This window comes from Triticum urartu, chromosome 2A (genome assembly GCF_056163025.1).
Source record: "Triticum urartu cultivar PI428250 chromosome 2A, HENAU_Tu73, whole genome shotgun sequence".
Lineage (NCBI taxonomy): Eukaryota > Viridiplantae > Streptophyta > Magnoliopsida > Poales > Poaceae > Triticum > Triticum urartu.
The window spans coordinates 725,663,924-725,736,012 of record NC_141874.1 but is presented as its reverse complement, the minus strand read 5'-3'; the positions used below and the strand labels follow the sequence as shown (position 1 = coordinate 725,736,012).

Here is a 72,089-nt window from a genome sequence, read left to right as displayed (position 1 = left end):
TGAAATAGGCAAAAAAACAGCAATTCTAGGTTGGGCCTCCGGTCAATAGGTTAGTCCCAAAAATAATATTAAAGTGGAAAATAAAGCCCAATATAGTCCAAAACAGTAGATAATATAGCATGGAGCAATCAAAAATTATAGATACGTTGGAGACGTATCAGGCATCCCCAAGCTTAATTCCTGCTCGTCCTCGAGTAGGTAAATGATAAAAAGAGAATTTTTGATGCGGAGTGCTACTTGGCATAATTTCAATGCAAATCTTCTTAATTGTGGTATGAATATTCAGATTCGAAAGATTCAAGACAAAAGTTCATATTGACATAAAAAATAATAATACTTCAAGCATACTAACAAAGCAATTATGTCTTCTCAAAATAACATGGCCAAAGAAAGTTATCCCTACAAAATCATATAGTCTGGCTATGCTCTATCTTCACCACACAAAGTATTTAAATCATGCATAACCCCGATGACAAGCCAAGCAATTGTTTCATACTCTAACTTTTTCAAAACTTTTTCAATCTTCACGCAATACATGAGCATGAGCCATGGAGATAGCACTATGTGTTGAATAGAATGGTGGCTGTGGACAAGACAAAAAGAGGGGAAGATAGTCTCACATCAACTAGGCGTATCAACGGGCTATGGATATGCCCATCAATAGATATCAATGTGAGTGAGTAGGGATTGCCATGCAACGGATGCACTAGAGCTATAAGTATATGAAAGCTCAACAAAATAAACTAAGTGGGTGTGCATCCAACTCGCTTGCTCACGAAGATCTAGGGCAATTTTTAGGAAGCCCATCATTGGAATATACAAGCCAAGTTATATAATGAAAAATTCCCACTAGTATATGAAAGTGACAAAACGAGAGACTCTCTATCATGAAGATCATGGTGCTACTTTGAAGCACAAGTGTGGTAAAAGGATAGTAATATTGTCCCTTCTCTCTTTTTCTCTCATTTTTTATTTGGGCCTTTTCTTTTTTTTATGGCCTCTTTTTTCTTTTTTTTCTTTTTCGTCCGGAGTCTCATCCTGACTTATGGGGGAATCATAGTCTCCATCATTCTTTCCTCACTTGGGACAATGCTCTAACAATGATGATCATCACACTTTTATTTTTCTTACAACTCAACAATTACAACTCGATACTTAGAACAAAATATGACTCTATATGAATGCCTTCGGCGGTGTACTGGGATATGCAATGAATCAAGAGTGACATGTATGAAAGAATTATGAACGGTGGCTTTGCCACAAATACAATGTCAACTACATGATCATGCTAGCAATATGACAATGATGGAGCGTGTCATAATAAACGGAACAATGGAAAATTGCATGGCAATATATCTTGGAATGGCTATGGAAATGCCATGATAGGTAGGTATGTTCGCTATTTTGAGGAAGCTATATGGTGGGTGTATGATATCGGCAAAAGGTGCATGGTATTAGAGAGGCTAGCAATGGTGGAAGGATGGGAAAAAGTGCATATAATCCATGGACTCAACATTAGTCATAAAGAACTCATATACTTATTGCAAAAATCTAGAAGTTATCAAAGCAAAGTATTACGCGCATGCTCCTAGGGGGATAGATTGGTAGGAAAATACCATCGCTCGTCCCCGACCGCCACTCATAAGGAAGACAATCAATAAATAAATTATGCTCCGACTTCATCACATAACGGTTCACCATACGTGCATGCTACGGGAATCACAAACTTTAACACAAGAATTTCTCAAATTCACAACTACTAAACTAGCATGACTCTAATATTATCACCTCCATATCGCAAAACAATTATCATGCTTCAATATTTTCTTAGTATTCAACACACTCAAAAGAAAGTTTCACAAATCTTGAATACCAAGCATATTATTTTTAAGCAATTTACCATGCTTTTAAGACTCTCAAAATAATTTAAGTGAAGCACGAGAGATCAATAGTTTCTTTAAAACAAATCCACCACCGTTCTCTAAAAGATCTAAGTGAAGCACATAGAGCAAAATTATAACGCTCAGAGGATATAAGTGAAGCACATAGAGCAAAACTACATAGCTCAAAAGATATAAGTGAAGCACATAGAGTATTCTATCAAATTTTAATTCATAATTGGCTCTCTCAAAAGGTGTGTACAGCAAGGATGATTGTGGCACACTAACAAACAAAGACACAAATAATACAAGACGCTCCAAGCAAAACACATATCATGTTGGTGAATAAAAATATAGCTCCAAGTAAATTACCGATGGAAGTAGACGAAAGAGGGGATGCCTTCCGGGGCATCCCCAAGCTTTAACTTTTTGGTGTCCTTGGATTATCTTGGGGGTGGAATGGGCATCCCCAAGCTTAGTCTATTGCGACTCCTTGTTCCATAATCCATCAAAAGAATTCACCCAAAACTTGAAAACTTCACAACACAAAACTCAATAGAAATCTCGTGAGCTCCGTTAGAGAAAGAAAACAAAAGACCACTTCAAGGTACTGTAATGAATTCATTCTTTATTTATATTGGTGTTAAAACTACTGTATTCCAACTTCTCTATGGATTATAAACTATTTTACTATCCATAGATTCATCAAAATAAGCAAACAACACACGAAAAACAGAATCTGTCAAAAACAGAACAGTCTGTAGTAATCTGTAACTAACGCAAACTTCTGGAACTCCAAAAAATCTACCAAAATTGTAAGACCTAGACAATTTGTTTATTGATCAGAAGCAATTGGAATCAGTATTTTATCACGTTCTTATGATTTTTAATAATTCGGGCACTGAACGCAAAGTTTCTGGAAATTACAGCAAGATCAAATAACTATCATCCAAGAAGATCCAATAGGTCTAACTTGGCACAAACACTAATTAAAACACAAAACCACATCCAAACAGAAGGTAGATGGGTTATTTATTCCCTAACACAAAAAACTAAAAATAAAATTGGGTTGCCTCCCAACAAGCGCTATCGTTTAACGCCCCTAGCTAGGCATAAAAGCGAGGATAGATCTAGGTTGTGCCGTAGTAGTAAGATAGATCGGTGAAACTCATTTCATATTCTCTATGTTCGGCAGCAAGTTTTCTTTGAGGCAAGCAAAAGTAATCAAAAGGGCTAAATTTAATAGGACAGATGTCCCCAAGATCAATTTTAGGAGGTATAGGTTCCTCTTTCAGCCCTTCGTATTGCACAACCAATTCATCATTATAAGCATTCTTTTGACAGAACCTTGTGAGCCTAAACTCAAGAGAGCATCCTAGCTCATTATTTCGAATAGCCAAATCGTCATTAAGTTCAGAGATTCTATCAATTAAAATATTGATTGGCACCTTTTTTCTAAGGTTTTCATTGAAAGCAACATAGTCAAGAGATTGAAAACGCATAATTTCTTCTTGATCAAAGAGGATAGATTCTATGGGAGGACGATCAGCATCCACCCTATAGTGCACAAAGATTTCTTTGGCTTCTTTTATTATAAATCTGAATTCATGAGCGAAAAAGATAGTAGCGGCACGCTTAACAGAAGAATGCTCAATATTAGAAAATTCTAGGAAAATTCTTTGTATAGATGGGTGCATATGCATAAATTGCCTTTCAAGTTCAACGATAAGCATGGCAATAGCGTCCGCGAGACTACTAGTTCTATGGAGAATAGAACCGCCCATAGAGGGCAAAGCACCGGCACAAGTAAAGAAATCTTGAATAACTCCTTTTCCAATAATATTACCACTACCGATTCGATCTTTTTGTATGGTAGGTAGGGGTTTCTTCAGCAGGAGCATCTGAATTTTCCATGTTATTGTTATCGCCCATATCGGTGATAACTTCCCCAACTTCAGACATAGCGACAAACAAGCAATCCAACACACGAGCAAACAAAAGGCAAGCAAGAAAAAGGCAAACGGAAAGAGAGAAGGAGAAGGAGAAGGAGAGGGCGAATAAAACGGCAAGGGTGAAGTGGGGGAAAGGAAAACGAGAGGCAAATGACAACTAATGTAATGCGGGAGATAGGGATTGTGATGGGTACTTGGTATGTTGACTTTTTGCGTAGACTCCACGGCAACGGCGCCAGAAATTCTTCTTGCTACCTCTTGAGCTTGCGTTGGTTTTCCCCGAAGAGGAGAGGATGATGCATCAGAGTAGCGTAAGTATTTCCCTCAGTTTTTGAGAACCAAGGTATCAATGCAGTAGGAGGCCACGCTCAAGTCCCTCGTACCTACACAAAACGATAGCTCCTCGCAACCAACGCGATTAGGGGTTGTCAATCCCTTCACGGTCACTTACGAGAGTGAGATCTGATAGAGATGATAGATAATATTTTTGGTATTTTTGATATAGAGATGCAAAATGAAAAGTAAAAAGCAAAGTAAAAAAGAAAAGAAAGATTAAAGTGATGGAGATTGATATGATGAGAATAGACCCGGGGGCCATAGGTTTCACTAGTGGCTTCTCTCAAGAGCATAAGTATTCTACGGTGGGTGAACAAATTACTGTTGAGCGATTGACAGAATTGAGCATAGTTATGAGAATATCCAGGTATGATCATGTATATAGGAATCACGTCCGAGACAAGTAGACCGAAACGATTCTGCATCTACTACTATTACTCCACTCATCGACCGCTATCCAGCATGCATCTAGAGTATTAAGTTAAAAAGAGAGTATCACCTTAAGCAAGACATGATGTAGAGAGATAAATTCATGCTATATGAAATAAACCCCATCTTGTTATCCTCGATGGCAACGATGCAATACGTGCCTTGCTGCCCCTTCTGTCATTGGGAAAGGACACCGCAAGATCGAAACCAAAGCTAAGCACTTCTCCCATGGCAAGAACTACCAATCTAGTTGGCCAAACCAAACGGATAATTCGAAGAGACTTGCAAAGATAACCAATCACACATAAAAGAATTCAGAGAAGATTCAAATATTATTCATAGATAGACTTGATCATAAACCCACAATTCATCGGTCTCAACAAAGACACCGCAAAAAGAAGATTACATTGAATAGATCTCCACAAGAGAGGGGGAGAACTTTGTATTGAGATCCAAAAAGAGAGAAGAAGCCATCTAGCTAATAACTATGGACCCGAAGGTCTGAGGCAAACTACTCACACTTCATCGGAGAGGCTATGATGATGTAGAAGCCCTCCGTGATGATGGCCCTCTCCGGCGGAGCTCCGGAACAGGCCCCAAGATGGGATCTCGTGGATACAGAAAGTTGCGGCGGTGGAATTAGGTTCTTGGCTCCGTCTCTGTTCGTTTGGGGGTACGTAGGTATATATAGGAGGAAGAAGTACGTCGGTGGAGCTCCGAGGGGCCCACGATGCAGGGGGCGTGCCCCCACCCTCGTGACCGCCTCTCTGATGCCTTGGCGCAGGGTCCAAGTCTCCTGGATCACGTTCGGTGAGAAAAGCACGTTTCCGAAGGTTTCATTCCGTTTGGACTTCGTTTGATATTCCGTTTCTTCGAAACACTGAAATAGGCAAAAAAACAGCAATTCTGGGCCGGGCCTCCGGATAATAGGTTAGTCCCAAAAATAATATAAAAGTGGAAAATAAAGCCCAATATAGTCCAAAACAGTAGATAATATAGCATGGAGCAATCAAAAATTATAGATACGTTGGAGACGTTTCAGGGGACACCGCACACGGCTAAGACAATGTCAACTTGTGTGTCTATGGGGTGACCCCCTCCCCTGTATATAAAGGAGTGGAGGGGGGAGGGCCGGCCCTCTATGGCGCGCCTTGGAGGAGTACTACTGCCACCGGGAGTAGGATTGCCCCCCTTTCCCTAGTTGGACTAGGAGAGGAAGGAAGGGGAAGGAAGGAGGAAGGAAATGGGGGGCCGGGCCCCCACCCAATTCGGACTGGGCTTAGGGGGCGCACCCCCTCCTAGGCTCCCTTCTTCTCTCTCCCACTGTCGGTGTCAAAACCGGCGGATCTCGGGTAGGGGGTCCCAAACTGTGCGTCAAGGCCGGATGGTAACAGGAGACAAGGGACACGATGTTTTTACCTAGGTTCGGGCCCTCTCGATGGAGGTGATACCCTACTCCTGCTTGATTAATATTGATGATATGGGTAGTACAAGAGTAGATCTACCACGAGATCAAGGAGGCTAAACCCTAGAAGCTAGCCTATGGTATGATTGTTGTATATTGTATATCATCTATCAACTAGCCTGGCCTCGGTTTATATAATGCACCAGAGGCCTAGGATTACAAGAGTCCTAGCCGAATACGCCGGTGGGGGAGGAGTCCTTGTCTTGATCACCAAGTCTTATGGAATCTTCCTTGTATGCGGCAGTCGTCCGGACTGGCCCATGAGTATACGTCCACGGGGGTCCTCGGCCCAATCTAACAGATCGGGAGATGACGTGCTGAGCACCCCCTAGTCCAGGACACCGTCAGTAGCCCCCTGAACCGGTCTTCAAGTTAGGGACGCTCCTCGATTCTTCCGAACTGTTCTTCATCTTCGGTCGCCGGTCTTGAAAACTGGTTCAACAAATCTTCTCATCTTTGATCTTGAGGATCGCCGAAATGCATTCGACGAGTTTACACGTCGGGTATCCGAGGAGCCCCTTTAAGTTTCTGGCCTTTATCAATGCCTTGTTATTTTTATGCCACACCTCGGGTTTGAAGTTGTTCCCGGGAGGCAGCGTCCTCTTGCGTCCGAGCTCTAACTCCGGACTGCATTCAAGGTATCTTTAGCAGCCGAGCACCAATGCCGGACTGCTTTCGAGCTCCAACGCCGAAATGTATCCGAGCTCCAACGCCGGACTGTGTCCAAGCTCCAACGCCGGACTATATCCAAGATGTCGTAGATCATCTTGGTCCAAAAAAGTTGAAGGAGTTTAGCCGAGCTTAATGCCGGGATTACCCTCTATGGAGCCAGCCACTGGCGCCCGAGCTTTATGCCGGACTGCTTCCGAGGTGGTGCACCACCCGACAGCGGGCTGATTTTTGCGAATATTTTTAACTGGTGCAGTTTATTCTCTGCCGATGTATATCCAGTAGCCCTCAAGGTGTGTATCAGTCTAAAACCCGAGATGCACCTGAAGGAAAGCATAAAAACGCTGTTCCCAGTAGCCCCTGAGACTCAGGTCGATGCGCGAAATCGGCCTGAGGATCAATTCCTAGCTCGGCAGCATACATAGGAGTAAAAACGCAGTGTAATATATTAGAGATAATAGTGATCGGCGAACGGGCCCTTGAAAGAGGGTCTTGAAAAGTTGCCGTAATTTATTTAGCTTGACGCCGGATAGGTCCAAATGGTACCTATTGTTATCCGAAGACATGTTTGCCCATAGTTCGGTCAAGCCGAACACTTGGCGGTTGGAATTTTCTGCATTGAAATAGGCAATGCAGTAGCCCCCGAGACAATGGTCGGGTGGCAACACCAGATCAGGGGATCGATGTGCCCCTTTAATATTTATAAATATTGAACACAAAGCCCTGTAGCCCCCGAGCCTTAATGTGGGCACGGGTGGCCAAATTAAGGATCGATATCCAGAAGAAAATCACAGATTATGTGTAATGATTCTATGTATCCAAGTACTTTACATCATTATTTGACTCCATTGTGACCGTTTATCAGTTGAAAGTGGCCCATCGTCGGCTTCTACCCCTTGGTAGATACTACGCAGGGTGTTTCCGCACTAACAAAACAACCCTGAGCCGACGTCTCGGTGCCCGGAGGCGGTTGTGTTAGCAGAAACGAGGCAATCAGATATGCGGGCTTTATAACTTTCGCTTAGTCGTAGGAGCTTTAAACTGGGGAAGCTAGCTATGAGCTCCCGCTTAGTGTTCGGCGACATCCGAGGTCAAGCCGTAAACACTTCGGCCAATGTTATGAACGGCCCGTCATTTAATATAGTCATCGGATCGCTGACCAGTTTACGCCTATTGTGACGGTCAGTTTTCGGCTTTCTCCACTAAGGTGCTTGACCATGTGAGCTGGAAGCACAATCGCAGTGGTTCTCCCTTTGCGCACCTAGCCGAACAAAGCGGAACGTAGGAGGCAAGCACAGGAGCCGGGCAACCCAACTATTGACCGAAGACACAATTCGAAACCAATGCGTATATAGCAATATCCGAGAATGTTTTTGCCGAATCCCTAAAGGTGTCCAGCGTTGCACTGCGAGACTAATGTTGAAAACACACAAGTAGTTTAAAAGTGCCATAGGCTCGAAAAGCCAAAAAACTTATTCAAAAGTTTAATGTCTGAACTAGATCAAGTGTTCGGTTGCCAATGCGAAAATTGGACTTTAGAAAAAAAAAGTGCTTCTGTCATGCTTTAACATGACACATCCTATCTCAAGACTTCAAGCGGGTCAGCCTACGGCTTCAACCTCCTTATCCCGAAGGCGGAGTGCTTCTCCGAGGCTAGTTTAGCAAACTGCACACGAGCGACTTTAGAGAGAAGCAAGGCTATCCGGCTATTGACCACACGCTCGTGTCGAAAAAAGGAGTGATAGATAATAATAATAATAATAAAACTTTGCAACGACTAAGAAGAAGAACACTTATCATAAAACGGCTCATATAAATTGAAGAGCCCCCAAGTGACTTGGGTAAAAGAATGATTGCATGTACCGAAGTACTTATATCATATCTATGTTCAACCGAACTTTAAACGCGTCTTAACCGACCGTCGACTTCTCCCTCTTCGGTCAAGGACCGAAAAGTGTTATGTACTCCATCGGTCGAGAATATCGACGGTGTTTCCAATAACCAGGCAATCAGGCCATAAGGCTGTAACAGACAAAGCGCGCTCAGGGAACTTATGCTATATTACCGTGAAGTGTAAGAAGCATCTTCGAAGAAAATAGTACCCCCACCGATACCTTTCTTCGGTGCTCATTGTTATTATGAGACTTGTGCAATAGATTTTTTTGTACTCATGAGTTCCGTTGTGTGCCGACCATCATTGAAAACTATAAGAGCGCTAGCTTTCGGCTTCACCCAGTCTGAGGTCCGGCTCGGGTGACCCGATCGTGACAATCGCAGAGGTGCTCCCTTTACTCCCTAGCCGAACAATCGGCAACGTAGGGGTAAACACAGGAGCGGCAACCCAGCTTGCAAATCGCTTAAGTCAATATGGTGCATATTGTGGCGTAATACACGAACAAGGAACGAATCCGTACAAGTATAATCATATGCAACAGGAAAAGCTTCATAAAGGAAGCCCCCAAGTAAACGGAGTATTTGAATTTATGCGTCACAAACAAAGTTTGGACAAGGAAATTTTTTACAAGCAACTTTTTTCCAAAAAAGTATAATGCTTGGTCAAACCGAACACAAGTTAGAAATTAAAGCTTTGAGCATGAAAGCGACTTAGCTGGTTAATGTGTTCGGTATTGATGACGCGGTCCGAGCTTGATGTGGGGCAAGGTTCCATCCCCCAAGCCGGTCCCGAGGTGGCGGAGCGGAGAGCTCGACACGCCGAAGTGGTGACGTAGCACGGGCAATGTAGACCGGCAGAGTGACGCCGAAGTCCTGGGATCATTTTCCTAGGCACAAAAAATAGTGCAAACCAGAGATAATAGTAATAATGATAATTAAAAAAATCATTGCATAATAAATAATTTATGCAAAGTGAGTAATAAAAGAAATATGGCCTGGCGCCGAAGTCAAAGTCGATGTAGGGCGTCGGCGTGATGCGGTAAAGGTGTGACAAAGCCTGAATTCACAGGTCGGTTCGAGTTCTGGATGCGGCGTGTGCCGGACTATGTACGGAACGTAACCGAACCACCATGCGGCCGTCGTTAATGCGGCCATCATTTGATCGACCTGTGTACAGATGATGGACAAACCGGAGTAATAATTCTTTGGGAAAAATAAACCCAAACAAGCAAAAAATACTAGGATTAATAGCACCTAGTTTATTCGTTGTAGCAATCCGAAGGAAGGTGATTCCCAAAATTGGGACTCGATCCGCACACCAGTTACCGGAGTAGGTTGATGAAGAGATGATGAAGCCCCCAGTCCCGCCGAGATGTCGAAGTAGGTCGACGTGATGGACACCGGCTCGGAGGAGCAATAGTGCGGCCCTGCCGATGCAGGTCGTGACGTGGTCAATGCCGGCTTGATGAAGTGACCGTGCGGCGATGCTGGTGTGCCCGCTCCGTGTAACCCGTGGGGCGGCGATGTTGGTGATGATTTATTCTTTGCGATGCCGAACTGTTGTTCGGCTTGCCGAGATGATGATCCGAAGAAGTTGAGCTCGGCTCAACAAAGTGATGACGTGTCTAGCGCAGGTTGGCAGCCGTGGAGCAATATTGCCGGACTGGTTTGACACCAGCATGATGTCGAAGATCATGTTCAAAAGATTTTAGTGGGATGTGTTCGGGAGCAAAACACAATACCCCATACAAAACTTCCTTCAAAAAGGATATCCAAAATCCCGTTCATAAAAATACGAACTCGGGTCGGATTCATTTTCGCGCAGAAAACAGATCCGAAAAGTGAAGCACTAATCGGAAGGTTCCCGGAGTTTGGACGGTCGGATCGAGCTGAAATTTGGAGGGCTGGTAGATATAGGAATTCCGCAGCCGATGAACGGTTGGATCTTCCAAAGGACGTCCGAGCTGGAAGCTGGACGCCACGCCCTAAACTCGTCCAGATTCCCGTCCAGATTTGATAGGGCTCCGGTATATTGCAGATTGCCAGAGATTCCTCCATCGGAACTCGACGAAACTTTCCAGGGTTGTTGTAGACCCAATTCCGCACAATCCCACCAAAGCAATTGTTAAAACAACACTTGAGGAGGCAGTGGCGGCGGATACAAGTTCGCCGTCAAGAAAAATAGCACGGTCGCCCGAGGGCAATGTTGACGTTGAGCCCCCGGGATCCCTGGATGATTCCTCCATGATCTTGATAGAGATCGGAGTTGACATTGATGAAGGCCCTCATCCGAACATGACGATCGGAGATAGGGTGCAGTCCTTGGTCGAACCAAGGTGACCAGTCGAGCTGGTGACGAAGATGTCGAAGTCGCAGTTGATCTGCAGGCGAGCCATCGACCTTTTGCCGAACACACAGCGGAACTCTCAATGAAAGCACCAATGTCGGTGTCAAAACCGGCGGATCTCGGGTAGGGGGTCCCGAACTGTGCGTCAAGGCTGGATGGTAATAGGAGACAAGGGACATGATGTTTTCACCCAGGTTCGGGCCCTCTCGACGGAGGTGATACCCTACTCCTGCTTGATTAATATTGATGATATGGGTAGTACAAGAGTAGATCTACCACGAGATCAACGAGGCTAAACCCTAGAAGCTAGCCTATGGTATGATTGTTGTATATTGTATATCATCTATAGACTAGCCTGGCCTCGGTTTATATAATGCACCAGAGGCCTAGGATTACAAGAGTCCTAGCCGAATACGCCGGTGGGGGAGGAGTCCTTGTCTTGATCACCAAGTCTTGTGGAATCTTCCTTGTATGCGGCACCCGTCCGGACATGCCCATGAGTATACGGCCACGGGGGTCCTCGGCCCAATCTAACAGATTGGGAGATGACGTGTTGAGTACCCCCTAGTCTAGGACACCGTCACCCACTATGGCCCAATAAGGCCCATATACTTCCCGGGGGGTTCCGGTAACCTCCTAGTACTCCGGTAAATGCCCGAACTCACCCGGAACCATTCCGATGTCCAAACATAGTCATCCAATATATCGATCTCCATGTCTCGACCATTTCGAGACTCCTCATCATGTCCGTGATCATATCCGGAAGTCCGAACTACCTTTGGTACATCAAAACACATAAACTCATAATAACGATCGTCACCGAACGTTAAGCGTGCGGATCCTACGGGTTCGAGAACTATGCAGACATGACCGAGACACGTCTCTGGGCAATAACCAATAGCGGAACCTGGATGTTCATATTGGCTCCCACATATTGTACGAAGATCTTTATCGGTCAAACCGCATAACAACTCTTTAGTTTGTGATAATTGTGGTGTTGCTTTTATCTTGTGATCGCATGTAGAAATTCATTGACCACTTTATTGTTTAGTAAGTAGGCATTTGTACTAAAGAGCTACCTTGTGATCTCAAAAGAAGTTCGTCTGAACTATTTTATGTAATGGTTTTGTGAGTTTGTTGTTAGAAATTGAGACTTGACATGCATGTTTGTGTGTTGTATATATATTTTTGCGGCAGGGATTCGGGGGAAAGCAGTAAAAAGTTGCTTGGGAACGGATATTTGCCGAGAGCCACTCTCGGCAAAGAGATGACGGAACCAGCCGATGTGAGAGTCACTTTATATTGCCGGGTGGTACCATTTGGATCTCGGCAAAGTCTTTGTGGAGTGCCCGTGTTTTGGCTCTCGGCAAATTCCTGTTTGCCGGAGAGGTGTACGCCGGGTGGCCTTTGCCGAGTACAACACTCTGCAAATCCTTTACCGGCGGGTTTGGGCCCTTTGTCGAGTGTCCATGGCACTTGGCGTATTAGTTGCTTCTAGTAGTGTTCTTTATATAGTGCCGGCGACAAGGGCCCACCAACCATCATTTGGTTGGGCGCCCTCGATCAGGGCGCGATGCAAGGGCCCGTTCGACCCGTTGGGCTCAAACGGGAGAGAGATCAACCTAACAGTCTCCCCCTTGACCTCAACTTTCCGTTTAACTTTATACTTTATACTTTACTAGTTTCATCACAGATCAACACATAGAACATGTTTCGTCGTCACAGCTCAATTGCCGATAGAATCAGACAGCTACAACATACCTCTCTATTCGAAACAAATCATGTTCCTTTTGGGCCTCTCATGATCCAGGATTGAAAGTGCAACTATCCCTGGGTGGTTTTGGTAATTCCCAACAACATATAGCTCATTGAGCTAATATTATTCCAAGATGAATATTTCAGGAAAAGCTCAATGGATGGCATGGCATGGATGAGGAAAGTGGATCCCTCAAAATTATAAGGACAAAGGATTGGCTCAAGCTTCAAGAACAAGACTCTACATTTTATATTTTAGTGATCCAAGATCACATTGAGTCCATAGGAAAAGCCAATACTATTAAGGAGGGATGAGGTGTTGCTTAATGAGCCTCTTGCTTCATGTGCTTAGTGATATGCTCCAAAATCCTCAACTACCTTTCCATATCCACATATGACCCAAACCTAAAGTCAAACTCGGCCCCATCGATTCTTTCTATCCGGAGCCACCGAGTTTCACATGTCATAGCCACTGCCACAAACCCTAGCAAATCGGTCTCACCGATAGGGATCTCGGTCTCACCGAGATGGGATTGCAATTTCTCTGTTTCCCTTCGTAACGTTTTGGTCCAACCGAAGTGAGCGATCGGTCCCACCGAGATTGCAATGTAAAATCACTGTTTCCCTTTCATAACATTTCGGTCTCACCGAAAAGAGCGAATCGGTCCCACCGAGTTTACCTGACCAACTCTCTGGTTAGCTTATTACCAAATCGGTCTCACCGAGTTTGTGTAATCGGTCACACCGAGATTACGTTATGCCCTAACCCTAACCGTATCGGTCCTACCGAGTTGCATCTCAGTCCCACCAAAAATCCTAACGGTCACTAGGTTTGCTGAATCGGTCCGACCGAGTTTAACGATTCGGTCCCACCGAGTTTGGCAGATTGTGTGTAACGGTTAGATTTTGTGTGGAGGCTATATATACCCCTCCACCCACTCTTCATTCGTGGAGAGAGCCATCAGAACAGATCTTCACTTCCAATACACATTTTCTGAGAGAGAACCACCTACCCTTGTGTTGAGTTCAAGATATTCCATTCCTACCATATGAATCTTGATCTCTGGCCTTCCCCAAGTTGCTTTCCACTCAAATCTTCTTTCCACCAAATCCAAATCCTGTGAGAGAGAGTTGAGTGTTAGGGAGACTATCATTTGAAGCACAAGAGCAAGGAGTTCATCATCAACACACCATTTGTTACTTCTTGGAGAGTGGTGTCTCCTAGATTGGCTAGGTGTTACTTGGGAGCCTCCGACAAGATTGTGGAGTTGAACCAAGGAGTTTGTAAGGGCAAGGGGATCGCCTACTTTGTGAAGATCTACCGCTAGTGAGGCAAGTCCTTCGTGGGCGACGGCCGTGATGGAATAGACAAGGTTGCTTCTTCGTGGACCCTTCATGGGTGGAGCCCTCCGTGGACTCGCGCAACCGTTACCCTCCGTGGGTTGAAGTCTCCATCAACGTGGATGTACGATAGCACCACCTATCGGAACCACGCCAAAAACATCCGTGTCTCCAATTGCGTTTGAATCCTCCAAACCCTTCCCTTTACATTCTTGCAAGTTGCATGCTTTACTTTCTGCTGCTCATATACTCTTTGCATGCTTGCTTGAATTGTGTGAAGATTGCTTGACTTTTGCTAAGATAGCTAAAATCTGCCAAGAACTAAAATTGGGAAAAGGATAGATTTTTATTTGGTCAAGTAGTCTAATCACCCCCCTTCTAGACATACTTCCGATCCTACAAGTGGTATCAGAGCTTTGGTCTCCATTTGCTTTGATTTCCATAGCTTTTGGTGGTCATAGCCTTGGTTTCACAACCTAGGAGAGTATGGTGTCTAGCGAGGGAAATTATCACCGTAGAGGTCCTTACTTTGATGGTACTAATTTTGCTAGTTGGAAGCATAAAATGAAAATGCATATTCTTGGACATAACCCCGCCGTTTGGGCTATTGTGTGTGTTGGTTTGCAAGGTGACTTCTTTGATGGGAAAGAACCAAACCGTGAAGCTACCGCGGAAGAGTTGAAGATGCTGCAATACAATGCTCAAGCTTGTGATATTCTCTTCAACGGACTGTGCCCCGAAGAATTCAACAAAATCAGCCGTCTTGAGAATGCAAAGGAAATTTGGGATACTTTGATTGATATGCACGAAGGTACCAACTCCGTCAAGGAATCCAAATTGGATATGCTTCAAAGTCAACTTGACAAGTTCAAAATGAAGGATGGTGAAGGTGTCGCTGAAATGTACTCTAGGCTTGCTCTCATCACAAATGAGATTGCCGGCTTAGGGAGTGAAGAGATGACCGATAGATTCATCATCAAGAAGATCCTAAGAGCCTTGGATGGAAAATATGATACCGTGTGCACATTGATCCAAATGATGCCCAATTACAAAGATCTCAAGCCAACGGAATTCATTGGAAGAATTGTTGCTCATGAGATGTCACTCAAGGATAAAGAGGAACTTCACAACAAATCAAGTGGTGCTTACAAAGCCTCATGTGAAGCCCCCACATCATCAAGTGAGAAGCAAATCTTCAATGAAGAATTGAGCTTAATGGTGAAGAACTTCAACAAGTTCTACAAGAGTAGAAGCAAAGATATAAGCTCCAAGTCAAGGTCCTACAATGACAAAAGATCTTCTAGTCGAGAGCGAAACTGCTACAATTGTGGAAGACCCGGACACTATTCCAATGAGTGTACGGCTCCCTACAAGAGAAGAGAAGACTCTCCCAAAAGAAGAAGCAGAAGAGAGGAATCACCATCTAGAGAAAGAAGGAGTAGAGATGATCGTTATGAACGAAGATACTCACGGAGAAGCAAGGATTCGGAAATAAAGGACAAGTCATCAGGGAGCTACACAAAACGAAGACATCAAGCTCATGTTGGTGAATGGATATCCGGCTCCGACTTCGACAACCACTCTGAGAGAAGTTATCACTCCGATTCCGAATATACTCAAGATGAAGGTGTTGCCGGTCTAGCACTTGTGTCAACCAACTCCTACGACATATTTGACTCACCAAATGAAGGAGTTGGAACATGCTTCATGGCTAAAGGCCCAAAGGTATCACACCCCGAGTATGTTGATTTCAATAGTGATGAAGATGACTTGTTAGGTGATGATGATTTACTTGTTGACAACTCTAGTGATGAATACTATGATGAAACGTCAATTAATCATGCTAATGAAGATAAAATGAAAGGCAATGATAAGGAGAAGATTGAGGCTCTAACTAAAGAACTAGACACTCTTAAGTTAGCTCATGAAACTATCTTAGGAGATCATCAAGAACTTTTAAGGACACATGAGAAATTACGCTTTGAAAAGCTCAACCTTGAGCAAGAGTGAGGGAGTCCTGGATTAGGGGGTGTTCGGGTAGCCGTACTATACCTTCAGCCGGACTCCAGGACTATGAAGATACAAGATTGAAGACTTCGTCCCGTGTCCGGATGGGACTTTCCTTGGCGTGGAAGGCAAGCTTGGCGATGCGGATATTCAAGATCTCCTACCATTGTAACCGACTTTGTGTAACCCTAGCCCTCTCCGGTGTCTATATAAACCAGAGGGTTTTAGTCCGTAGGACAACAACTTCATCATACAACAATCATACCATAGGCTAGCTTCTAGGGTTTAGCCTCCTTGATCTCGTGGTAGATCTACTCTTGTACTACCCATATCATCAATATTAATCAAGCAGGACGTAGGGTTTTACCTCCATCAAGAGGGCCCGAACCTGGGTAAAACTTCGTGTCCCTTGTCCCCTGTTACCATCCGGCCTAGACGCACAGTTCGGGACCCCCTACCCGAGATCCGCTGGTTTTGACACCGACATTGGTGCTTTCATTGAGAGTTCCTCTGTGTCGTCACTTTCGGGCTCGATGGCTCCTCCGATCATCTATAACGATGAAGTCCAGGGCGAGACTTTTCTCCCCGGACAGATCTTCGTCTTCGGCGGCTTCGCACTGCGGGCTAATTCGCTTGGCTACCTGGAGCAAATCGAAAGCTACGCCCCTGGCCATCAGGTCAGGTTTGGAAGCTTAAACTACACGGCTGACATCCGCGGGGACTTGATCTTCGATGGATTCGAGCCACAGCCGAGCGCGCCGCACTGTCTCGATGGGCATGATCTAGCTCTGCCGCCGAACAGTGCCTTGGAGGCCGCACACGCACCGGTTCCGACCTTTGATTCGGAGCCTATTACGCCGATCGAGGATGAGCGGTTGGACGCCGCCTCGGGGGCTGCAATCTCAAAGGCGATCGAGCCGAACGCCAGCCCCGAGCTCCACATGGCCCGTGACTCCGAGGAGCCGGATTCCTCTCCGAACTCCGAGCCTCCCGCGCCCCTGCCGATCGAATCCGATTGGGCGTCGATAACGGAGTTCACCGCCGCGGACATCTTTCAGCGCTCGCCCTTCGGCGACATCTTGAATTCTCTAAAGTCTCTCTCTTTATCAGGAGAGCCCTGGCCGGACTACGGTCAGCAAGGATGGGATATGGACGATGAAGAAATTCAAAGCCCACCCACCACCCATTTGGTAGCCACCGTCGATAATTTAAACGACGTGCTCAACTTCGACTCCGAAGACATCGATGGCATGGACGACGATGCAGGAGACGCAGATGAACCAACGCCTATAGGGCACTGGACAGCCACCTCATCTCACGATGTATACATGGTGGATACCCCTAAAGGAAGCGATAACGAGGAAAATGGGGATGGAAAGAGGGATCGATCTCTCGAAAAACAATCAAAACGTCGGCGTAAACGCCGACCCAAGCCCCGCCTCGATAAAGACCCAGCCATAGAGCAGGATGAGCCGGTAGACAACGAGCATGCCTTAGAGCAACCGTCCGAACAGGACAACCCGGATAGAGAAACCGAACATTCCTCGCCCGGCGAAAATGGCATTCCGGACGACCTCACGCCAGACAAGCCCATGGAGCAGAAGAACCTCCACAAGAGGCTCGTTGCAACCGCACGCAGCCTGAAAAAGCAGAAGCGGAAGCTAAAAACTACGGAAGATGCACTCAGAATTAGATGGAGCAAAGTAATCAATACCGCAGATAAATACGGCGACAGTCGCCGCACTAAAAGCTATCCGAAGAGAAAGCTACTGCCTGAATTCGACGAAGAGGCCTTAGAGCCCTCGCATTCAAAAAATAAGAAAGCCACATGGTCGGATAGACGACCCCATGGCCAGCATAAAGCGGCAAGCGGCGCCGCGCTTAAACCGGCATGCGACCCACTTAAGGATTCGCATCACGGCCCAGCCAGGTCCATTTACGGGCCAAGAAAGCAAGCTCTCGTAAGAAATGCAACAAAGCCATTATCAGAATCCGGCACACCCAAATACAGGGGCGCCGCACACCCCCTATGTTTCACCGACGAGGTCCTGGATTATGAATTTCCAGCGGGATTCAAACCCGTAAACATAGAGGCATATGATGGAACAACAGACCCTGGAGTCTGGATCAAGGATTATATCCTCCACATACACATGGCTAGAGGAGATGACCTCCACGCCATAAAATACTTACCCCTCAAGCTTAAAGGGCCAGCCCGGCATTGGCTTAAAAGCCTTCCTGAAAACACAATTGGAAGTTGGGAAGAGCTCGAGGACGCTTTCCGAGCAAATTTTCAAGGGACCTATGTCCACCCTCCGGACGCAGACGATCTCAGTCATATAACTCAACAGCCCGGAGAGTCATCTCGGCAATTCTGGAATAGATTTCTCACTAAAAAGAATCAGATAGTCGACTGTTCGGACGCTGAAGCCCTAGCAGCTTTCAGGCATAATGTCCGAGACGAATGGCTCGCCAGACACCTCGGCCAAGAAAAGCCTAGAACAATGGCCGCACTAACAAGCCTCATGACCCGCTTTTGCGCAGGAGAGGACAGCTGGTTGGCAAGATGTAGCACCAGCGACCCAAGTACATCCGAAACTAGGGATGGAAACGGAAAACCGCAACGCAATAAGGACCGTCACCAGACTAAGGAAAAAAGTTCGAAGAGCACGGCAATAAATGCTGGATATAAAAGCTCGCGGCAGAATCAGAAAAAGCCGCCCCTCCAGGATAACAGGGATGATCCATCCAACTTAAACAAAATCCTGGACAGGATATGTCAAATACACAGTACTCCCTGGAAGCCTGCTAACCATACCCACAGAGATTGTTGGGTCTTCAAACAATCCGGCAGACTCAATGCCGAACACAAGGGGCTCGACACACCAAGCGAAGACGAGGACGAACCCCAAAAGCAGAGCACGAGGAAATAAAAGAATTTCCCACAAGAAGTAAAAACAGTAAACTTACTTCACATAGCAAAACGTGCCGCGCCCATAAAGGTACGCGCCACACGGCCTATCCCAAAGGGGTCCCGCCACTGGTTATCAAAACCAATCATCTTCGATCATCTGGATTATTCTAGAAGTATCAGTAGCGCAGGCTGGACTGCCTTGGTACTCGATCCAATAATTGGCGGACTCCAGTTTTCAAATGTCCTTATGGACGGTGGCAGTGGCCTAAACCTGATATACCAGGACACAATCCGTCACATGGGGATACACCCAGCCAGAATTCGCCACAGCAAAACCTCCTTTCAAGGGGTAGCGCCTGGTCCGGACACCCATTGGATGGGTTTTCTCCGGCTCAAAATCATATTCGGCTCTACCGATAACTTCCGCCGTGAAAAGCTAACTTTCCACATCGTCCCATTCTCAAGTCGCTATCAAGCACTACTGGGACGTGAAGCTTTCGCTCGCTTTAACGCAATACCGCATTACGCATCTCTTATGCTTAAGATGCTTGGTCCACGAGCATCATCTCTTTGAAGGGGAAACATTGAAATGCGCCTCCCCCAAGCGGAGGTCTGGGCGGCCGCTTTGACAGCCCCACAATAAAATGGCCTCACCAGCCAAAAACATCTGAACAGGTCATTAAAGACCACGAACGCGGATAGATGAGTTCGGTACAAAATTATCATTAACGCAGGCTTAACAGCCACACACCCCTGTTCTAGGGGCTCCGCACCTGTAAACTAAGAGACAATAAAGCTCAATTTTACATATTTTACTTTATACTTTGTTTATTTTAAACTTTTGTTTGGCACGACCCTTTTTCAACTCAGTTCCTCTCTTTTTCAGATGAACGTCGTGCTGCGCCCATCCAGGATACGGCACAACGGAGACACAGGCGCAGACGTGCAGTAGGGACCCGTTCTAAGGATTCTTTTTAGATTAAGACCCTGCGTAAACCTTTTTTACTATCTCTTGTTGCTATATATCCCCTGGTTTTCTCTGATATAAACAAGGAGGAGGCTGGTGTCTTGGCATGTGGCCATGTCAGAATTCCTGCGCGTACCTGGACACTAGGGGCTTTTCAATAAAGGGTGTTGTTTCGCCCGCACTCATAAAGACCGAATACCTTACGGAGTGTTCGGCGTCGCGAGTTTTGGCATTATATGCATCAGCTCCGAATCATGTCTTTGGTCAAATGTTGGGTTGCCCGGCTCCTGTGTTCGGCTACCTTACGTTCCGCTCTATCGGCTAAGGTAGCACCAGGAGAACTACTGCGATTGTGCCCCGGTTAGGCCGGGCGAGCACCTCAGTAGAGAAAGCCGAAAACTGACTGTCATGATATAGCGTGAGACTGGTCAGCCACTCGATGACTATCCTGAATCTATAGGATTCCTCCGCATTAATGAAGGGCCGTTTCCCGGCCAGGCACATACGCGCCCCGAATTCGGGCGAGCGCAGTCGCCACCAGGGGCTACCTAAATAGTCCCACTGTCAAGCTCCTATGGCTAAGTGAAAGTGTTCAAGCATTATAGTCCGGTTGCCTAGCCCACTGCGCTATCACCTCCTTTGTAGGACCAAGACACTGGATTAAGTGTGAAAATGCGTCTTCTGCGAGCACCCCCGCACTATGTGCATGGGGGCTAAAGCCAACGACTGCCATCTTTCAGATTTTGTATATATATATATATATCTTAAACGGTCGCACAGGAGGTGTTCTAAATACTTGAAGGCACAAGTATAAAAGGCTACTACAATTTATCAAAATATTGCTTTATAATTACATATGCTATCAGAACATAGCATCCTTCAAGCACTGCGTCTCTATTACACGAGCGCCTTCAAGGACTTCCTGAAAATAGTGCTCGGAGGGCACTCGGCTTTTGTCCGAATCTCGGGACGCAAAAACGGTGGTCTCCATCTCTGCCCAGTATGTCTTGACACGGGCAAGAGCCATCCGTGCGCCCTCTATGCATGCTGACCTCTTCATCGCATTGATACGCGGCACCACATCAAGGAATTGCTACACCAAGCTGAAATAACTCTTCGGCTCCGATCTCCCCGGCCACAGATGACCCATGACGTACTTCATGGCGAGTCTGGACAACCTATTCAGTTCGGCCCATTGAGCCAGACGATCGTCCACTGCCAGTGGACGCTCTGGATTGTGGAACTGCGACCAGAAAAGCCTTTCCACTTCGCGATCTTTTTGATCTCGAAAGTGTTCGGTCGCATCAGCAGCACTCGCGGCCAAATCCAGATAGGTGTCCTCCACACTCCACATCCGGTCCAACGGAGCAAACTTCGGATCACAAAACTTCCTCCGCAGCATAAAGGGCTTTCCAGCCGCAATTTTTTCGGCCTGACGCAGCTCCTCCTTCGCAGCTCTCATCGCAGAGCGAGCGTCCTTGGCATCAGCAATGGCCTTTTCTAAGTCCGCATGTCTCTCCCGGTCTTCTTTCTCAAGAAGCTTGCAACGGTCAGCAGCGCTCTTTAACTTCACGGCCATCTCGGCCATCTCCTTCTTGCTTCGGCAGTGAGCAGCCTGTTCGGCTCTCAGCTCTTTAAGGGCCTTCTCGGCAGCCGCATCACTCTTTCTGGCTTGTTCCTTGACTCGGGCAAGTTCCGCCCGGAGTTTCTCCATGGCGGCCGCACCATCTGCGTCAAGCATACACATTGTAAGATACTGGCATAAAGCTCCTCTTATCAGGTGCTGCCCGAGGACTCACATACCTTGTGCTTCATCAAGCCGCTTGTTCACAAGCACGATGTCGGCATCTGCCACGTCAAGTTGTCGCTTTAGCTCGGCAAATTCATTAGTCTGGCTGGATTCCGGACACTTCGCCACCTATATAACAAAGGCGACATTTTAGTCCTGGGATTATGATCCTCTACGCGCCGTCATTTTTGACAACGCACAGAGTCTCAGGGGCTACTATCTACACAGGGCGCATCTTACTTATGCGCAACTGTAAAAGTGTACATTATTTTACGTACCTCAAAACCTGTCAGTAAACTCCTGACGGCCTCGTGCAATCCACTCTCCGCGGATGAAATCCTTTCAATCACCGCGCCCATCAATGCACGGTGCTCCTCTGAGATAGAAGCTCGCCCCAGCAGAATCTTTAGCTCCTCCGGCCAAGCACCAGACGGTGCCGGACTTGTCCTATGGCCGCTTTCGAAGGCCGGACACGGAGAACCTTGGGGGGCCACATAACTATCTTTCGCCCCTGCCGGATTCGGAGAAACCCTCCGCGACGACACCTCAGGGTCGCCCGCCTTGCTAGGCGGTACGGCAGGGGAAGGCGTCCCGCTCTCCATCATCTCCGGAAGAAGATCCCCCGAAGACGAGCTCTGCTGAGAAGGGCTGAGGTCCGAGCTACAAGGTAAAATTTCGGTTAATCTTCTCAGATATAAAGCAAGGATTTCTCTCATCCCTCTGAAGGAAAATCTTTCTCTACTTACGGCTCGCTGGAGGGCTGACCACTTTGAGGGCGTAGTTCGGCCGAGGAACTCCCCGGCGTCGGATCCTCTGACGAGGACTTTTCCCCCCACTTTGAGGTCATGGCCTCCGGTTCGTCAGAGGCGGCCCTCTTCTTCCCCTTAGGAGAGGAATTGTCGGTTCCTCCCTTCGGAACAGCCTCCTTCGAGGAGGCCATAGTTTCCTTGTCCTCCCCCTCACCTCCCTCCAAAGGCATTATCTTCAACATCCTGACAAGCACAGGATCCGGCCTGGTTTCGGGAAGGGGAGCCGGACACCTGATCAGCTTTGCTTTCGCTATCCACTCCTGTTTAAAAGGACAGCTCTTTTAGGGGCAAGTTTATGATAATTATACGAATAGCGAGTCCGGGCACAAGGTTACTTACTTGAGTATCCGGGCAATTGCAACTTAGACCTGCATCCTCGGTCAAATCCGGACACATCGCTTGTGATCCGAAGAACAGTTTATACATCTCCGCGGGCATTGCGCCCACGAAATGCTGGAGAGCTCGCGGTCCCTCCGGATTAAACTCCCACAGGCGAAGGGAGCGACGTTTGCCAGGAAATATTTGGCGAATCAGCATGACCTGCGTCACCTTGACCAGGTTGAGGTCTCTTTCTAAGAGATCCCTAATGCGGCCCTGCAACAAGGGCACATCTTTGGATAACCCCCAATCTAATCCTTTGTTGACCCATGACGCTAGCCGTGGTGGAGGACCCGAGCGAAAGGCAGGAGGCGCCACCCACTTGGTGCCCCTGGGAGCGGTGATATAGAACCACTCTCGTTGCCACAAGCCGAGCTCCTCTTGAAAAGAGCCCTCGGGCCATGGAGCATCAGCATTCTTACTTATGACAGCGCCTCCGCACTCTGCGTGCCGTCCCTCGATCATCTTCGGCTCCACTTCAAAAGTCTTGAGCCATAATCCGAAGTGAGGGGTAACACGGAGGAACGCTTCGCACACAACGATGAATGAGGAAATATGGAGGATGGACTCCGGAGCTAAGTCATGAAATTCCAGCCCATAATAGAACATCAGCCCCCTCACGAAGGGATCCATTGGGAAGCCTAACCCCCGAAGGAAGTGAGACATGAACACCACGCTCTCACCAGGCTGGGGACTGGGAATGGCCTGCCCTTGAGCAGGCAACCTATGCGAAATTTCGCCGGTTAGGAACTTAGCCTCCCTCAACTTTAGCGTGTCCTCCTCCGTGACGGAGGAGGGCATCCATCGGCCTTGAAGGTCGGAACCGGACATGGTCGAAGGTCCGAAGCGCCTGGAATCTGAAGCCTAGGGTGTTGGAACTCGAGGCGACGGGCGAACTCGTTTGAGATTGAAGAAAAGGAGTAAGGCCTTGGTCTCTTTATAAGAGGTTGAATACCAAGAGCCCTCCCCGTAACCGTTTGGGACTCGCCTTTAATCGAGAAAACGTGCTAAACAGGCACGGTTGGGTTACCCACGTCCGTATTGATGAGAATCCCGTAAATAAAGGGGACACGATCTCTGCTTCGACAAGACGTGCCAAGGAAACCGCCTTGCAAAACGTGCTGAGGCGGAAAAGTTAAAACGATTCGAGTAAAAGACTTGGCCGTAGTGTGATGTCACGCTGCGGGATACGTCAGCAGATTAGATTTGTGTTAATATTATTCTCTCTATGCCAATATGTGGAAGCTTTTTTGCAGAGCCGGACACTATCCTTGGTGTTTAAAATCTTCTTGAAGAATTTGGAGGAGGAACCCGCCTTGCAATGCCGAAGACAATCTGCGCGACGGACTCGTCTTTACTTCTGGATTTCAATCGGGGCAAGGCATATGGACCGGCACGGCACGGCCTATGTCCGCCCTTTTACAAAAGAGCCGGACGTGAAGGATTGAGCTGACACGCGACTTTAAAAGGCCGGGACGGCATGGCACGACTAGAAGTACAGATTTGCCTCTTGTGAAACCACAAATTTGCTTCCACGGAGCATATCTGCACTTCACGGAAAGGAAAAAAAAGGGTGTTAATTTGCCGTGGTGCACCAGTTATATCTCATCTGTTATTTGTGGATGATACTATCACTAGTAGAAAAGGGGGCAACGATCCAGGCCGGGGCAGCCCATTAGTCCCGGTTCAGACCAGAATCGGGACCAATGGGGGCATTGGTCCCGGTTCGTGAGCCCAGGGGGCCGCCCGGGCCACGTGGGCCATTGGTCCCGGTTCGTCTGGACCTTTTGGTCCCGGTTGGCGGGACGAACCGGGACCAATGGGCCTGGCTCTTGGCCCACCACCATTGGTCCCGGTTGGTGGCCTGAACCGGGACCAAAGGCTCCCCTTTAGTCCCGGTTCGTGCCACCAACCGGGACTAAATGGTCGATCCTCGTTGCGATTCACAGTTTAGTCCCACCTCGCCAACCGAAGGGCGCCCACACTGGTTTATAAGCCCGTCCCTGTCTGCCTTGTTGAGCTCCTCTCAAAATGAAAATAGATGCCCCTATACAGGAAATTTGACCTAAATTCATAATGAATTTCTCTGAAATTCATAGAAATTGATTATGAATTTAGGTTGAATTTTCTCTATAGGCGCATCTATGTTCATTTTTTAGTAAAGTTAATCACAAATTTGAGATTCACACAAATTTCAAAGAATTCAAATTTTAACTATTCTAATTTGAAAACTAATGGCACTAACAGAAAGTTTATAATTTTTGGTATCTCTGTGGAGAAAGATTGTACATAGTAAATATAATACACAAAGTGTTTTCAAATTTGAAAACTAATGGCATTAACAAAAAGTTTATAATTTGAGATCTGTTAGAGATAGGTATAAAAGATAAGTAAACGTGTAAAATAAGGTAAAGATAAATAAATTGCAGCAAGGTATTTTTGAGTTTTTGATTTTATAAATCCTAAAATAAAAAAGAAATCACTACAAAACAAAAAAAGTGCCACCTACTATTAAATAGTAGGAAAAAGATTGACTCAAAAATCAATTTTAACTATTCTACAAAGTGTTTTCACACAAATTTAGTAAACTAGTGATTCACACAAATTTTTAAAAATTCAAATTTAAACTATTCAAATTTTAACTATTCATAAACAAATTTTGTGACCTAAAATAAAAAAGAAATCACTACAAAACAAAAAAAAAGTGCCACCTACTATTAAATAGCAGGAAAAAGATTGACTCAAAAATCAATTTTAACTATTCTACAAAGTTTTCACACAAATTTAGTAAACTAGTGATTCATAAACTAGTGATTCACACAAATTTTAAAAAATTCAAATTTCAACTATTCATAAACAAATTTTGTGACCTAAAATAAAAAAGAAATCACTACAAAACAAAAAAAGTGCCACCTACTATTAAATAGCAGGAAAAAGATTGACTCAAAAATCAATTTTAACTATTCTACAACGTGTTTTCACACAAATTTAGTAAACTAGTGATTCATAAACTAGTGATTCACACAAATTTTAAAAAATTCAAATTTAAACTATTCAAATTTTAAAGCTAATGGCACTAACAGAAAGTTTATAATTTTTGTGACCGAAAAGAAAAAAGAAATCACTAAAAAACTATAAGTATGTAGTTCTAAGTAGAAACGAAAAAATAAATACAAAAAAAGAAAAAAATGCCACCTACTAGCCCCCCACAGCCTGAATACGACTAGAAACCCATCCATGGGCGAGGATTCAGGCCCGCAGGAGGCCCAGTAGGCCCAAAGGCATAGCAGTGACAATTAGGCCCGTAAGCCTGCAATTGAGAGGAGCTCGAGAGGGGTGCGGCAGTGGGGCTTATAAACCACTGCGCACCCCTCTCAACAAGCGAGGTGGGACTAAACTTTCGACGCCGCAGCAGCACAAGGCCTTTGGTCCCGGTTGGTGGCACCAACCGGGACCAAAGGCCCCCTTTAGTCCCGGTTGGTGCCACCAACCGGGACCAAAGGCCGCCGCTTCCCGCCCTTTGGGCTGCCGAAAAGTGGCCTTTGGTCCCGGTTGGTGGCACCAACCGGGACTAAAGGGGGCCTTTGGCCTCGGTTGGTGCCACCAACCAGGACCAATACTCAGTCTATATATATAGCACTTGTGAAAATTTTGGTTCAGTTCTTCGATCCCGCCCCAACGACGCCGCCAGGCTGCCCCTCCGCGCCTTGCCGTCGCCGTCGCCGCCGCGCGCCGTCCCGCGCCCCTCTGACACCGTCCCGCGCCGCCCCGACGCCGCCGCCGCCTCGCGCCACCCCGACGTGGCCGCCCTCTAGCCCGACCTTGTGGTCGATCGCCGCCCTCTGCCGCGCCTCGTCGTCGCCGCCCAATGAGCCCCGGCCCCTCCCTTCCCCCATGCCGCCGCCCCTGCCTTCTCTGCTTGCCGCGCGCCGCCGCCACCGCCCCGGCCTGCTCTGCTTTGCCGCGCGCCGCCGCCACCGCCGCCGCCCCGGCCTGTTTTTTTCATATATTTTTTTGTAATTCATTGTATCTATGGATGTTGTATGTATATGTATATATGCAGATGTATGTTTATGTATATATGGATTTTTTTTCATATATTTTTATGTGATCCATTGATATGTATGAATTGATGTATGGTTTTTTTTGTTCATAGAATTTTTTTTGTCAATTTATGTATATTTAAGGTTACATTTAATGTTAGTTGATTTAATGCATTTGAGGTTATTAGTTCTACTGTTAGTGCATTTTAGGATAGTACATTCTAGGTCAGTGCTTTGAACTAGTTTAATTAGTAGTTGAATTAGTTGATTTAATAAGTACTACTTTATTTTACTATATATACAAGTAGTTTATTTTTAGTTAGTACTAGTTTATTTTATTTATAGTAATTAAGTGCTTATATTAGTAGTAGTTGAACTGGTTGATTTAAGAAAACTAGTTTATTTACTATATATAGAAGTAGTTTATTTTTAGCAAGAAAATTAATAGAACTAGTTTATTTTTTTAGTTAAAGCAATTATTGCCGCATCGACGTGGACGATGCCTATCCCGCATCCTCGTCGTCGAGTCGGCGGAGGACGACACCTGCTTGACCAGATGGGCCATGTCCGGGACTGGGCTCCGCCGGGGTGGTACTGGGAGGCGCTACCTTCCGGGGGGCGTAGCTTGGTGAGGAGCCAGCCCGTCGTTGACCCGATCCTTGTTTGGTGGTGGTCGCGTGGGCCAGTGACGGTGCCGAGGCTTCCGGACACCGCGGAGGTGGTACGTCACCGTGTCAGCGAGGAGGACGAGCACGTCCGTCGCTACATGGTTGCGTTGGAGGGCAGGTTCGAGAATACCTGGCAGGTTCTTCAGGGATCTCACTGGAGCTATGATCCTGTGATGGTTCCTTCCCTTTGGGTGTCCACCGCACGCGCCGATACCCGTCGGGCGCTACGGTTCTAGCTGTACTGGCGATATGTATGATATATAGTATTCGACGTGTATTAGTGATAATATTCGATGTACGGACACATGGAGATGATCTAGTTTTTCTTATAATTGAAGGCATCCTAATTTGAATACTACTTTATTTTGCGATTTGATTTTTCTTATTGAATGCTCAAATCGGAGAGCACTATGCAAGGCATATGCATAAGATTAGTTGAATAATAATGATCTAATTTAGTCTTTGAATTATGAACGTATAGGAAATGTCATCATCGAACGACGGAAGTCTCCCGGAGGAGTGCGACTGGTGCCACCACGATCGAGGTCAGTGCGACAGGCCTCACCTGGACAATGGTCGGCGCTTCAGCATTAAGCTCGAGGAGACCTTCGAAGTTGAAACGGTACGCAACGACGACAAGTGTTTTTTTTCATAATTAAGCATGACTTCAACTATTTCAACGTGTAATTTTCATCTTTTAAAATTCGAGTATAGTTTATCCCATGCCATGCAAGACGCTATGTCTTGGAGAGGATGGATTTTGAAGACCATGAAAATTTTGAAACGAAGAAAATTCACCTAAGGACCCATCATGATGTGGATTTTGAAGTAAAGTTGTATAATGCTGAGAGCATAACCCATTTTGGTTGCAAAAATTGGGAAGCATTTTGCAAATTGTATGGTTTTGATGAGGGTATGCTTGTCACCATGGATCTTGGTGATCCTGAAATCGAGCAAGACAATATATACATTTGGGTCCTTGTTGATACTCCTCCAGTTCTACCGCTATGTGAGTTTCTCAAACATAGTTAATTATTAACTAATTTATATTGTTCATTTCAAAATAGTTGACAGCTTATTTCCATTGACAACTTATTTTGAAGTATCAAAGAATGTGTAGAAGATGGTAGATAGAACTTACTATACCGATGGCTCTGAGTTAACTTACAAGAAGAAAACTCATCTGGTTGGATTTTGTAATGATCTTGAGAATTACAATATCTACAATCGAACTCCTCAACATTATGGTCAATACGTGCCACTAGTGCACGTGTTGAACTACGGTAACTACCATGGAGATACCCTGGTAAGATTTTTTACTATTACGACATCCGTGCATCTTTTTGCATACTTCTAAAACTAGTACATCATTGCTAACTACGAAGTTATTACTATGTTTTTCAACAGAGAATCCCAGAGGATTGTGTGCCTCATTTGATGTATCAGAATGGCGGCAGCCTTCGTGTTTTGAACATATATCCAGGTCATCCTACGAATCTCAACTGTCCATACCGGATTTCTAGAAGAAGTGGAGACATGACAATCAAAGAATGGAAAAAATTTATGGACGGTCGTAAGGAGCTTCTTGGAAGCAAAAGGAAGCGAGGCGCAAGAACTGGAGACAAGATGATCTCCATTCTTCATAATGGAGAGTCAGGATCTATATTGTTTTATGCTATTTTACCTTAAGTGTGTTTAGGTCCTACCTGATACTGATGATCATGTGTGCTAAGAACAATTATGTAGGGTTGTTGGGTTCGATGACTATGAGCATGATGATCGTATGACTTATTATTAATAACGAGTAGAAGTTGTATGATGATGCTTGATTTTAGTAGGACTTGTTATTATATATGATGATGTATGATGCGAGCATGCATGAGTTATTATATATCTGCGGGTGAAATAAACATAGCAGTAGTGTTGGTAAACCAAGGATGAAGATATAAGAGAGGACACTTCTCTCTATTAGCTAGCTAATAACAACCTAAAAATAGCCCCCTAAACCCCTAAAACAACCACTTTTTTTAATAAGAAAAAAGAAAAACCTCAGCTCCAGCCAGCTGCTGACGCGTGGAAGCCTTTTGGTCCCGGTTGGTGCCACCAACCGGGACCAAAGGCCCCCCTGCCTGGGCTGCCGGCAGCGGCCACGTGGAGCCCCATCTGTCCCGGTTCTGGTTTGAACCGGGACTAAAGGGTGAGGGTATTAGTAACGACCCTTTAGTCCCGGTTCGGGAACCGGGACTAAAGGCCCTTATGAACCGGGACAAAAGGCCGGTTTTCTACTAGTGTATGTTGCTATTTGAAGCATCTGGCCAACAGGCAAGCATTGTTAAAGGCTTGTTGAACACATACTCATCAGCGACTGCTCAACTTATCACGTTAAAGGCAAAATGGTGATTGGCGGGGAGCATTCTAGAGGCTCGTCATCAACTGTGGTTCAGCCCAAAGAGCCAGGACTCCGATGGGCGCTGCCGCCGGCGGGATGGACGGCATTGAGCATTGACGGCTCATTCTGCGTGCACAATGAGACGGCAGGTGCCGGTATGGTCTTATGGGATTCTGCAAGAGCGATCATATACTCTTCTTGCAGAGAGCTGCGGTCCTGTACGTCTGCCGCTCGAAGCAGAACTTGAAGTATGCAGGGAGGGGATCCAGCTTGCGCTCCAATGGACAACGTTGCCAATTGTAGTTGAGATGGACAGCCTGGAGGCCACACAACTCGTCCAAGACAAGAGTTTAGACAGATCAGCGAATGCTATGCTGATAGAAGAAATCAAGACTAGTCTTGAATCTCGAAGGGAGTTCTTAATCAAGCACATTAGATGTGAGCAAAATAATGTAAGCCACTACATGGCTAACTTTGGCAGGAGAGAAAGACGTACTGCCGTTTGGCTTAAATCTGGACCTGGAGATGTACTGAACATTTGTAAGACAGATGTACCTGCTGCTTGATTAATATATAACTCTTTTTCCACCGTAAAAAAAACTTATTAACCCATATAAGTGTTCCATCCTTTTCTCGGACAAATGCATTGATGAAGTGGCGGATGAGGTCAAGAGTACCTTGGAAGTTATGCAACAAGTATTTGAACCAAAATATCTGGGACTTCCGGTGCATGAGGGAAGAGCACATAAAGGACAATTTGAAACCCTACAGAAAAGATTGAGGAAGAGACTTGTCGATTGGAGTGAACAATATGTATCCTCTGGTAATAAAGAAATTTTGATTAAAACTGTGGCGCAAGCAATCCCCATATGTGTGATGAGTGTGTTTCGTTTGTTGGCTTCTGTTTGTGATGATTTAACCCGGATGATGAGACAATATTGGTGGGGAGTGGAGAATGGCAAGCGGAAAATGGCTTGGCTCATTGGGAGAAAATAGTCTTGCCCAAGGATATGGGTGTGGCATGGGATTCAGAGACATAAGAGCCTTTAATCAGGCGCTGCTTGCGAAGCAAGCATGGAGGTTGCTTGACAGTCCGGATAGTTTGTGTGCATGGGTTGAACATAACATGAGAGAGATTGCTTTGGTGGATATGCATTGATTCATAATCTTGCTATACATGGAAGGTATTAACCACCGAATCATATCATATCTGTTTTACATCAATTACATGAGATATTCTACACATAAGCATCTGCAGTACAGACGTTATATTCTAACGACTGCGTGTAACCATCCATCCCCTGCTTTACTTCAAGAACGCAAGACACACCACTAGGCTTGGCCGAAGAAGCTACGGACCCATCGAGCACCAGGCACATGGCGGCCAGCAACGGCGGCGCTCTCCCGGTGGTGGACCTGGCGCCGTTCTTCGCCGGGGACGGTGCCCACGACAACAGCGCGCGCGCCCGGGCCATCGAGGCCGTGCGCCAGGCGGGCCAAGCGACCGGGTTCTTCCGCGCGGTGAACCACGGCGTGCCGCGCGAGCTCATGGCACGCGCTTTGGAGCTATCGGCAGCGTTCTTCGCGCTCCCGGACGAGGAGAAGGCCAAGGTGCGGCCCGCCGAGGCCTCCTCCAACGCTCCGCTCCCGGTGGGGTACGCGCGGCAGCCGGCGCACTCCGCCGACAAGAACGAGTACCTGTTCCTCTTCAACCCCAAGCTCTTGCTCAACAAGTACCCCGCCGAACCGGCCGGACTCAGGGGTGCGTTGGAGGAGTGCTTCGCCAAGCTCACCGACCTGGGGCTGCTCATGCAGGACATCCTGAACGAGTGCATGGGCCTGCCGCCGGGCTTCCTCGCCGAGTACAACTCCGACCGTGGCTTCGACTTCCTCACGGCGCTGCGCTACTTCCCGGCGACAACCGACGAGAACAACGGCAGCAGCGCGCACGAGGACGCCAACTGCATCACCTTCGTACTACAGGACGACGTCGGGGGAGGTGCGCGGCGTCGACGGCCGCTGGGTCCCCGCGGAGCCCGTGGAGGGCAGCATCGTCGTCAATGTGGGCGACGTTCTGCAGGTGCTGAGCAACAAGAAGTTCAAGAGCGCCACGCACAGGGTGGTGAGGAGGCCGGAGGCGCACCGCCACTCCATCGTCTTCTTCCTCAACCTCCACGGCGACAAGTGGGTCGAGCCGCTGCCGGAGTTCGCGGGCGACGTCGGCGAGCCGCCGCGCTACAGGGGGTTCCGATACAACGAGTACATGCAGCTGCGGATGAGGAACAAGACCCACCCGCCGTCCAGGCCCGAGGACGTCGTCCACATCACCTATTACGAGATCTAGCTTCCATGGTCCATGGGTACTCTGTACTGCGCCTTTTATTATGTTCTCAAATTTCAGCTCGTCTGTGGTGTGAATGTTGGATTAATTATGCATATCTGGGATACCATTAGCAGGAACTGATTACATCTAGATCACCTAAAAAGCATGAACAGAGAAGGTTTAGGGAATCTTTACATGTCACGGCAGTGGACATGATCGCCTGCTCGATGCAGGCGTGATGCAGGGGTGATGTACTCGAGGTAGCAGTCCTCCTCAACGTCCTGATGCCCTCAGGACGTCACCGGCACTGCCCGGGGACAGCAGCGGCGGCTAGAGTAGGTCTTCCCGTCGCTGCAGCGCTCCCCCCGACCGGATGGGGTGAGAGAATATCGGGAGGGGAGTGAAACCGTACGAAAATTATGATTGCGCAGGCTGCCAACCATCTCCCGTACCCCCTTTTATGTAGCGCTGGCGATAGGGGACCTAAACCATCAGTTGGTTTGGGCGCCCCCGATCAGGGCGTCTTAGTTGGGATAAAAAGCCCACATACGTTGGTGCGTGGGGCCTTTTTCTTTAACGTTATCTTTTTCTTTTTTTCTGTTAGACTAATAGATCTAACTGGCCTGTTAAGCAATCAGATCAAAACCAACAGTGAACAGTAGCCTGAAGTTATTTTTGCCTTCAGTCGAATGTGGTAACCATCGGATTGTAATCCAAAGCTTTAGAGTATCTACAACCGACCCCTAGCTTGTACTCTCTATATATCTTCTGGTGAATGACCGGTCACTTATTTTCCATCTAACTGGACCGGGCAAATTCAACCCAGATGTCCGGCAGACTGACACCTTCAAGACCTAATCTACATGTAGGGTGGATATATAGATGCTTGGACACGTCGGCCACGTCGGACTGACGGCTCGGGCCATGCCAAATCTCTTGAAGACATCACCAACCTTGCCCGATCCATCCTTTTTCTCTCCTCCTTTTTGCCCCGTCCGCATAACCGCCATAGTAGCTCCTCCACGGTTGCTCTCGGATGCTTGCTTGTAGTAAGACCGCGACCACATGCTTGAACACTTGCAATTTGCACGCACCACGGTGAAGGTGTTTGGACTAGAGTATCTGAGAGAACCAAGTGTGAAGGACACATACACTTCAGTTGATTGCATGCACCGGCAATGGAAGAATTATCCGAAAGGTTTGCGTGCACACTACAAAGGTCACACCAAAGAGGTTGCCATTATACTTCAAGTAGTGACATCGAAGGATTTGTGGAGTTAGCATGCTTACTTTGCCACACCTGGTTCTAACAATGATATCAATGTACTCAAGCGATGTTCTTTGTTAAAGAGACTTGTGATGGGGAGTCTTCCGCGTACAACTACGCCATCAATGGGCACAACTACAACATCGGATACTACCATTCCGATGGCATATAATATATCCTCAATGGATAACGTCTGTGAAGACTATATCCGGTCCTCATGGCACGAAACATGGGAAACACACGTGAGGCGAGAATTTTTTTTTATTTTAATTTGAGATGAAGATGAGGTTTTTTCTTTAAAATAGGAAAACAGACAAATAACTTCCCCTGAAGTGGCCCGCAATGATAGGCCCCAACCACTAGTGTACCAATAACCAAGGAAGTGTCACTACATGCGCTAAATGCGAGCTCACTAGTTAGAGGGTACCCGTTGCAAATGTTGCTCTTACTCCTCTCGTGGTGGTAACTGACGCACTGCATGTGCGACAGTTGTCACAACCTACGAGTTTTGTGTCTTTTCTGTAGATTTATTTTTCTCAAACATTTTCTTTCTTGAACCATCCATCCAAATCACAAACTGTTTTCATCATTAACAGGTTTGAACAATTTTTCCGTCAAAAACATGAAATTAAAAAACTAGAAAAAAAATCAAAAAACAAATGGAAAACTGAAAAAAGGGAAACCAGAGCATAGCTGAGCTTTTCACTTTTCAGGAAGCACAACTATGTTTTTGAGTTTTCAAGAAGTAGAACTGTGTTTTTTTTTCACCTTTTGGAAAGCGCAACCATGTTTCTTTTCTTTCAAGAAGTACAAATGTCCTTCATACAAAAGCACTACTGCTTTTCCACTTTCCGCGAAGCGGAACAGTGTTTTTTACCTCGCGAGAAATACAAATGTGCTTCATACGGAAGTACAATTGCGTTTTCCTCTTTTCGGGAAGCACAACTATGAAAGACACATATGTGCTTCATGCCGAAACAGAAACACAACTCTACTTTTCAGCATCCGGCGCATCTGTGCTTTACGATGAAAAAAAGTTAAAAAAAAGTCACAAAAACCTAAGACTCCCGACTCGTAGATAGAGACGGGGGCCAAAACTTTGTGGGCCTATGGTAATATGGCCCAGCCGACGCGTGGGTTATCCATTCACCTCATGCACCTACAAAAAAAATTATCCCATCATCTATATCTATACCAATATAAAAAGACCCAAAGGAGCATATCCAATTGATCTCGACCCTCAAACTAAGTCAATCCAACGACCTAGATTGCTCCAATGGTGAGCGTTCAACGTGTTTAATATGCAATTAATATCATACAAATATTGCACTAATCATATAATTAACATACAAATAATATCATACCTAATATCCACATGCAATTAATATATTGCCTAAATATTAACGTGCGTTGCACGTGCGTATTTACTAGTCCCCTTAAATCAATCATTTCATAAAAAAAGTCTCTTTCTTTTTTTTGCGGGAAAAAAAAGTGTCTCAAAAAGATAAAAAAAATAAAAAACAAGAAGAGAAGAAAGGGCATGACGGCTAGACCTAGATCGCACTCCCCATCCCGATCTCCTCGACGCCGCCGCCGCCGCTCATCCAACAACGCCAGCTTCAATTAGTGCGACGGAATAAGTTCTGTTGCAGGTATTGTGGAAGTATCTTCTGTAACGCCAGGAGAAGATCAAATACTACGATAATCTAATTCGTGGTCTCTGTTTTGTAGGAGTTGGGAGAATTAAAATGAAGGCGCGGCAGTTCTTGAACGTGGTGATGCAGAGGTCTGGCAGTGGCAGCTTGTACACGGTAAGCCGCATCAAGGCCGGGGAGCAACTCTTCTACCGGTCCACGGCGGCAGCAGCAGCAGCGCAACCCAAGGAGGGGAATACGACGCTGCCATCATCAGCCGTGGCGCCACCATGGACGGAGAACATCTCGCGGATGCCTCCGCCCAGGCTCAGATTGGAAGCATACCGCTTAGACGGCCCAAGGCTCGATTTTTTGCCCTTCTACGGACGAGGCGGCGATGGCAAGATCCTCTCCATGGACTCGGCGGGCAACACCGTCCTCTGCAACGCCGTCCGCGGTTCCATCCAGCCCGTTCCCTGCCTTAACGAACCCAAGGGGGACAGCCCCGTCTCCTTGTCTATCATTCGTCCGGACACCTCCCATCAAGCCTTGTACGTCATGGACAGGTTTCCCGCTGCTCGCAATGCTTTCATCTTCGAAGCCCTCATCTACGGCAAGAATAGCTGGGAGTGGCACCGGCTCCCTCGGCCGCCCTACGTCAACAACCAAGCCTATAACCGCACAGCCATCCAGTCCTACATGTTGCTTGGTGATGGCGAGACCATCTGCATATCCTCCGCTGGGCCAAGCTCCATCGGCACCTACTGCTTCGATACGGTTAGCTGCACCTGGGAAAAGGTTGGCCGCTGGACCCTGCCATTCCATGGACGGGCTGAGCATGTCCCTGAGCTTTGCAACCTCTGGTTCGGCATGGCCGGCAACAGCGCCAACAGCTTGTGCGCGCTGGACCTCTCCAACCTTGGCAGGGCTCCCAAGTTGCTGCATGACTGGCAGGTCCTCGACACGCCTCATGGATGGGTGCAGAAAAGGGGTAGCCTGCTATACCTTGGAGCCGGCAGGTTTTGCATCTTCAAAAAATTTGACACCGGGGAGCAAGACGCTCAGGGTAATCCCAGCAACACAGCGGCTGTGCTCACCGGTGTGGAGGTAGTCCACAGAGGCACAGAGGATCATCTCAACTCAAAATGATCAAGCACAAGTCCTTTATCAGCTATGCCGGCATCCAATGTGTTCTTTAAGTCACCAATTAAGGCCATGTACGGTTAATCCTCTCCCCATGGTAATGGGATGGGATCATGGGAGGACTTGCGGATTTCATTCAACTCAACACCTTTCAATCTCCACAAACCTGAACTAAACAACCCTAATGTTTAGGGGAGAAAATACGTTCGCTGACAACATGCATGCTCCCTGCTATTTTGCGGCAGCCAGACCAATGTGGACGTAACTTACGCTCAATCAAAAGTAGCCCAATCAGAATCGCGGCCGGAATAGGTAGGCAGGGTAGGTCGCATCGGGGAAAAGTATCATGTGCATCCAACCATTTGGAAAATTCTTGGAAAAATATATATGTTATAGTAGAAACACGAAACCACAAATTCCATATGCAAATTAGTTACATATAAGTAGTATGAGAAATAAAAATGGCTCAAACCATAAAATTCACATCAAAATTAATACATCGTTGCATAGAGGACCTAGGAAGAAAAAAAAATACAACATTGCCCTTCCTTTTTGCATATATGACTCCAAACCATACAGGAGAAACACAATTAAGTCATATCGCATATAGGACTCTAAACCATACAAGAGGATTGCAAGTGATGGGAGGGGATTTAGCGGGGTTTTGACTTGCAGATTTCATTCCACTCAACCCCTTTCAATCTCCACAAACCTGAACCAAACAACTCGATCTAATGTTTAGGGGAGAAAATGCGTTCGCTGAAAACATGATCCCTTCTACTTTGCGGCAGCCGGATCAACATGGATGTACCCTTCGCTGACAACATGATCCCTTCTACTTACGCTGACAATAAAAAATGGCCCAATCGGAAGCGCCCTCGCAATCGGTAGGCAGGGTAGGCCGCATCATCGCCGGACTGGTAGGCACGGTAGGTCGCACCGGGGAAAAGTATCATGTGCACCCAACCATCTGGTGCACCTAATGTTCGGAAATTCTTGGAAAAGTTATGTTATAGTAGCAACATGAAAATATCATTCCATAGAATTTCATATGCAAATTAGTAACATAGTACTATGAGAAATAAAAATGGCCCAAATCAGAAAATGCATATCAAAATTAATGCATCACTGCATAGAGGAACTAGGAAGAACAAAAAAATTACAAGATCGCCCTTCCTTGTTTGCATATATGACTTCAAACTATACAAGAGAAATGCAATTGAGTCATATCGTAGATACAACTCTAAACCATACAAGAGGATTGCAAATGATTACATTGTTTTAAATAGCGCCCTGTAGCGTTTAGAGAGGTTCTGCGCTAAGGGACTATGGTCATAACACATGACCAAGCGTTTTAGCTATAGCATTTAGGGAGGTCCACTGCTATGAGGCGTAGCCCACTTGAAACTATGATTTGAGTCATATCACACGTAACCGACGAGATCATTGTCTTCGACACAAACCTTACCAGCGATGGGCAAGGGGATAAGGGCCTCGCATGGAGGTTGAAGATGGCACATTCATAAGCATTTCCTTTGTTGATATGCAAAAAAAAATTACGAGAAAACTTCTGATGTACTCATCTTCAATCATGACAGTACAACGAATACCAGAAAAATAATAAAAATTACATCTATATCCGTAGATTACCTAGTGACGACTACAAGCATTGAAGCGAGCCGAAGCCACGCCGCCGTCATCACCCCTCCCTCGCCGGAGGCGGGCAACACTTCTTGTAGTAGATAGTCGGAAAGTTGTTGTGCTAAGGCCCCATATGACCAACACACTAGAATAGAAACCACCGATGTTGAAGACTAGCGTAGATCAGAAGGTCAGCCCAAAGACACGCAAATGTAGACGAACTACGACCAGATCCAAGAAAATCTACCAAGGACAAATCCGCCGGAGACACACCTCCACACACTCACTGACGATGATAGAAGCACCACCGGGACGGGGGCTAGGCGGGAGAACCTGATTCCATCTTCAGGGAGCCGCCACCGTCTCGTCTTCCTGAGCAGGACACAAACCCTAACAAAACTCAAAGGAACATATAAAAAACGAAGCCCTCCCGCCGGCAAGGGCTGGGATCCACTATGCCACACCATGGCCCTAATGCCACCGAAGACGATGCGGACCGGCAGCGCCGCCGACATGAGGCAGAGAAACCCTAGTCTTTTTGAGGGGAGGAGGCAACTGCCGTACGTAAATTGTGTAACGAACTGCAAAAAGAATTGGACAAACTTGTTGATATGCAATTTCTCCAACTATACTCTTGCAATCCTATGCCCAAAATCTCTCCCAGGATCATGTCATGTGGTTAGAGGCGAAAATTTTTATTACAATTTATTTTGGCCAAAAAGCAAATAAACCTTTTTATTTTCCAAAAAACCTAAGAATGTGGTTTGACTAAAAATATTTATTTTTTCAAAACATTAATTCATTAAAAATAATTTCCGGAGTCTATTATATATAAGATCACTAGCCTCTTCAAGATTATAATTTCGAAATACAATTTGTTTTGTAGAAATGGTTAAAAATTTATTTTTCACAAATCTCAGTAATTTACCCAAGAAATATTTCATCATTTTGAACATCCCACATGAGTTTCACTACATGGCCATGTTCAAAATAATGATCAAACATCAATCACACACTCGCTCCTAGTTTGACCTATAAAAAATCTTTGAAAAAAATCTCAAAACAGCACATGATTATGTTCCCTATCTACTATCTAGTTGGCAACCTTTCTTACCCAGCAGAAATTTGGAGCGAAACTTCAGATTTACTCCTCTGTTCAAACAATGGAATTGGATGCTCTACTCAAAATATTGTCTGCACCCACTGTTCTACCCTCTCCTTGCCCCTAGTCCTTGCACGTGCCACTAGTACGGAATCGGGCTTTGCAGCGCCGTAGGTGGTTTCTCCTTTCTAACCGCCTCTATTGCTCAGAACATTGCAGGTAGTTTCTTATTACTAACTGCCTCGAATGCTCAGAGCACCGCAATCAATTTCTTCAATTAGGTAACAAGCCCTCCTATTGAAATTCATAGAAACAACAAACTTATGCATATACACTGAAACGGATATAAAACAACATCACCATTCTATATTTTAACATCACACGCAGAAAACAGAGTTAATTAAACATGAGAACTCATCCGACATGTTTTATACAACACAGACATCCTAGGCCTCCAGGCTCCAGCCTAACACATGAAGCAACACTAGCTCCAGCAGTAGACTAAAGGCAAGACCACTGTGAAGGGCAGGCAATGTCGAGATAGAGGAAGGAGAGTCAGCCGTGCAGCAGATTCCTTTCCGATTATCTGTCGCACCGCTCGGTTCTGTTATAAAGTCAGTAGCAAGCTCTCCGATTTTAAGGCCATCAAATTGCATAATTTGTCAGTGCTTTGTAATCGTTAGTGCCGTTTAAATGGTTAGTGCAACTACAATTGTCCCACTATTCTGAATCTTTATGCTTAGTGCTAAAGAGCTTCTACGCTAGATGTTTCTGAATTTTAATGACAAGTGATGTTGAATTATTCAGTTTTGCTTCTTTAATACTATGTTCCTGCATAATAGGTTCAGTTATTCTTTTTCTAATTTATTTTTGAGAATCTAAATATGAAGAGTGCTTAGTGCATAGCTTTTATTTATTTTTAATGATAGTGCATAGCTATAGTTGCCCGTGCTTAAAACTGCAGGTGCAGACGTCTCTGCTGAAAACTGACTACGGTGTGGGCTGTCTTCCCTTTGGGCCGATCCCCTTTGTTAGATCTTGAATGGACGTCAGATAAAGGGGGGCAAGTTGCAGCGTGTCACCTGATCTCTGTTCCATCCGATCCCAGCCGCCGCCGCCGTCGTCCCCGCTGCGACCGCCACCTTCGATTCGGTGGACTTGGAGGGGAAGACACTTGGACATCTCTGCCGCAGGTATTAATTTCTCCTTATTTCTTTCTGTTGCCCTTGTCGATCTTATTTGTTTTCGTGGAAGTGTTTGGTCTCTGGGGCATCATTCATCATCTAATTCCTGATCTCTCTTTGTTGGTAAGGAGTGGTGAGCGATGAAGGCGCGGCAGTTGATGAACGTTGTGATGCAGAGGTATCGCGGTGGGAGCTTGTATACGGTGAGTCGCATCAAGCCCGAGGAACAACTCTTCTACCCATCCACGGCCGAAGCACGGGCAGCAGCAAAATCCAAGGTCAATCTCACGGACTGCCCATCAGGCGTGGTGCCACCATGGATGGAGACCATCTCGCGGATTCCTCCGCCCAGGCTCAGACTCGAACGATCCATCTCAGACGAGGAAAGGATGGATTTCCTGCCCTTCCACGAACGAGGCAGCGGCGGCGCTAGCAGGATCCTCTGCGTGGACGTCGAGGGGCGCACAGTCCTATGCGACATGGACGCCGGCTCCCTCCAGCTGATTCCATGCCTCAACAGTCCCAAGGGGAGCAGGCCCATCGGCTTCTCCGCTACTGATGCCGAAGCCGACGACCCCGAGCGTGCCCATGTCTTCTACGTCATGGGAAGGTACCCTGTCAGCTGCAATCCCTGCAACTTCGAGGCACTCATGTACAGCGACCCTTCCAATGGCGGGAGGTTGAAAGGGTGGCATTGGCACCCGCTGCCGCCACCACCTGCCTATGTTGACGAGTGCCCTGTCCTTTGCCGTGCGCTGCTTGACATTGAAGGTGACTCCATCCTTGTCATCTCCTCTGGACAAAAAAGCGTCGCCACCTACTGCTTCAACACGGCCAGTCACAGGTGGTTTAAGGCCGGCCCCTGGAAACTGCCATTCTATACTCGTGCCGTGCATGTACCAGAGCTCGACAACCTCTTGTTTGGCATTGACACCGATAAACACCACTTTTGTGCAATGGATATATCCTCCCGTCTTCTCTCGGAAAGGGGTCCACCTTTGGTGTACACTTGGCCACACCTTGATCTGCCCGAGGACTGGGCGATGCTAGATTGCAGCTTCGTCTACTTGGGAGCTGGGAGGTTTTGCATCACCAAAGTCTTTGAGTTTGGTTTCGATGAATGCACTGGCGACACGACTGATATGGGTGTTGTGATGTCTGGTGTGGAGGTAGTGCGTCACAAGAAGTCTGGACTTGTTATGGTCAACCATAGGTCCAAATTCTACAATTGCATCTGGGATGACATCCAGTGTGTCTTGTAAGGGTATAACTCCACTAGTGAAAGTGAAAGGGAAGCAAATAAAACAGTATTTCCTAGAGGATTGGAACTCTGTGTCGTCCCCTTTCCATTCCATTTGTATTTAGTAGTTAATTACAACTTCGGGTATGTTAGTTTTTGGGTACTACAGTAGTTCACAGCAACATGGATGTAACTTGTGCTCATTTCGTGTGGGACTTGGGGGGTGAAAAACACTAAATCGACAACGCGACCCCCGAATACGCGCGCATAAGCTCCGTCGCCGCTCGTAGTGGATCTGGCCATACTCCGCCGCAACCATATGTGGTTCCGGTTGTACTTCGTCGCCTCCGCGCTATGGCCGTCCACCGCTGCCCCTAGAGGGCGAATGCCCCGACCCCAGCCGGCCCAAGCTCCGCCCTCTATGGACCACCAGCGCGAACCCGCAACTACCCCCGACACTTGCCGCCCTTCTCATTTTGCCGCCCAATGCCTGCTCCGCCGACCACTGCACTCTCCTCTGGCAACCCCTGGTTTGCTCCATGTAGATATATATTGTCCCTCCCTTTTTCTTTGTGTTTTAATGTGAAATTAGGTTACTATCATTTATTATAGTCATGTATTAAAGTTGATTTTGATGATGATATGGTATTAAGATGATATGTGTGGTGCTTGATATCTGATGTCGAACCGGCCATCGAGCCCTCGTACTACATGTTGTGTGTATGATTTTTTGGCCCGCGAGCTGAGGCAGCAATTTGTTGCTTACGATGAATTTCACGCAATGTCTGGGAATATACATGAGTGCCAACATTGTGGCAAAAAGTAGATTCATTTTCCTTTGACTAAATTTTTTGCACTCAATGCATCCAATTAGCAAAGGTCATGTCAATTTTTTATTGAACTTTTACAGATATTTTATCTAATTCATTAAATTTCATAAATATTTTTAAGTAAATTCTATGGATTGTATACAAAATTTTATACAATTTGTTGCTCGTGATGAATTTCTATGCCTTTTCAGGAATATACATGAGTAGAGACTTTTTTTGACACGTTCATTTTTGCTTCGTCAAATTTCCGCCATGCAATATGTTCTATTTTTAGCAAAGTTCATGCCAAAACATTTATTAAATGTTATAGATATTATGAAGTAATTCGTTTGATTCATAGATATTTCAAAGCATTTTATGGATTCCACATATTGGAATTGACCGCGTGGGGGGGGGGGGGGGGTGCCGGCTCATGATAGGTGGTTTTGTATCCTATAGGAGGGGTTCATGCGGGCGGGGTGATATTGCGATTTACTCATTCTTTATTTTTTATCTATCTATCAGTTCCTACAATATAGTGCAATTTAATATTGTAACTAGCAGGACAAGAAGGTAGGCAACCTTCTTGAAGTGTTAGGGGCAAGTTTGAATTGTGTTTTGTGTACGCGTACACATGACTTTGTTCGAATAACTCATTTCAATAAACCCTGGTTCTCGACTAAGGGACATAGTTATATAGCTAGGTTACTTCACCCTTATACTTGGGGCTATCCAATCACTATTACGAGAGAGCAAGCAGTGGGCTATAGGTTGTGCACCAGGTGGTTCTGGCCCAACAACAAGTTTTATTCGCAAATGTTTATTAATTAGACCGGCTACTACGCCTCGCATAATTAAAGGTTTGGGAAGCAGCCGGACTCCATTTTGGATGAAATTTGATATGCAGCCTCATCAGACAATTCCAGGACCATACAAATCATCCCAACTATATGGGATACCGTTTCCCATATGCTTAGAAAATATCTCCATTCATTCAATAAACGGAGTTACGGAGCGGTTGCACAATAACATTCTCCTGAGTCATGAAGTCCTTCATGCACAGAGAGAGAGAGGAGAGAGAGAGAGAGAGAGAGAGAGAGAGAGAGAGAGAGAGAGAGAGAGAGAGAGATTGACCACCAACAGCGGAACACACATGTAGCAGCATTTGTTACCCTCGCGTGCAGTTGCACTGATCCGGCTACCCTGGAATGCGTAGCATGTCGTGAGGCCTTCGCCCTTGCACATGATCTAAACTTGCAGGAACTTGTTATTGCATGTGATGCATCCACTGTAGTAATTAAAGAACATCAACGAAGGGAGCAGGTGCGCATACAACTCAGTGCTTGTCGAGACCAAGGAATGAGCAAGTTTCTTCAATTCAATAAGATTTACTCTTGGGAGGCTGGAGGGTTGAACTACAAGGCACATAATCTTGTAAAGAATGTGCTCTCTCGGAAATCCGTTGGTACTCTTAGGAGCGCACAACGTGTGTGCGCTCCTGCACGCGAAAATATTTTTTGAAATGTCTAAAGAATTCCAACAAATATTTTATGTGTTCTTTGTCACATCCAAATGCTATATACAAATTTGTAGGAAAAAAGATTAAACATTTTGGCCTATGCAAAAAAGAAAGGAAGAAAACACCAAATTTTACCTCAAAATGTCACCCTAAATTTGTTTTTTGACCGGCGAAACATTGTTGCTCTGTTTCGCTTGAAAATTTTCAAGGATGCTTGCGACAATAACGCGAACATCTGCACAAAAATTCAGAATTTTTTAAAATATTTACTATATTTTGAATTTACTATTCATGCGGTTGCGCGCACTCTCGGGAGCCAAAACGCCATTCTCTCTCTCCCTTGATCTGGTCGTTATTTTTTTGCAGACAATTCAAAGAGCTTTATTCAAACAAACGCATTTCTAGGACAATCAGCAAGTAAGCTGGTCACTAGGAAGCTAGGAGTATCATCCAGCCAACTATCAGTCACACTTAGTGCACAAGCACGCTTTGCACATAGGTGTGCTGGAATATTTGCTGACCGATTTACATGTTGAACATCAAATAAAGTAAAGTCACTAACTAGCTCTCCAATTTCAAGTAACAGCGGAGCCACAATTGAACGTGAATTGTGGCGAGTATTCCAGAGTCGTACCTGAGAGAGTCATGGATTGGGGGGTATCCGGACAGCCGGACTATATCATTTGGCCGGACTGTTGGACTATGAAGATACAAGATTGAAGACTTCGTCCCGTGTCCGGATGGGACTCTCCTTGGCGTGGAAGGCAAGCTTGGCAATACGGATATGTAGATCTCCTTCCTTGTAACCGACTCTGTGTAACCCTAGCCCCCTCCGGTGTCTATATAAACTGGAGGGTTTAGTCCGTAGGACCAAGAACAACAATCATACCATAGGCTAGCTTCTAGGGTTTAGCCTCTCCGATCTCGTGGTAGATCAACTCTTGTAAAACTCATATCATCAAGATCAATCAAGCAGGAGTAGGGTTTTACCTCCATCGAGAGGGCCTGAACCTGAGTAAAAACATCGTGTCCCTTGTCTCCTGTTACCATCCGCCTAGACGCACAGTTTGGGACCCCTACCCGAGATCCGCCGGTTTTGACACCGACATTGGTGCTTTCATTGAGAGTTCCTCTGTGTCGTCATCGTTAGGCATGATGGCTCCTTCGATCATCGATAGCGATGTAGTCCAGGGTGAGACTTTTCTCCCTGGACAGATCTTTGTATTCGGCGGCTTCGCACTGCGGGCCAACTCACTTGGCCATCTGGAGCAGATTGAGAGTTACGCCCCTGGCCACCAGGTCAGGTTTGGAAGTTTAAACTACACGGCCGACATCCGCGGAGACTTGATCTTCGACGGATTCGAGCCCTTACCGAGTGCGCCGCACGGTCACGGTGGGCATGATTTAGCTCTACCATCAGACAGTGTTCGGAAGATCGCATCGGCGACCGCTCCGACCCTCAATTCGGAGCCAATTGCGCCATCCATGGACAGGTGGATAGACCCCGCCATGGAGGCCGCATTCTTAGCGGCGATCGAGCCGAGTATCGACCTTACCCTTCATGAGAGCCGTGTTGACAAACTGCCGGATCCTTCCCCGGCCACGGACTCCGAACCGCCTATGCCCGTGCTTACCGAATCCAACTGGGCGCCGATCATGGAGTTTACCTCCGCGGATATCTTTCAGTACTCGCCCTTCGGTGACATACTGAACTCATTAAGCTCTCTCTCCTTGTCAGGAGAGTCCTGGCCGAACTATGTCTGGCAGGATTGGGATGCGGATGACGAAGAAAATCGCCACCCACCCACCACCCACTTAGTAGCCACTGTCGACGAATTGACCGACATGCTCAACTTCGACTCCGAAGACATCGACGGTATGGACGACGATGCAGGAGACGAACATGAGCCACTGCCCACAGGGCACTGGACGCCCACTTCATCATATGATGTATACATGGTGGACACACCCAAAGAAAACGACGACGAGGCACGGAAGGACGCAGCGAATGATCGTTCCCTCGAGAAGCAGTCAAGGCGGCGGCGTAAGCGCCGCTCCAAATCCTGCCTCGGCAGAAACAACGATCATATAGACCCAGTGATAGAGCAGGGTGAGCCAGCGGACGATGAACACGGCATTAAACCACCGTCCGACCACGGCAACACGGAGAATCAAACCGAACAACCCGTCTCCGGCGAAGATAACAGTCCGGATGATATCACACCGGACAAACACCTGGAGCAATATAATCTCCATCAAAGGCTTGTCGCCACTGCGCGGAGTCTGAAAAAGCAGAAGCAAAAGCTCAAGGCTGCGCAAGATACACTCAGAATTAGATGGAGTAAAGTACTTAACACCGCAGAAAAGTATGGCGGCAGTCGCCACACGAAGAGCTACCCGAAGCGAAAGCTACTACCTGAATTCAATGATGAGGCCTTAGAGCCCCTGCAATCAACAAACAAAACAGCCATCCGGTCGGATAGACGACCTCGTGGCCAACATAGAGCGGCAAACGACGCCGCACACAAGCCAGTACGCGATCCACGTGAGGACTCGCATCAAAAGGACGGCCCAACTAGATCCATCTACGGGCCAAGAAAGCGCGCTCCAGCACGCAATGCAACACAACAAACATCCGAACACCACGGTATACCCAAATACAGGGGTGTCGCACACCCCCTATGTCTCACCGATGAGGTGCTGGACCATGAATTTCTAGAGGGATTCAAACCTGTAAACATAGAAGCATACGACGGAACGACAGACCCTGGGGTCTGGATTAAGGACTACATCCTCCATATCCACATGGCTCGAGGAGACGATCTCCATGCCATCAAATACTTACCCCTCAAGCTCAAAGGGCCAGCCCGGCACTGGCTTAAAAGCCTCCCCGAAAACACCATTGGAAGTTGGGAAGAGCTCGAGGACGCTTTTCGGGAAAATTTTCAAGGGACGTATGTCCGACCACCGGATGCAGACGATTTAAGTCATATAACTCAACAGCCCGGAGAGTCAGCCCGAAAGCTTTGGAACAGGTTTCTTACTAAAAAGAACCAAATAGTCGACTGTCCAGACGCCGAAGCCTTAGCAGCTTTCAAACACAGCGTTCAAGACGAATGGCTCTCCAGACACCTCGTCCAAGAAAAACCGAGAACAATGGCTGCATTAACAAGCCTCATGACCCGCTTTTGCGCGAGCGAGGACAGCTGGTTAGCCCGATGTAGCACCAGCGACCCAAGTACATCCGAAGTTAGGGACGGAAACGGGAAGCCATGACGCAGCAAAAACAAGCGCCGGAATAAAGAAGACAGCCCAAAGAGCACGGCGGTAAACGCCGGATTCAGAAGCTCTCGGCCAAGTCAGCAAAAGCCGCCCCCCAACGGCAACAGGGACGAACTGTCCAGCCTAAACAAGATTCTGGACAAAATATGTCATATCCACAGCACCCCCCGATAAACCTGCAAATCATACCCATAGAGAATGTTGGTTCTTCAAGCAGTCTGGCAAACTCAACGCTGAACACAAGGGGCTGGATACACCAAGTGAAGACAAGGACGAGCCTCGCAAACAAAGCACTGGGGAACAGAAGAAATTCCCACCAGAAGTCAAGACAGTAAACGTGTTACACGTGACGAAGGGGAGAAACAAAGCGTCGCTCCTAGAGACACATGCCCCAGGGCCCGTTACCACTGAGTTCTGCCACTAGTCGTCCCAACCGATCACCTTCGACCATCGGGATTACTCGGCCAATATCCGGCATGCAGGATGGGCTGCCTTGGTGTTAGACCCAATAATTGACGGATACCACTTTACACGAGTCCTGATGGACGGCGGCAGTAGTTTAAACCTGACATATCAGGACACAGTCCGCAAAATGGGGATGGACCCAACAAAAATCGGCCATAGCAGTACTACCTTTAAAGGAGTAATGCCAGGCCCAGAAGCCCATTGCACGGGCTCCCTGCTACTGGAGGTTATATTCGGCTTTCCCGACAACTTCCGAAGTGAAAAGTTAACCTTTCACATCGCTCCGTTCCAAAGTGGCTATCAAGCACTACTCGGACGCGAAGCTTTTGCTCGCTTTAACGCAATACCGCATTACGCTTCTCTCACGCTTAAGAGTGCCGGTCCACGTGGCATCATTACAGTAAATGGAAGTATATATTGAGCGCTCCTTGCGCGCGGAAGACCATGCGACTGCCTTGGCAGCCGCACACTAGACGGCCTCACCAAATAGAGCATCCCACAGGTCGTTAAGACCACGGACACGGTTAGACGAGTCCGGTGTAGCTATATATAATTGAGACAGGTTTGATGGCTATACCCCTATAATAATACAAGGGGCTCAACGCGTGTAAACAAGTGACAATTAGACTCAACTTTACTCATCTTGAACTGTATATGGTTTATTTCGTATAACCTACCTTTTTGCACAACTTCTCAGCTAAGTTCCTCTCTTTTACAGATGACCATCGTGCTACACCCGCCCAGGATACGGCACAACGGAGACACAGGCGCAGACGTGCAGCAGGGACCCGTTCCAAGGATTATTTTCAGATTAAGACCCTGCGTAAACCTTTTTTACTGTCTCTTGTTGATACACATCCCCCGGATTCTCAGTACAACTGAGAAGGATACTGGCGTATTGGCATGTGGCCACGTCAGAATATTGCACGTACCTGGACACCAGGGGCTTATTAATTACAAAGGGCACTGTTCAGCCCGATTTACATCATAAAGACCGAATACCTTAGGGAGTGTTCGGCGTCGCGAGTTTGGCCTTATATGCATCAGCTCCGAATCATGTCTTTGGTCAAATGTTGGGTTTGCCCGGCTCCTGTGTTTTGCTGCCTTACGTTCTGCTCTATCGGCTAAGGCGGCACTAGGAGAACTACTGCGATTGTGCCCTGGTTCATCCGGACGAGCACCTCAGTAGAGAAAGCCGAAAACTGACTGTCATGATATAGTGTGAAACTGGTCAACCACTCGATGACCTAGCGGAATCTTCGGGATTCCTCCGCCTTAACGAAGGGCCGTTTCCCGGTCAGGCATGTACGCGCCCTGAATTCGGATGAGCGCGGAGCCAGCAGGGGCTATATGGTAGCCCCACTGTCAAACTCCTCTGGCTAAGTGAAAGTGTTAAAGCATTATAGTCCAATTGCCTAGTTTGCTACGCTATCACCTCCTTAATGGACCAAGATGTTGGATCAAGTGTGAACATGCGCCTTCTGCGAGCACCCCCGCATTATATGCGTGGGGGCTGAAGCCGACGACTGCCATCTTTCAGGATATATACATATATACATAAACGGCCGCACAGGAGGTATTATAATTCTTTTAGGAAAAAGTATAAAATAGCATTTACAATTCAGTAAAAAATTGTTTTTCAATGGGAATACATGTCATTAGAACATAATATTCTTCAAGCACTGCGCTTCTCTTGAACGAGCGCCCTCGAGAACTTCTCGAAAGTAGTGCTCGGCAGGTACTCGGCTCTCGTCCGAATCTTGGGCTGCAATGGCGGTGGCCTCCATCTCCGCCCAGTATGTCTTCACACGGGCAAGGGCCATTCCGTGAACCCTCTACGCACGCCGACCTCTTCATTGCGTTGATGTGCGGCACTGCACCAAGGAACTGCTGCACCAAACTAAAATAACTGTTCGGCTTTGGCCTTTCCGGCCACAGATGATCCACAACAGACCTCATGGCGAGACCGGACAATCTATTCAGCTCGGCCCATTCGGCCAACCGATCAGTCAATGGAAGCGGACGCTCTGGAACGTTCAATTGTGACCAGAACAGTTTTTCCACTTCGCGATCCTTTTGATCTCAGAAGTATTCGGCCGCATCGGCAGCACTCGCTGCTAAATCCAGATATGCTTCCGCAAAACTCCACAGCCGGTCCAAAGGAGCATACTTAGGATCTCCGAACTTCATCCGCAGCTTAAAGGGCTTCCGAGCCGCGATATCTCTGGCTTGACGCAGCTCCTCCTTCATCGCTCTCATGGCAGACCGGGTGTCTTTGGCCGCCATCGTGGCCTTCTCCAGGTCTGTCCTCTTTGCTTGATCTTCCTTTTCAAGAAGCTTGCAACGGTCAGCGGCATTCTTCAATTCCACAGCCATCCTAGCTATTTCCTCCTTGCTGTGGCAGTGAGCAGCCTGTTCGGCTTTTAGCTCCTCGATTGCCTTTAGGGCAGCCGCATCGCTTTTTCTGGCTTGTTCTTTGGCTCGGGCAAGTTTTGCCCGAAGGTTCTCCATGGCCGCAGCTCCGTATGCATTCACACACACGTTATAGATACTGGCATCATGCTCCTCTTCCCATGTGTCACCGGAGGAATCACATACCTTGTGCCTCGTCAAGCCGCTTGTTGACAAGTACGATGTCGGCATCTGCCACGTCAAGCTGCCGCTTTAACTCGGCAAACTCATTAGTCCGGCTGGCCATCGGACACTTCGCCACCTGCATATTAAGGCGGCAAGATTATTCCTGGGACTATGATCCTCTGTGCGCCGTCGTCTTCGACAGCACCCAGTGTCTCAGGGGCTACTATCTCCACAGGGCGCATCTAAAAATGTGCGGTGCTTTCAAAAATGTACATCCTTTCGCGCATCTCAAAACCCATCAGTAGACTCGTAAAGACTTCATGCAACCCACTTTCGGCGGAGGAAATCCTTTCAATCATCGTACCCATCAACGTGCGGTGCTCTTCTGAGATAGCCGCTTGCTCTAACAGATCCCTCAGTATGTCTGACCGCACACCAGACGGTGTCGGACTCTTTCGATTGCTCTCTTCAAGAGCCGGATACTGAGGACTTCGGGTGGCCATACGATTACCTTCTGGCCTTGCCGGATCAGGAGAAACCCTCCGCGACGACACCTCGGGGTCGCCCGCCTCATGAGGTGGTATGGCAGGGGGAGGCGTTTCGCTCTCCATCATCTCTAGAAGAAGATCCCCCGAAGAGAAGCTCTGCTGAGAATCCGAACTGCAAAATAAAGGCTTCGGTTATTTTCCTCAGAAGTAAAGCAAGATATTTTCATTATTAAGGTACCCTTTTACTTACAGCTCGGTGGAGGGCTGATCCACTTGAGGGCATAGTGCGGCCGGGGTATCCCCGGGGCAGGACCCTCCGGCGAAGATTTCTTCCCCCGTTTGGAGACCATTATCTCCGGGTCCTCGGAGGCGGTCCTCTTTCTTCCCTGGGGAGAGGAAGTTTTAGTTCCTCCTTCCCGGCTAGCCTCCTTCGCGGAGGTGCTAGCCTCTTTGTTCCACCCTTTATCTTCTCCTGAAGGTGCTTGATAAGGCGTGATCTCCAGCATCCTGGTAAACACGGGATCTGGTGAGGTCTCAGGGAGGGGGGCCGGACACCTGATCAACTTTGCCTTCGCTATCCAATCCTGGTCAAAGAGCGGCTTTTTAGGGCGATGTTGTGATAAATAAACGGACGGTGTGTTCGGATGCGGGGCTACTTACTTGGGTATCCGGGCGATTGCAGCTCAGACCTGCATCCTCAGTGGTGTCCGGACACATTATTTGTGGTCCGAAGAACAATTTGTACATCTCCTCAGGTGTCATGCCGAGGAAGTGTTGAAGAGCTCGTGGTCCCTCCGGATTGAACTCCCATAGGCATAGGGGACGACGTTTGAAGGGCAGGACTCGGCGAATTAACATGACTTGCATTACCATGACCAGACTGACATCTCTCTCAAGGAGATCTCGGATGCGGCTCTGCAATATGTGCACATCCTTTACTGGCCCCCAGTCTAGCCCCTTGTTGACCCATGATGTTAGTCGTGGCGGGGGACCCGAGCGAAAGACAGGTGGGGCCACCCACTTGGTACCCCTGGGAGCTGTGATATAAAACCACTCTTGTTGCCATAAACTGGACACCTCCTGGAAAGAGCCCTCGGGCCATGGGGCGTCGGTGTTTTTGCTTATTACGGCGCCTCCGCACTCTGCGTGCCGCCCCTCGATCATCTTCGGCTCCACTTTGAAGGTCTTGAGCCATAGTCCGAAGTGAGGGGTAATACGGAGGAAAGCTTCGCACACGACGACGAACGATGAGATGTGGAGGATGGACTCCGGAGCTAAATCGTGGAAGTCCAGCCCATAATAGAACATAAGCCCCCTCACGAAGGGATCTGGCGCGAAGCCTAGCCCTCGGAGGAAGTGAGATACGAACACGACGCTCTCACCGGGCTTGGGAGTGGGAATAACCTGCCCTTGAGTAGGCAGCCTATGCGGGATTTCGCCGGTCAGGTACCTGGCCTCCCTTAGCTTTATTACGTCTTCCTCCATGACAGAGGAAGGCATCCACATACCTTGAAGGTTGGATCCGGACATAATCGGAGGTCCGAAGCGCCTAAACCTGAGCTTTGGGTGTTGGAACTCGAGGCGGGAGGTGGATTCGATTGAGATCGAAAGAAAAGAATAGGCCTTGGTCTCTTTATAAAGAGATTGAATACCAAGTGCCCTCCTCGTGACCGTTTGGGACGTACCTCCGATTGAGGGGTCATACCAATGGGCGCGATTGGGTTACCCACGTATGTGTTGATGAGAATCCCGTAATAAAGGGGACACGATCTCTGCTTCGACAAGACGTGCCAACGAAACCGCCTCGCGAAACACGCTAAGATTGGTTATGGAAAACGGTTCGAATAAAGGCTTGGCTGTGGTGTGATGTCACACTACGGGGTACGTCAGCAGATTAGATTTGTGGAAATATTATTCTCTCTACGGTGGTATGTGGAACTTGTTTTGCAAAGCCGGACACGATCCTCGTGTTCAAAATCTTCTATGAAGTATTCAGAGGAGGCACCCGCCTTGCAATGCCAAAGACAATCTGCGCGCCAGACTCATCGTCATTGAAGCCTGGTTCAGGGGCTACTGAGGGAGTCCTGGATTAGGGGGTATCCGGACAGCCGGACTATATCCTTTGGCCGGACTGTTGGACTATGAAGATACAAGATTGAAGACTTTGTCCCGTGTCCGGATGGGACTCCCCTTGGTGTGGAAGGCAAGCTTGGCAATACGGATATGTAGATCTCCTTCCTTGTAACCGACTCTGTGTAACCCTAGCCCCCTCCGGTGTCTATATAAACCGGAGGGTTTAGTCCGTAGGACCAAGAACAACAATCATACCATAGGCTAGCTTCTAGGGTTTAGCCTCTCCGATCTCGTGGTAGATCAACTCTTGTAATACTCATATCATCAAGATCAATCAAGGAGGAGTAGGGTTTTACCTCCATCGAGAGGGCCCGAACCAGGGTAAAAACATCGTGTCCCTTGTCTCCTGTTACCATCCGCCTAGACGCACAGTTCGGGACCCCCTACCCGAGATCCACCGGTTTTGACACCGACAGAACCATCTCCAGACTGTCTAGCTCCATGATCACATGTGTGAGTCCGCGTAGCTTCACAAATAGCACACCATCCCGCATATAAAGGGCTTCTGCTATCAGTGGATCAGAAATGCCCAAGTGGGGCTTACACTAAGCACCCATGAACTTCACATCAGAACGAGCTACACCTCCCGCACTGATGACCCACAAGTATAGGGGATCTATCATAGTCCTTTTGATAAGTAAGAGTGTCGAACCCAACGAGGAGCAGAAGGAAATGATAAGCGGTTTTCAGCAAGGTATTCTCTGCAAGTACTGAAATAAGTGGTAACAGATAGTTTTGTGATAAGATAATTTGTAACGAGCAACAAGTAACAAAAGTAAATAAAGTGCAGCAAGGTGGCCCAATCCTTTTTGTAGCAAAGGACAAGCCTGGACAAACTCTTATATAAGGTAAAGCGCTCCCGAGGACACATGGGAATATCGTCAAGCTAGTTTTCATCACGTTCATATGATTCACGTTCGGTACTTTGATAATTTGATATGTGGGTGGACCGGTGCTTGGGTGCTGTTCTTACTTGAACAAACATCCCACTTATGATTAATCTCTATTGTAAGCATCCGCAACTACAACAAAAGTATTAAGGTAAACCTAACCATAGCATGAAACATGTGGATCCAAATCAGCCCCTTACGAAGCAACGCATAAACTAGGGTTTAAGCTTCTGTCACTCTAGCAACCCATCATCTACTTATTACTTCCCAATGCCTTCCTCTAGGCCCAAATAACGGTTAAGTGTTATGTAGTCGACGTTCACATAACACCACTAGAGGCTAGACAACATACATCTCATCAAAATATCGAACGAATACCAAATTCACATGACTACTAATAGCAAGACTTCTCCCGTGTCCTGGGGAACAAACGTAACTACTCACAAAGCATATTCATGTTCATAATCAGAGGGGTACTAATATGCATAAAGGATCTGAACATATGATCTTCCACCAAATAAACCAACTAGCATCAACTACAAGGAGTAATCAACACTACTAGCAACCTACTAGTACCAATCCCGGACTTGGAGACAAGAATTGGATACAAGAGATGAACTAGGGTTTTGAGATGAGATGGTGCTGGTGAAGATGTTGATGGAGATTGCCCTCTCCCGATGAGAGGAGCGTTGGTGATGACGATGGCGATGATTTCCCCCTCCCGGAGGGAAGTGTCCCGGCAGAACAGCTCCGCCGGAGCCCTAGATTGGTTCCGCCTCGTGGCGGCGGAGTTTCGTCCCGAAAGGTTGCTTATGATTTTTCCTCATCGAAAGACCTCATATAGCAGAAGATGGGCATCGGAGAGCCAACAGGGGGCCCACGAGGTAGGGGGCGCGCCCTAGGGGGGCGCCCCCCGCCCTCGTGGACAGGGTGTGGGCCCCCTGGTCTTCATCTTTGGCAAGGATTTTTTATTATTATTAACTAGATGTTCCGTGGAGTTTCAGGACTTTTGGAGTTGTGCAGAATAGGTCTCTAATATTTGCTCCTTTTCCAGTCCAGAATTCCAGCTGCCGGCATTCTCCCTCCTTATGTAAACCTTGTAAAATAAGAGAGAATAGCCATACGTATTGTGACATAACGTGTAATAACAGCCCATAATGCAATGAATATCAATATAAAAGCATGATGCAAAATGGACGTATCAACTCCCCCAAGCTTAGACCTCGCTTGTCCTCAAGCGAAAGCCGATAACGATAAATATGTCCTCATGTTTAGAGGTAGAGGTGTCGATAAAAATAATATACGGACATGAAGGCATCATGATTATTCTTATAACAACAACATATATGAATATTGTCATATGATTTCTTATGCTCAAGTAATAAACTATTCACAAAGCAAAAGTATGAATCATAAACTTTATTGAGAACCAACAAACTATAATCTCGGTCATTGAAGCAATTGCAATTTATCATAACATCAGAAAGAGTCTATGTCAGAGCTTAAAAGCAAGTCCACATACTCAACTAGCATCTAGTCCTTCATAATTGCTAACACTCACACAATACTTGTGGTTACGGAATTTTAATCGGACACAGAGAAAGATAGGGGCTTATAGTTTCGCCCCACAACCTTTTACCTCAAGGGTAACGTCAACAATAATAACTCATGCTCCCCTACATCCAATTAGGTACATATATCAGGATCTTTCCAACATACTATGCTTGCCAAAGGATAAAATAAAAAAGGAAAGGTGAAGATCACCATGACTCTTGCATAAGGTAGAAGATAATAATAAAATATAGGCCCTTCGCAGAGGGAAGCAGAGGTTGCCATGCGCTTTTATGGTTGGATGCACAAAATCTCAATGCGAAAGAAAGACACTTTATATTGCCCCTTGTGATATGAACCTTTATTATGCAATCCGTCGCTTTTATTACTTCCACATCACAAGATCGTATAAAGCTTATTTCTCCCACACCAATCAATCATACATATTTAGAGCAATTTTTATTGCTTTGCATCGATGACAACTTACTCGAAGGATCTTACTCAATCCATAGGTAGATATGGTGGACTCTCATGGCAAAACTGGTTTAAGGGTTTTGGAAGCACAAGTAGTATCTCTACTTGGTGTTGAGAATTTGGCTAGCATGAGGGGGAAAGGAAAGCTCAACATGTTAGAGGATCCATGACAACATACTTTATCTCAGATATAAGAAAATAGAACTCATTACGTTGTCTTCCTTGTCCAACATCAACTCTTTAGCATGTCATATTTTAATGAGTGCTCCCAATCATAAAAGATGTCAATAATAGTATATTTATATGTGAAACCTCTCTTTCCTTATTACTTCCTATTAATTGCAACGATGACTAAGGCTATGTCTGCCAACTCCCAACAACTTTTAATCATCACACTCTTTCTATGTGAAGTCATTACTCTCACTAAGATCAATATGAACTCTTTGTTTTCCTTTTATTCTTTTTCTTCTTTTCTTTTATTCACTCAAGATCATGGTAAAATAATCAAGCCCTTGACTCAACACTAATCTTTATTATATATAGCTCACGGACTCGATTACATAGGGAGATCATAAAGCAAAACTCAAAACTAGATCATGCCATAAACTTTATTCTACTAGATGAAGATACTACTAATAGGATCGAACTAAGAAAAACGGTAAAGATAGGAGTGTGATGATGATACGATACCGGGGAACCTCCCCCAAGCTTGGCAGTTGCCAAGGGGAGTGCCCATACCCATGTGATTATGTCTCCTTCTTTGTTGTTGAAGAAGGTGGAAGTGTCGTTGACTTAGTTGATGGCATAGACTTCTCCCTTAATTTGCACTTGAGGACGGCATTTTGATCCCTCAGATCATCAATCTCCCACTCCAGGGTTAATATCTTTTTGCATAGGTCCTGATTATTTTCCTGCAAGAGACGAAAAGGGATAAACTCGAACTTGGGTTTCTTTACCCTATCGGGGAGACTTGACTTTTTGAACTCCACGTGCATGTCCCCAGGTTGAGGTAATGGGGCTTCATCTTCATCTGAGCTCGTCTCCTCCTTCCCCTTGGGTCCATAATCCTCTTCTTCCTTCGTGGTCCAACCATCATGTTCCACATCTCCATAGACCTTGGGATTTGCTAAGTAATCATCCACATAGCTTTCTCCTTCCGAATCCTGGGACAACATGTTGATCTAATCTGCAGTGGGACAGCTCAAAACAAGAACAGAGGATATTTGCGTGATACATGAGTCAAAACCTTCGGGAGATTATATAATGAAATTTTACCGACCAAAATACGTATCGTGCAAGAAAACGGAGTCCGGAAGGCACACAAGGAGCCCACGAGGTAGGGGGCGCGCCCTCCACCCTCGTGGGGACCTCGTGTCCTTCCCGGACTACCACTTATTTTTCTATTTTTCTAAATATTCCAAAACGGAGAAATATTGCCTTAGAAATTGTTTTGGAGTCCGTTTACTTACAGTACCACATACCTATTCCTTTTCGGAGTCTGAAACGTTCTGGAGAGTGTCCCTTATGTATTCCTCCGGGGTTACGGTTTCAATAACATTGGTTTCAACATTTATGGGATTACCTGAGATATAATGTTTGATTCTTTGACCGTTTACCACCTTCGGATTTGTGCCTTCGAAGTTGTTGATTTTTATGGCACCGGAACGATAGACCTCCTCGATGACGTAGGGGCCTTCCCATTTAGAGAGAAGTTTTCCTGCAAAAAATCTTAAACGAGAGTTGTATAGCAATACATAATCACCTACATTAAACTCACGCTTTTGTATCCTTTTGTCATGCCATCTTTTAACTTTTTCTTTAAACAACTTGGCATTTTCATAAGCTTGGGTTCTCCATCCATCAAGTGAGCTAATAACAAATAACCTCTTCTCACCGGCAAGTTTGAAATCATAGTTGAGCTCTTTAATAGCCCAATATGCCTTATGTTCTAGTTTGAGAGGTAAGTGACATTCTTTTCCATAAACCATTTTATACGGAGACATACCCATAGGATTTTTATATGCAGTTCTATAAGCCCATAATGCATCATCAAGTTTCTTAGACCAATTATTTCTAGACCTATTGACAGTCTTTTGCAAAATTGATTTGAGTTCTCTATTACTCAATTCTACTTGACCACTAGACTATGGGTGATAGGGAGATGCAATTCTATGATTAACGTCATATTTAGCAAGCATTTTACGGAAAGCACCATGAATAAAATCTGAACCACCATCAGTCATTAAATATCTAGGGACTCCAAACCTCGGAAAAATAACTTCCTTAAGCATTTTAATATAAGTGTTATGATCAGCACTACTAGTTGGAATAGCTTCTACCCACTTAGTAACGTAATCAACAGCAACTAAAATATGTGTATATCCATTAGAGGCAGGAAAAGGTCCCATATAATCAAAGCCCCAAACATCAAATGGTTCAATAATGAGTAAATAATTCATAGGCATTTCTTGACGTCTACTAATATTACCAATTCTTTGACATTCATCACAAGACAAGACAAACTTACGGGCATCCTTGAAGAGAGTAGGCCAATAAAAACCGGATGGCAATACCTTATGTGCAGTTCTATCTCCCACGTGGTGTCCTCCATAAGCTTCGGAGTGGCACTTGCATAGGATATGTTCCTGTTCATGCTCAGGTACACAACGTCTAATAACACCAGCTACTCCTTCTTTATAAAGATATGGGTCATCCCAAAAGTAATGTCTCAAATCATAGAAAAACTTTTTCTTTTGCTGGTATGTGAAACTAGGTGGTATGAATTTAGCAACAATGTAATTAGCATAATCAGCATACCATGGAGTACTACGAGAAGTACTTATAACATTTAATTGTTCATCAGGAAAGCTATCATTAGTGGGTCATCAAGAATATTTTCTAACCTAGACAAGTTGTCTGCAACGGGTTCTCAGCTCCCTTTCTATCAACAATATGCAAATCAAATTCTTGTAGCAAGAGAACCCATCTAATAAGTCTAGGTTTAGCATCTTTCTTTTCCATAAGATATTTAATAGCAGCATGATCAGTGTGAATAGTTACTTTAGAATCAACAATATAAGGTGTGAACTTATCACAAGCAAATACAACTGCTAAAAGTTCTTTTTCAGTAGTAGCATAATTTCTTTGAGCATTGTCTAGAGTCTTACTAGCATAATGGATAACATTTAATTTCTTGTCAACTCTTTGCCCTAGAACAGCACCTACAGCATAATCACTAGCATCACACATAATTTCAAAGGGTAAATTCCAATCAGGTGGCTGAACAATAGGTGCAGAGATCAATGCTTTCTTAAGTATTTCAAATGCTTCTACACAATCATCATAAAAAACAAATGGTGTATCTTTTTGCAATAGATTAGTCAGAGGCCGAGAAATTTTTGAGAAGTCCTTAATGAACCTCCTATAAAATCCGGCGTGACCAAGGAAACTTCTTATAACTTTGATGTCCTTGGGACATGGCATCTTTTCAATAGCATCAACCTTGGCTTTATCAACTTCAATACCTCTTTCAGAAACTTTATGCCCCAAGACAATACCTTCATTAACCATAAAGTGGCACTTTTCCCAATTCAAGACAAGATTAGTTTCTTCACATCTCTGCAAAATTCGATCAAGATTGCTCAAGCAATCATCAAAAGAGGATCCATAGACGGAAAAGTCATCCATGAAAACCTCACAAATCTTTTCACAAAAGTCGGAGAATATAGCCATCGTGCATCTTTGAAAGGTAGCAGGTGCATTACATAAACCAAAAGGCATACATCTATAAGCAAAAGTACCAAAAGGGCATGTAAAAGTAGTCTTTGATTGATCTTTAGCCGACACAGGTATTTGAGACAAACCAGAATAACCATCTAGGAAGCAATAATGTGTATGTTTGCATAATCTTTCTAGCATTTCATCAATAAAAGGTAAGGGGTAATGATCTTTCTTAGTAGCCTTATTTAATTTGCGGAAATCAATTACCATCCTATAACCTGTAATAATTCTTTGTGGAATCAATTCATCTTTATCATTAGGAACAACAGTAATACCTCCCTTCTTAGGGACACAATGGACAGGACTTACCCACTGACTATCAGCAACGGGATAAATTATACCTGCCTCCAGAAGCTTTAGTATTTCTTTTCTTTACCACTTCTTTCATTTTAGGATTCAAACATAGTTGAGGATCACGAACTGGTTTGGCATCTGTTTCCAAATTTACTTAATGTTGACATAGAGTGGGACTAATGCCCTTAAGATCATCAAGAGTGTATCCAATAGCAGCACGGTGCTTCTTTAGAGTTTTCAATAATCTTTCTTCCTCATGCTCTGAAAGGTTAGCACTAATAATAACAGGATATATCTTCTTTTCATCAAGATAAGCATATTTAAGATTATCAGACAACGGTTTAAGCTCCAACACGGGATCACCCTTAGGTGGAGATGGATCCCCTAGGATTTCGACGGGCAAATTGTGTTTCAGAATAGGTTCCTGTTTAAAGAATACTTCATCTATTTCTCTTCTTTCATTCATAAACATATCATTTTCATGGTCTAGCAAATAATGTTCTAAATGATCACTAGGAGGTACGGCAATAGAAGCAAGACCGATAATTTTATCCTTAGTAGGCAATTCTTCTTCACGGTATTGTTTACTAAATTTAGAGAAATTAAACTCATGAATCATATCATCTAAGCCAATAGTAACAACATTCTTTTCGCAGTTTATCTTAGCATTAACAGTATTCAAGAAGGGTCTACCAAATATAATGGGACAAAAGCTATCTTGTGGGGAACCAAGAACAAGAAAATCAGCAGGATATTTAGTTTTCCCACACAAGACTTCAACATCTCTAACAATTCCCATCGCTGATATAGTATCTCTATTGGCAAGTTTAATTGTAACATCAATTCCTTCAAACTCAGCAGGTGCAATTTCATGCTTAATTTCTTCGTATAAAGTATGTAGTATAACACTAGCACTAGCATCCATATCACATAAGCCATGATAACAATGATCTCCTATTTTAACAGAAATAACAGGCACGCCTACCACAGGTCTAGTCTATGCTTATCTTTAGCATGGGGTTTGGCAATTCTAGCGGTTTCACCACAGAATTGAATAACATGCCCATCAATATTATCAGCTAAGAGATCTTTAACAATAGCAATATTAGGTTCAACTTTAACTTGCTCAGGAGGTGTATAAGTTCTAATATTACTTTTACGAACCACAGTTGAAGCTTTAGCATGATCCTTTATTCTAACAGGGAAAGGTGGTTTCTCAACATAAGAAGTAGGAACAATAGAATCATTATAAGTGATAGTCTTTTCTTCAACTTTAATAGGTGCAGCTACTTTTACTTCTATGGGAGGATGATATTTAAACCACTTCTCCTTAGGGAGATCAACATAAGTAGCAAAAGATTCACAGAAAGAAGCTACTATCTCAGAGTCAAGTCCATATTTAGTGCTAAACTTACGGAAAATATCGGTGTCCATAAAAGATTTAACACAATCAAACTTAGGTGTCATACCTGACTCCTTACCTTCGTCGAGATCCCAATCTTCAGAGTTGCGTTTAATTCGGTCCAATAAATCCCATTTAAATTCAATAGTCTTCATCATAAAAGATCCAGCACAAGAAGTATCGAGCATGGTGCGATTGTTTTCAGAAAGCCGAGCATAAAAGTTTTGAATAATTGTTTCTCTTGGGAGCTCATGATTGGGGAATGAATATAACATTGATTTAAGCCTCCCCCAAGCTTGAGCGATGCTTTCTCCTTCGCGAGGCCAAAAATTATATATATAATTGCGATCACGATGAACAAGATGCATAGGATAATACTTTTGATGAAATTCCAATTTCAATCTTCTATAGTTCCATGATCTCGTATCATCACATAGCCTATACCATGTCAATGCATCTCCCTTCAAAGATAAAGGGAAGACCTTCTTCTTAGCAACATCATCGGGTATACCTGCAAGCTTAAATAATCCACAAACTTCATCCACATATATTAGGTGCTCATCAGGATGCTTCGTTCCATCTCCTGTAAAAGGATTAGCTAGCAGTTTTTTTATCATACTCGAAGGAAATTCAAAGGGAACATTTTCATTTTCAGTAGGTTCAATAGGTCGAGGAGCAACTCTTTGCTCTACTGGTCGGGGTGAAGATACCCCGAACAAGCCCCTCAGAGGATTACTTTCCATAGTAACAAGTGACAGTAAATTTCAGCACACTATATAAATTTTTCCTTACCAAATTCCACCTACCAAAGGCGCTTCACTCCCCGGCAACGGCGCCAGAAAAGAGTCTTGATGACCCACAAGTATAGTCCTTTCGATAAGTAAGAGTGTCGAACCCAACGAGGAGCAGAAGGAAATGATAAGCTGTTTTCAGCAAGGTATTCTCTGCAAGTACTGAAATAAGTGGTAACAGATAGTTTTGTGATAAGATAATTTGTAACGAGCAACAAGTAATAAAAGTAAATAAAGTGTAGCAAGGTGGCCCAATCCTTTTTGTAGCAAAGGACAAGCCTGGACAAACTCTTATATAAGGTAAAGCGCTCCTGAGGACACATGGGAATATCGTCAAGCTAGTTTTCATCACGTTCATATGATTCACGTTCGGTACTTTGATAATTTGATATGTGGGTGGACTGGTGCTTGGGTGCTGTTCTTACTTGAACAAACATCCCACTTATGATTAACCTCTATTGCAAGCATCCGCAACTACAACAAAAGTATTAAGGTAAACCTAACCATAGCATGAAACATGTGGATCCAAATCAGCCTCTTACGAAGCAACGCATAAACTAGGGTTTAAGCTTCTGTCACTCTAGCAACCCATCATCTACTTATTACTTCCCAATGCCTTCCTCTAGGCTCAAATAACAGTTAGGTGTTATGTAGTCAACGTTCACATAACACCACTAGAGGCTAGACAACATACATCTCATCAAAATATCGAACGAATACAAAATTCACATGACTACTAATAGCAAGACTTCTCCCGTGTCCTCATGAACAAACGTAACTACTCACAAAGCATATTCATGATCATAATCAAAGGGGTAATAATATGCATAAAGGATCTGAACATATGATCTTCCACCAAATAAACCAACTAGCATCAACTACAAGGAGTAATCAACACTACTAGCAACCTACTAGTACCAATCCCGGACTTGGAGACAAGAATTGGATACAAGAGATGAAATAGGGTTTTGAGATGAGATGGTGCTGGTGAAGATGTTGATGGAGATTGCCCTCTCCCGATGAGAGGAGCATTGGTGATGACGATGGTGATGATTTCCCCCTCCCGGAGGGAAGTGTCCCCGGCAGAACAGCTCTGCCGGAGCCCTAGATTGGTTCCGCCAAGGTTCCACCTCGTGGCGGCGGAGTTTCGTCCCGAAAGGTTGCTTATGATTTTTTTGCTCATTTAAAGACCTCATATAGCAGAAGATGGGCATCGGAGAGCCAACAGGGGGCCCATGAGGTAGGGGGCACGCCCCCCACCCTCGTGGACAGGGTGTGGGCCCCCTGGTCTTCATCTTTGGCAAGGATTTTTTATTATTTTTAACTAGATGTTTCATGGAGTTTTAGGACTTTTGGAGTTGTGCAGAATAGGTCTCTAATATTTGCTCCTTTTCCAGTCTAGAATTCCAGCTGCCGGCATTCTCCCTCCTTATGTAAACCTTTTAAAATAAGAGAGAATAGCCATAAGTATTGTGACATAACGTGTAATAACATCCCATAATGCAATGAATATCAATATAAAAGCATGATGCAAAATGGACGTATCACGCGCCACTACAGTTACCTGCAAAATCGATGGCACCATCGATGTTGATCTTGATGATGATTACATCCGGTGGCCTCCAACCATGCCATGGTAGTACAGCCGCCACACTTTTTGGCAGTTTGAGCACATCAAGAGCTTCTTTCACTACCAGAATCGCCCCCTATGCCGACGGCCAGGGCCATCGGCATAGCACTGAATCCCGTCGGGACAGACCTATGCCGACGGCCCCTGTCGGCATAGGGCTGTCGGCAACATATACGTCGGCATAGCCCGGGAGGCCGTCGGCATAGAAAAGCCGTCAGCATAGTAGCTTTCCCGACGGGGCCGTACATCTATGCCGACGGCCCTGCCCGTTGGCAGCGTTCACGCCTAACGGCGGCCGCCGTCAAGTTTTCCCAACGCCTGGTCGCCACGTGGCACACCGATGTCGACGGCCTAACCGTCGGCTTAGTTTCGAACTACGCCGACGGCCTAGCTGTCGGCTTAGGTGTGCCACGTGGTGACCAGACGCTGCTCGTGAGATAGGGGTACACTGACGGCCTAGCTGTCGACTTAGGTGTGCCACGTGGCGACCAGACGCTGCTCCCGAGCTCCCAGTAGCTGACACGTGGCATCTATGCCGATGGCCTAGCCGTCGGCTTAGTTTAAAAACTGTGTCGACGGGCGCTTAGTTTAAAAACGGTGCCGACGGCTAGGCCGTCGGCATAGACGCCACGTGTCAGCTACTCGGAGCTCACGCCAGCCCTATGCCGATGGCCTAGCCGTCGGCATAGTTTGCATTTGATTTTTTTTCTTTTTCTGTTTGTTTTCAGATCAATTCAATTCAAATATACAACACATATCAGCAGATATATATGATGGAAATATACATATAGAACACAACAGGATATCATCCGGCACCATCACAACAATATATGCATAAGCATCATCACAATCAACATAAACATAAGCATAAGCATATAGAGAAGCACACAAGTCATCTAAAGGATCATCACCACACACAAGTCATCTCAAGGATCATCACCACACACAAGGATCATCACCACACACAAGGCTTAAGCGCCAGGATGTCGAGCACCGCGGAGGTCGTCACCGCCAAGACCGCCGAAGCCCAGGTCGTCAATGCTAGCGGCAGCGCTACCGCCAAGACCGCCTGCACCTCTGCCTCCGCCTCCGTGGATCGGAGTGGTCGGGCTCCATGTATCGGGAGTGCTGCGAAGACCACCGCCAACGGTGGATCCACCTGTTCCCTGGATGTTAAAAAGACATATTAGCGGGTTATATGACTGTGTTGAAAGGCATGACATGCTTTGGGTGAATAGATTGGGGATGAACTAACCGGCGAGGGGCCAGCGTTCTGTGCCACAAACTCCTCAAAGGTCAGCAGCACTGGTTGTGCTGGAGGACATTGTGCTGGCTGCAACTGAGGACACCTGTCGGCCGCCATTTCTTGAAAAGCCTGCTGCATCTGGCGATCCCTCTGCACTTGGTGTTCATAAAGCCTCTCATGCGACGCCATGGTCTCCTGGCGTGTGTACTCCAGGTAGGCCTATGGTATGACATGATGGAACTCATTAAACTACTAAATGCGGAAAATAAAGTGAGCAATGAAGATAAGAGGGAAAATACTTACAGATTGTTGCTCCTGAAAGAGGGACTGTGCACTGGTCACTGGTTGGCTCGTGCGCTGGCTCAGGCTCGGGTCGATCCGACGGAGCTGTGTGTAGGAGATAGTTGGAGTGATCACAGGATCGAGAACCGCCTCCCGACCGTGCTCCTTGGGCCCCATGCTCACCACCGCCCTCTCGTCCAGATCCGCCGCAATGGGGTCAGGTGTGTCAGGATGTAACTTCAGATACGCTGCGGAGTAGGCCTTCTTCCTCCCCACGATCTTCTTGCCGTAGTACTTGGGCTCGCCAGGCTTGGGGTCCTTCTGCGTATGGGCGATCTCCCACGCCTGCATGTGTGAGAGCGGCCGCTTTAGTTTCTCCTCCTGCACCACCAAATAGAGGTTAGTTATACATAAGAAAGTGATGGTAAATAGAAGAAGAAGAATGTTTAATGGGGTTAGTCATACATTAACTGCCTTGTGGAGATAGTGGTTTCGGTTTCCCTGAGCATGTACTCCCTCCTTCCCTTGGTTAGCCTTGTTTTTTATTCTCATAGCCGCCCAGGCTCCAGCCTCATCACACCAAAGATCCACCAATGCCGCCCAGGACTCGTCTTTTCCATAACACCAATTTGGACACAGCTACATAATAAAAGCATAATGGCATGTCAACACGAAACGGTGAAATGTACCACAAGGTAATGAAAGCATAATGAAAAATCTTTTATACTTACCGCCAAGAACTCGTCCCTCTCCAAGGTAATGCCCATCCTCCGCGCTTCTTCCTTGGTCATCTTCACACCAAGAATGTCGTGGTAGTATGTCGAGATGGCCACATAGCGCACCTCGTACTGCATCTGGCGGGCCTTCTTCTTGCATTGGCGCAGGACGATCTGGTCCGCTCTGGCCCTGTGCTCCGGAAGAACTCGATAGAATTTCTACAATCATGCATGAAACAAGAATGGAAGAAGCCATGAGTTAAATCATTCATGAAACTAGAATGGACTTGTGCTTCTGAAGAGAACTCACCCAGAAAGTAGTGATCACGGCCTTGGCATGGGTCTCATGGTACGTGTGGAGGGCCGCTTCCTAGTGGTCCCAGCTCGTGGCCAAAACCTGACGGTCCGGCTGCCTGACTGGATCCGGACAGTACAACCCCGGCCAGTATAACTTCAGCAAGACGGTGATGAGGCTGTTGGGAATACGGACCCCTTTAGAATATATCCAGTTGCTGCAAAAGAATGAACTATTAGCATGTGACAAGCAAAATAAATAACAACCGGAATAAGCATGTGACAAGCAAAATAATGAAATTATTATAAAGTGGCACTTACTCTTTCCCCGTGGGCTCAATGAGCCACTTCTCCTCCTCAGTAGCAGGAACCTGCTTTGGTAGCTTTGCGTTACCACGCAGCCACCCCTTGTTGTCAACCCCCTTCCCGTCACCACCCTCCTCCTCGCCTGCCTCCCCCTCCCCAACCTCCTCCTCGTCCTCCTCCTCGTCCTCCTCCTCCTCGCCTGCCTCCTCCTCCTCCACCTCCTCCTTGGTCCCATCCCGAACCTCCTCCTCCTCGTCGTCGTCCTCCTCCTCGCCAGAGGGTACCTCACTAGAGGAGGGCCTCGAAGACAACACCCCTAAGTCGGTGAGGGTGCGCTCTTTCTGGCCGCGACCCCATATAGTGGCTCTCCCCCCACCACCTCGCCCTCTAGAGGCTCTCCCCCCGCCCCCTCCTCCTCTAGGGGAACCTCTCCCTCGACCTCCCTGTGAGGAGTCATCGTCAAGTAGCCGAGGGGGAGGATTACGTGCTCGACCACTCCGACTAGGCAGGCCGACGACCTTGCGTAGGAAACCCACGCCGTCGGCCTTCCCCTTGCCCATGTTTCACCCTCGACTATAGAGGAAGTAGTCGAACAGCAGAGGGATTCTCAGGGGGACCAACGCGTCGTAAAACGGTCACTCCAATGAAATGCGACACCACAAAGCCTGCAAAATCCATCGCGACAAAAAATTTAGAACATCACAATCATCATCATCATCTCAAAAATCATCGAAGCATAAAAAAACATCATCATATATCATCCACATCATCATCTAACATCATCTATCATCGGTCATCATCATCATCTCAAAATCATCGAAGCATAAAAAATCATCATTATCTCTCCTCATCTAACAATCATCATCATCTAAGAAAAATCCATATGAACAAGTTATGAACATCACCATTTTTCTCAAATAAGTATTCTTTAGCAAGACCATTAAGTGTCAATAAATATTTCATCATTGATTTGTAGCAACACCATCATCATCAAAATACCACAGTGCAAAAAGTATATAATCACACATCACATAAAAACATTCACACTTCAACTTAAAAAAACTCATATTGCTAATAACATCCATTGATCAATATTTTGCAAACTAACTACATCTAACAAATATGACATACATTCCATCATATATGCATTCATCCACCTAAAAATAGTACCAAAACACTAAAAAATAAGAAAAAAAAACTCACGTAGAGGGTCGGCTGGTCGGGTCGGAGGAGAGGGGCGGCGGCGGTTGGGGGCGATGATGAGCTGTAGCACAGGGAGGGCCGATTTCTCCAACCAGCCGGGAAGGGGGCGCCGGACCCGCGGCCGGAATCGAGCCCTTGCGGGCCGGTCCGGGCGCGGACGGCGGCAACACAGGGCGGGTGCGGATGGGGCGGCGTGGGGCGGGGAGGCCCAGGGCGGGGAGGACGTCGGGGCGGGTGCGGACGGGGCGGCGCGGGGCGGGGAGGACGTCGGGGTGGCACGGGGCGGGGAGGACGGCGGGGAGGCGCGAGGCGGGGAGGACATCGGGGCGGCACGGGAGCGGGGAGGACGGCGGGGAGGCGCGGGGCGGGCAGGACGGCGGCGCGGGTCAGGAGGACGGCGGCACGACGCGGGTCAGGGCGGGGACGACGGCGGCGCGGCACGGGGAGAGGGTGGCGGCGGCGGTTGGGGGAGAGAAACGAGTGGAGGAGAGGAGACGTGCAGCGAGTGGAGGAGAGGAGGGCGTGGAGCGACTGGATAAGGTTGGACCTAAGCCGACGGCCTAGCCATCGGCATAGGCTTGGTACCACCTGCCAGCGACCGAGCCGAGTGGATAAGGTATGAGATATGCCGACGGCCTAGCCGTCGGCATAGGTACTTTGCATTTTTTTATTACGGCGTTTTTTAATTATTTTTTTACGGCATATTTGTTTTTTATAAATTCAATTATTATTATTTTTCAGTTTGTCATGTGTAACCTGTGGTGGCCGTTTCCCCCCTTCATGAGATGGTGGCAGCGACGCCCGTGAGAGTGGCACACCCCGAAGCCGCGGGGAGGGTGGCGGCGGCTAATGCCCGGCACGCGTCTCCGGGGTGTGCCCCCCTCACGGACGGCGCCGCCGCCGGCACCTGGAGGGGGGAAACGGACGCGTCGGGTCTACACGGAGGGGATCTTGCCGTGGGTCTGCCCCGGATGTTGCTCCAAAGTGTTCCTATGGGCTGACCTAACACAACCGAGTGCATACGTCCACTGCTCAAAGCCCGTCCGTGCAAAGTCAAAGGGGTAGATCCCGTGGTCAAACGCTACAGGGTTAGCCGGGACGGGGGCCCTGGGGGTAGCAATGCCACCCGAGCGTCGCACCGGGCCCTCATACATGAGGGGTGGTGTGGTGGCATGTCCGAAGAGGCAGCACGCGTCTCCGGGGTGTGGCCCCCCCCCCTCACGGACGGCGATGACACGGTAGTAGACGTTCTGCGGTAACGATGCGGCGTGAATATTATTAAATACTCGGAGCGCGATAAAATCAAGAGTTTTTTACGACGTGGGCACATGTGCTGTAGGACTGATGGTAATTTTTCATAATTGTTCATGATGGAGTACTACCTAAACAATTCCCTCTTACGCGGATTGCTCTTCGCGTGTCTACGACTGTGGCCGGCGGCCTCCGGGGGCTAGCATGCCGCCAAATCTTGCGTAGGCGGCCTCTCACAAGTCTGGAAGTGTTGTGGCGGGTGCAAACGCCCGGCACGCGTCTCCGGGGTGTGCCCCCCCCCTCACATACGGCGCCGTCACCGGCACCTGGAGGGAGGGAACGGACGCGTCGGGTTTACACGAAGGGGATCTTGCCGTGGGTCTAGCCCGGATGTTGCTCCAAAGTGTTCCTATGGGCTGACCTAACACAACCGGGTGGATACGTCCACTGCTCAAAGCCCGTCCGTGCAAAGACAAAGGGGTAGATCCCGTGGTCAAATCCTACAGGGTTAGGCGGGACGGGGCCCTGGGGGGTAGCAATGCCACCCGAGCGTCGCACCGGGCCCTCATACATGCGGGGTGGTGTGGAGGCATGTCCGAAGAGGCGGCACGCGTCTCCGGGGTTAGGCCCCCCCTCACGGACGCGATGACACGGTAGTAGACGTTCTGCGGTAACGATGCGGCGTGAATATTATTAAATATTCAGAGCGCGATAAAATCATGAGTTTTTTACACGACGTGGGCACATGTGTTGTAGGACTGATGGTAATTTTTCGTAATTGTTCGTGATGGAGTAGTATCTGAACAATTCCCTCTTGCGCGGATTGCTCTTCGCGTGTCTACGACTGTGGCCGGTGGCCTCCGGGGGCTAGCATGCCTCCAAATCTTGCGTAGGCGGCCTCTCACAAGTCTGGAAGTGTTGTGGCGGGTGCAAACGCCCGGCACGCGTCTCCGGGGTGTGCCCCCCTCACGGACGGCGCCGCCGCCGGCACCTGGAGGGGGGAAACGGACGCGTCGGGTCTACACGGAGGGGATCTTGCCGTGGGTCTGGTCCGGATGTTGCTCCAAAGTGTTCTTATGGGCTGACCTAACACAACCGGGTGGATACGTCCACTGCTCAAAGCCCGTCCGTGCAAAGTCAAAGGGGTAGATCCCGTGGTCATGACGCTACAGGGTTAGGTGGGACGGGGGCCCTGGGGGGGTAGCAATGCCACCCGAGCATCGCACCGGGCTCTCATACATGCGGGGTGGTGTGGTGGCATGTCCGAAGAGGCGGCACGCGTCTCCAGGGTTTGGCCCCCTCCAAGTGACGGCAGCACTGCCTTGCGTGCCGAGGGGCACAGCGCGGAGCCCCAAGACGGGCGTCTACGCATGCCTGAACACTTTCACATATGCATCGGGACCCGTGCGATGTTTCGGTGACATAGCTACATCCCGAATCCCCCCACCAACCAGAATTCCCTCTGTGTCGACGGTTTCCCCCCTCCGTGACACGGCGATAGCGACGTTCGTAACGGGGGGCAATCGATATACCATCGGGGTATGTTTATTTAGATAAGGTATAATTATCTTATGCAAAAACAAAACTAAAATAAAGTAAAATAAAAATATAAAGTAAAATAAATGTATGCCGACGGGCCGTCGGCATATCTACACACACTCGGAGGTTGTCCCACGGATCGATGACGTGGCATGGCACACGGATCGATGACGTGGCAGAGGGGCCTATGCCGACAACAAGGCTGTCGGCATATCTATGCACACACGGAGGTTGTCCCACGGATCGATGACGTGGCATGGCACACGGATAGATGACGTGGCAGAGGGGCCTATGCCGACGGCTATGCCGTAGGCATACCTCTGCCACAGATATGCCGACGGCCACCGTTACCTCCCGTTGGCGTAGGTTCAACGCCGTCAAATGGTCAGCGCTGACCGGGCAGGTGGGCCCGGGCTATGCCGATGGCCGCGCCTATGCCGACGGGGGCCATCGGCATAGATTTGGCCGTCGGCAACCCAAGATTTTCTGGTAGTGTTTCGTCATCCTGATAGCCACTACAGGATTTATTTCTTCCTTCTCATGCTTGAAGCGATTACGCGAGTGCCATATGGACCACATAATGGTTATAATCTTTGTTCTTTCTGAATCTGAAAACCTGGGATCACACAATATGTCCCTTGCACACGAGCTAGGATGTAGCCTGGGTAACCGAAGATCAAACCAAGCATAAGCTTCCTTCCAGAAACGTTTGGCATGTGAGCATGAAATCAATGCGTGATGGAGATCTTCATCCATGGCAAGGCAGATATTGCATCTGCTTACTTCTCAAACTGTATTCATCAGGAAGAATTCCACGGAGAACTCTTCACCAAAACACTCTGACTTTGGGCACCACATTGAGTTTCCAGAGGGCTTTCCACATCTGTTCGTTGTTCCGTGAGGTCCCGGTAGCCGCCCCTTCCTCTAGAGCATATCGCTCTTTTTGAGTCACTAGAGCACGGTACGCCATCTTCACAGAATAGTTGCCCGATCGATCGAACGCCCAAGTGAAGAAATCTTTCCCACCACCATGGCGTAGCGGGATATTCAGAATGGCCTCAGCGTCGGGTGCAGTAAATGTGTCCTTGACTAGCTGCTGCCGCCAAGTCCAGTTCTCAGTATCTATCAAGTCTGAGACTCGATCAACTAAAGTATGAGCTGGTTTTACCAAAGGGGACATGGAGATCGTCCCTGGTATCCACTTATCAGACCACACTGAGATGGAAGCTCCATCTCCCACTCGCTTCAATAAGCCAACCTTTAGAGTCTCCCTGCCTGCTATAATTGCACGCCAAGTCACCAAAGCGGTCTTAGGTGCAGTAGCTTGCATAAAATCACACTCAGGGAAATAGCGCCCTTTGAGGACACGGGAGCAGAGTGAGTCCGGCTTTGTCATTAGCTGGAAGCCATGCTTGCCCAAGAGAGCAAGGTTAAATTGTTGCATGTCACGGGAATAAATTGACCATGGGATTCTAAAAAAACATAGAAGGAGATGATAAAATTCTAGGAGACTTGTCTCTAGCAAGTCATGCTACAACTTTTTTTTGCGGGGTATGTCACGCTACAACTTGGCCCCATCTATCAATAAAGAGTTTCTATGCT

The 72,089-nt window shown here is 46.8% G+C and overlaps 1 protein-coding gene and 2 pseudogenes across 1 annotated transcript; all 3 read left to right on the top strand.

The window, feature by feature from the left end:
• The first annotated feature begins 31,341 nt into the window (after window positions 1-31,341).
• On the top strand, window positions 31,342-32,426 carry LOC125534310 (2-oxoglutarate-dependent dioxygenase 19-like; annotated as a pseudogene).
• Window positions 32,427-35,209: 2,783 nt separating this feature from the next.
• LOC147987211 (uncharacterized) lies at window positions 35,210-36,454 on the top strand (annotated as a pseudogene).
• A 4,011-nt stretch (window positions 36,455-40,465) lies between these two features.
• Window positions 40,466-41,587, top strand: LOC147987210 (uncharacterized). Its single transcript, XM_087540273.1, has one exon. The coding sequence runs from the start codon at window positions 40,466-40,468 to the stop codon at window positions 41,585-41,587; it is 1,122 nt and encodes a 373-aa protein (XP_087396399.1).
• The last annotated feature ends 30,502 nt before the right edge of the window (window positions 41,588-72,089 follow it).

Bases quoted from the DNA above. Each gene is read 5' to 3' on its own strand.
- LOC147987210 (XM_087540273.1), top strand. From the start codon at position 40,466: ATGAAGGCGCGGCAGTTGATGAACGTTGTGATGCAGAGGTATCGCGGT.